Source organism: Meriones unguiculatus, chromosome X (genome assembly GCF_030254825.1).
Source record: "Meriones unguiculatus strain TT.TT164.6M chromosome X, Bangor_MerUng_6.1, whole genome shotgun sequence".
Lineage (NCBI taxonomy): Eukaryota > Metazoa > Chordata > Mammalia > Rodentia > Muridae > Meriones > Meriones unguiculatus.
This window is the reverse complement of record NC_083369.1, coordinates 29,130,701-29,202,454: the sequence shown is the minus strand read 5'-3', so window position 1 is coordinate 29,202,454 and position 71,754 is coordinate 29,130,701. Positions and strand designations below refer to the sequence as shown.

General features: G+C 44.5%; 1 protein-coding gene and 1 long non-coding RNA gene across 3 annotated transcripts; both read right to left on the bottom strand.

Annotated features, from left to right (window-relative positions):
- Positions 1 to 25,313: 25,313 nt before the first annotated feature.
- Positions 25,314 to 27,949, bottom strand: LOC132646017 (C-X-C chemokine receptor type 3). The gene is made up of 2 exons (XM_060374974.1): positions 27,830 to 27,949; positions 25,314 to 26,819 (listed from the first exon to the last, which is right to left on the bottom strand). The coding sequence occupies exons 1-2, from the start codon at positions 27,839 to 27,841 to the stop codon at positions 25,728 to 25,730; spliced, it is 1,104 nt and encodes a 367-aa protein (XP_060230957.1). The 5' UTR covers positions 27,842 to 27,949; the 3' UTR covers positions 25,314 to 25,727.
- A 16,872-nt stretch (positions 27,950 to 44,821) lies between these two features.
- Positions 44,822 to 48,399, bottom strand: LOC132650082 (uncharacterized). 2 transcript variants are annotated; one of them, XR_009588445.1, is made up of 3 exons: positions 46,295 to 48,399; positions 45,337 to 46,104; positions 44,822 to 45,182 (listed from the first exon to the last, which is right to left on the bottom strand). It is a non-coding gene; the product is annotated as an uncharacterized LOC132650082 (long non-coding RNA). The 2 variants fall into 2 exon arrangements; XR_009588444.1 differs by having other exon boundaries at positions 44,822 to 46,104.
- Between the last annotated feature and the right edge of the window lie 23,355 nt (positions 48,400 to 71,754).

Below are 71,754 nucleotides of genomic sequence, written 5' to 3'. Positions count from 1 at the left end.
GTTTGGGAAGGGAGGAGGGAGGGAACCACGGGGGGATACAAAGTGATTAAAGTGTAATTAATAAAGAATTTTAAAAAACCTATAAGCAGTACATTTTAAATGTATATTGAAATGTCGCCCCTTGCCCTTTCTGCATATGAAGACTGTTTTTTCTACTGCGTAAATGTGCACAAATATTTGATTCCTGAGGGAAGGTTTGTATTCCTAGAATGAATTCAATTCAGTTGGGATTTTCCCCTAAAGCATCTTGTAGGATTCAGGTTGTTGTCTCTCTGATGTTTTTGCCTCTGGGTCATGATTATACAATTGCCCTGGATCTTGTTTCTCTCAAGCATTTCATATCCTGACAATTCTCATCTGATAACTTGAGCTGTGGAGTGGTCCTCCTTTCCACGTTTCTACAGCAGTTTGTATGTATGAAGTTAACGTATTTATTCCAGGGTCATGTGTCAAAATTCAGTGGGGAAAGTTTCAATAGGGAATCCTGGATTGTTTGTGCTTTCATATGAATGCTAATTTCTCTCAGAGATCAGAAATATTGGATCCATTCCCCTGGAGCTGGAGTTATGGACAATTGTGAGCGACCTGTTGTGGGTGCCAGGACGTGAACTCTGGTTCTCTAAGAGAGCAGTAATATGCTCTTAACCACTGAGTCAACTCTTCAGCTCATTTTTTTTTTTTATTTCATCACATCAGTATTGTGGATGTAAACATGTTTTTGTTTTATTTTCTATTGGTTTTGTTTGTTTGTGTTTTGGTCCCAGGTAGAGGAAATGGAACTGATTGAGATTGTCCACAGCAGCAAACTGTTTGCCTCATGGACCTCTGAGTGGGCTCTTTTGCCAGCTGCAGATAGTTTAACTCTGAGGGCTCTGGAGAGGGAATAAATGCCAGAGCCCAGAGAGTGTTGTGGGCTCTGAGAAAGAAGGAGGCTGCTGGTGCTTCCCCACTGCTGCTCCTGGTTGCTGTTGATGCAGCATGATGAGGAGAAGATGGAGATATCCTGAAGAGGATTGGACTAGCTCCAAGGAAGCTGGGGACCTTAACCAGCAGGAAGTATCTAAGGAAAACTGTGCTCCCTCTCTTCACTAACCTTTCTCCCCTACCTGGTATTGGGGTGTTGGAAAGGATTGGGGTAGAGTAGGAAGAAAGAGGCATTAAGAAATATAAATATAATAGTTTAAAAATGTAGCACTAACACATCCCATTTTGTTTTAAATTTGAGGATCTAACCTCAGATTCCTGGGCTGCATTGATGCTCTTCCCTTGTCTTTCCAAGTACCTTTGACTACAGGTAAATTCTATTGCACCTAGCTTTGTGTATGTGTGCACATTTAATCATTCTAGAGTTATTTATATACTCAAAGACATTATAATACATCATTCCTAAATGTGGCAGCATATATCTCCCAAGAAAAAGAATGTTTAGCTGCAAAGCCTCAATGCACTTATCACACTGACTACTTAACAGTGAGACAGGCCACTTGCCCCCTCTATGGCCACATGAAACATTTTGTCATTGTCTCAGTAATGTCCCTCATAACAGTTGGCTAAAAGTCCTCTTTCCAGTACAAGGCCTTGCACTGCATCTGACCATCATGCCTCTTAAGTATCCTTTAAACTAGAACGTGCCCATGGGTTGTTTTTTTTTGTTTGTTTGTTTTTGTTTTTTGTTTTAACCTTGCAGCACAGGGACATTTGTGCAGATCATTTGTGATTATTTTACAGGAAGCCCCTCCCAGTATGTTAGTAACTGCTCTGTCATGAGGAGAGGGGGCATTCTACATGGGTAACATGCTCTCCTTAAACCTGCCTGATGCCAGGTATTTGCCTTGTGCCTGGTGCTGTTAACTATTACCATGTGGTCAGGGAGCATGTCCAGCTTAGTCCAATGGAAGGGAACCGTTTTCGCTCTATATTTAGAAATGCACCAACTGTATCTTGTACAGATACTCTGTGAACATCTGGTTCCATCATGACATCCTGTTCACTTTAATATCTGCATGCTTTGAGGTAATTTTGTGCCCTTTCATTTTCTGCTATTGCCTATGGATCTAACATACTTTTAAAATTTTATTTATACATTTATTTAGTTGTTATTTTACGGCAGAGCCTCACATAGCATAAGCTGGCCTCAAACTTAATCTGCAGCCCGGAATAAACTTGAACTTTTGATTTCCCCTGCCTTTACCTCCCATGTTCTGAGATTACAGGTGTGCTTTAACATGCCCACCCTATTTACATGTTTTCTTCATGCAGCTCACCAAAACTTTTACCACTTTCATTCTTTGTACAAACAACCAATTTCTTACTTTTTGTTTGTTGGTTGACACAGAGTTTCACTCTGTTTCTCAGGACCCACAGCAATCCTCCTGTCTCAGCCTACCCAGTACTGGGGTTCCAAGCAGGAGCCACCATCCCAGGTTTAAACAACCAGCATGTGCTTGTGTCTCTTAGGATTTGAACTCGTCTCCACGCTCAGCAATAGTACCCTCCTCACTTCCTCTTCACTCTTCATTTCAGGCTAGTCTTAAATCATAATGCAAACTGAGACTGGCCTTGAATTCCTGATCCTCCAGCCTCTACCACCCAAGTACTGGTACTATAGGCATGTGCCACCAGAACTGACTCTGTCTTCAGACACTTACAGATTTTTTAAGAAAAATGAAAACCATGCACACATATTTGCAATATCAACCTCAACTTCCAAGAAATATTTCCATTAAGGGTAGTACATTCTCATTCACAATGTAATTATGGCTTTGTGCTGAAAACTCACAAAAAATGTTGCACTTGGGTAAAATAGCTCAAAAAATATGTGTCAATTTCAGAACTACTCACACTTAGAGGTGGAGGTGTTATCGGGTATACAGCAGAGAAGAGTGCTTGGAAATGGGCTCAAGCCAACAGAAAGTCTGTCTTAGGTTGAAAGAAGGCATTGTCTTCCCTAGAACATGAGATAGCTATTGCTGTGGGCCACTATACAGGTGCTGGGAATTGAACCCAGGTCCTGTATATGAACAAGGGCTTTTGTAAATTTTTTTCTTTTTTTTTTTTGAGATAAGGTTTCTCTCTGTCCTTAGCTGCCCTGGCCTCACTTTGTAGACAATGCTGGCCTTGAACTCACAGAGACCTGCCTGCCTCCTGAGTGCTGGTATTACAGGCATGGGCCACCATTCCCATATTTATGAATTTTAATTATCGAGGAACATGGTTTTATTAGGGAACCCAGTTAAAGACTGAGCTGTCATAGGCTACATCTGGGCAGGGTTTCTAGGTTATCTCCATGCACAGTAATTGGTTGGAGTATCAGTCTCAGAAAAGACCCCTGTGCCCAGATTTTTTGGTTCTGATGCTCTCCTTGTGGAGCCCCTGTCTTTCATTTTCCCCTTCTTTCATAAGATTCCCTGTACTCTGCACAAATTCTCTGACAGGAACACAGTGGCTTGCTCTTTGATCACCTCACAGTGAGGGCTGAGCAGCCTAACCAGGTCACAGAGGAAGACAATGCAGCCAGTCCTGATGAGACCTGGTAGGCTATGGTCAGATATGAGGGGAGGAGGACCTCCCCTATCAGTGCACAGGGGGAGAAAGGTGGGATTTTGAGGGAAATAGGGAGATGGCTACACCTGTAATACAAAGAATAAATTGTAATAAAAATAAATAAACCTTTAAAAAAATTGAAGCACAATTTTACTTTGTTTTGCAAGTGGTCTCCTGGGCTCCCAGACTGACCCCAAACATTAGCCTTAGCTTTCCCTGTAGCTGGAACTAATTGGCTATACCAGTGCCCTTTATGTATGTCTCAAGTTATTATTATTATTTTTTTAGAAAACAGTCTTAAATTAGATTTTCTTTACAAGTAGGAGGTTTTCCTTGCATTAGTGTCTAAGCATCATGTGTGTGCCTGGTGTCCTTAGACATTTGAAGTTGGCATTGTCTTCCCTGGAACCAGAGTTATTGGTAGTTGTGAACGACTATATGGGTAATGGGAATTGAACCCAAGATTTTATAAGAACTAGTAATTTTTAAAATATTTTATTCTATATTTATGACAGGTTTTCTCTGTAGCCTTGCCTGTCCTTGGCATACATGTAGACCAGGTTGTCCTGGGACTCACAGAGATTCCCTTGGCCACTGCCTTCCTGAGTGCTGGGAATACAGGCATAAGCCACCATGCCCAGCCTAATATTGAATTTTTATTTTTTAGAATACTAATTTCACTTTGTTGTGCAGGTGGGCTCCCGTGTTCCCAGACAAAAGGGAGATTTGTCCTCAGCTTACCAAGTAGCTGGCACTAGATCGGCATAACAGTGCCTTTTGTGAATGGCTCAATTCCCTTTTCTTATTTTAATTTTTTTTTAGATTTGTTTTGCATGTATGGGGTTTTGTTTGCATTTCTGCCTGTGTACCATGAGTGTGCCTGATCACTGAGGGTTTTGGAAGACAGCATTGGAATCCCTGAGACTGCAGTTACCAGTGGTTGTGAGGCAGGGAATGTCTGCTGGGAACTGAACCCAGGTTCTCAATAAGAACAAGTGATTTTCAAAATATATTTCATTTTATTTTTTTCTACTTACTTTTCTGTAGCCTTGCCAGTCCTTAGCTTACTTTTTAGACCAGTCTGGCCTAGAACTCACAGAGATCTGTCTGCTGCTGCTTTCCTGAATACTAGGAATACAGACATGCATCACCATGCCCAGCCCAACATTCAATATTTACTCTTTAGAAAGAAGATTTTACTTTGTTGTGTAGGTGGGTTCCTGGGTTCCCAGATAAAAGGGAGACTTTGTCCTCAGATTACTGGGTAGCTGGGACTAGGGAGGCATAACAATGCGTTTTGTGTCTGGCTCAAGACCCTTTTATTAGATTCAATTTTTTATTTATATTTCTGTTCTGTGTATGGCATGTTGCTTGTGTTCGGTCTATTAATAAAAGATGAGGCTGGCAACCCATCTTCTATGCAAGAGGTTTATTAAGTGGATATGAAGGGAAGGGGGGAAGGGAGAGCAGGACATGATGGAGAGAAGGTGGGCACAGAGAGAGAGAGAGAGAGAGAGAGAGAGAGAGAGAGAGAGAGAGAGAGACCATGTGACGGGTTGTCCCTTTAAGGGGCAAGGTAACCACGCCTTCAAGGTGTGGCCACCTGGCTGGCAACACGTGATGACATCATAAGTTGCTAGGCACCCCAGAAGCAGGTTTTGTTTCAAAATACTAACAGCTTGCATTTGTGTCTATGCACCATGGGTGTGCCATGTCCTTGATTATTTTGGAAGATTGCATTGTAATCCATGGAATTTGAGTTATCAGTGGCTGTGAGGAGCCAGGGTATTGCTGCTGGGAATTGAACCCCAGGTCCTCAAAAAGAACAAGTGCTTTTCTAATATTATTTTTCTTTTTCTTTTTTTTTTTTTTTTTTTTGCTTTCTTTCTTTTTTTTTTTGCTTTTGGATCCAATGTTTATATGTAGCCATAGCTGCCCTGGGCTCACTTTGTAGGCCAGTCTGTCCTAGAATGCAGAGGGACATGCCTGCCTCTCCCTCCCTGAATGCTGGTATTATATGCAGAGTCCAACATTTACCACCTAATATTGAATTTTCAATCTTAAGACACACAGTTTGATGAGGGTACACACATGGAGACTTAGCTGCCATGGGCTACATTTGGGCAGGGGTTCTAGTTTGTCTCCATGCATGGTAATTGGTTGGAGGATGAATCTCAGAAAAGACAGCTATGCCAGGACTTTTGGGTCCTGTTGCTCTCCTTGTGGAGCTCTTGTCCCCTCCAGGTCTTTCATTTCCACTTTCTTTCATAAGATTCCCTGCACTCTGCCCAAAGTATCTGACCTGAACTCAGTGGCTTGTTCTTTGATCACCTCCACATGAGGGCTGAGCAGCTTAACAAGACCAAAAAGGCTGGCATTACAGACTGGAGCCACCAGGCAAAGCACAATATTGAAATTATAATTAAGAATTTATAATATGTGGTCCACGTGGTGTCTGGGGATGCCACACACAAAGGATCCTTTGCTCTGAGCTTCTTGAGTCTCTGGCACTGAGGAGTCACACCAGTGTTCTTTGTGTCTGGCTCAAGAACATTTTTATAGATGGTAACATTTTCATTTACATTTGTGTTACATGTATGTGGTTTTGCTTGGCTTTGTGTCAGTCTCCTATGAGTGTGCCTGGTGCCTTTAGAGATTGGAAGAAGGCATTGTCTTCCCTGAAACTGCAGTTCCTGGTAGTTGTGAGCCACTAGATGGGTGCTGGCAATTGAACTCAGGACCTTATAAGAACAAGTGATTTGGAGCTGGAGAGAGGGCTCAGAGTTGAAGAGCACTGCTTGCTCTTCCAGAGGTCCTGAGCTCAGTTTCCTGCAACCAAGGGGTGGGGCTCTGCAAAATGTATGAGATATGGTGCCCTCTTGTGGCTTTCACGTGTACATGCAGGCAAAAATTAGTGTATACATAATCAAATAAATAAATCTTACAAAAATAAGCAAAATAAAAAACACTTAAATTATAAAAACAAATAATTTTTAAAATATTTTTTTTCAATGCAGTTTATTCAGGAACCTTGAACAATCATCAGACCCTGGGGAAAGCCAGCCCACAGCTTATATAGCCTCTGGGTAGCCAACCCCAGTGTGCCACGTGGGCAATGCAGATAGGTCCACATACATGGAAGCAAGCCAGATCCTCAGCCTTAGCCAAATGTGGAGTTGTTTGTGACAGAGAGCACTCACCATCGGGAAGGTGGAAGGCGGAAACCAGCTCCATCTTTAAGGCACAGCATTCCGCAGCTCTCTACAGTTCCCCCTTTTTGTTTTAGACGCATCAGGCAAGAGTAGAGGTCTGATCTCTGATATTAGAAATAAATTGGGACTTTGTACCGATGTTCACTTAGGTGTCATCCTCCCAAAGAGCATCAGACCCGTCCGATACCTTTTTCTCAGAGGCGGGACCTGGGGCATCAACCCGCATGCAACCAGACATGCTCTTCTCTGGGTCGAAAGCGGCTGACCCTGAGTGCAGTGCTTAGCCTCGCATCCTGAGCATAACATTTTAGCTTTTTATGGTAGCCAACCAGGCTTGGGGAGAATGTCCTGCTTCAATGGCTATAAGGCCTGAATGATCATGGCTGCATTACGCTGTTGTGAGACTCTAATCTTGCATATACACCACAGGCAAACCAAGGAGACCAACACCAGAAGGCCTGCTAATGCTCCCATGCCCGCCCATTCCTTCAGATGATTCATGGCTGCAGCAATCCATGGTGATAATCCTATAGCTAGTCCTGCGTCCACTCTGGTAGAATTTACTGTGATAATGGCCACTCTCAGCTGCTCCATCATAGTATCGAATTCTCCAGTCCAATTACCTAAATATAGCTAGACAACTGTTTAGACAGATTTGCAGCACAGGAAAAATTCTCATGTTGTATGCTAGTGACACAAAGTCCAGCATATTTTCATTGACAGCCAGGTTGAGCAATTTTCCATAGGGTATCAATTTGCTCCTGCACGAGGTCAATCCTCTGATTGAACACCATCAAGCCTCCTTTTAGTTGAGCATTAATTCCTTTTTGTACATCTAAGGCATGAGCTACATTGGCTAAAAGATTATTCAGGGTCTGAGCAGTCTGCACAGTATGACTCATGGCTAATGCCATGGTGGTAGCTCCAACAGCCACCAATGAGATGGCAGTAACAGTGGTGGCTGTAGTTCCAAGATCCCTTTTCTGTCTGAAGAGAGTCATAGCGTGAGGGGCATCAACGGGCACAGGCACACAGCGAGGCATGGAAGTAACCAGGGCATACCTAAATTCACTAGCATTCCAGCATTGGGCAAAAAAGCAAGTATCATCACCACAATTACTTGGCTCTATCTGGCTAATAATGAATAAAAATGGGGGATATAAACAAACAGGTGTGGGCTTATAGGAAATATTATGAGAAGCCTTAACCCCCTCGTTGGAACATCTTGCATCAGTTCTAGAACTAGCAGTGGTGGTGTCCGAGGTCTGAGTAGGTTCAGGAGACCATTACCCCAGGGGCGAGACATGCTCCATGTAAATTGACTAACTCCATGTTTTCCTCCACTTTTGAAAGTCATTTAAGGTTCTTAAATTATTTTTTCCCTTTTTTTAAAATTTTTCCTCAATTACACTTTATTCATTCTGCATCCCCCTTTAAGCCTCTCCCTCCTCCCCTCCCAACCCCACTCTCCCTCCTCCCTCTGCATACATGACACTCCCCAAGTCCACTGATAGGGGAGGTTCTCCTCTCCTTTCTGATCTTAGTCTGTCAGTTCACATCAAAAGTGGCTGCATTTTCCTCTACTATGGCCTGGTAAGGCTGCTCCACCCCAGGGGGAGGTGATCAAAGAGCAGGCCAATCAGATTATGTCAGAGGCAGTCCCTATTCACATTACTATGTAACCCAATTGGACTCTGAACTGCCCTGGGCTACATCTGTGCAGGGGTTCTGGGTTCTCTCCAAGAATAGACCTTGGTTGGAGTATGAGTCTCTGGGAGGTTCCCTGTGTTCAAATTTTCTTGTTCTGTTGCTCTCCTTGTGGAGACCCTGTCCTCTCCAGCTCTTACTATTTCCCAGTTCTTACCTAAAATTCCATTCACTCTGCCCAACAGTTGCCCATCAGGCTCAGCATATGCTTTGATAGTCTGTAGGGCAGAGGCTTTCAGAAGCCCTCTGTGGTAGGTTCCTAGGTTGTTTCCTATTTTCTTCTTCTTCTGATGTCCATCCTCTTTGCCTTTCTGCATGGGGATTGGACATTTTAGTTAGGGTCCTCTCTTTTGCTTAGTTTTTTTAGATGCACAGGTTATAGTGGGTTTGTCCTATGTTGTATGTCTATATGAGTGAGTATATACCATGTGTGTCTTTTTGCTTCTGGGACAACTCACTCTGGATGATCCTTTCCAGGTCCCACCATTTACCTGCAAATTTCATGATTTCCTTATTTTTCATTACTGAGTAATATTCCATTGTATAGATGTACCACAATTTCTGCATCCATTCTTCAGTTGAGGGGCATCTGGGTTGTTTCCAGCTCCTGGCTATTACAAATAAAGCTGCTACAAACATGGTTGAGCAAATGTCTTTTTTGTGTACTTGAGCCTCTTTTGGATATATGCCTAGAAGTGGTATGGCTGGATCATGGGGAAGCACTATTCCTAGTTGTCTGAGAAAACGCCAGATTGATTTCCAGAGTGGTTGTACAAGTTTACATTCCTACCAGCAGTGGAGAAGGGTTCCCCTTTCTCCACAACCTCTCCAGCATGTGTTGTCACTTGAGTTTTTGATCTTGGCCATTCTCATGGGTGTAAGGTGAAATCTCAGGGTTGTTTTGATTTGCATTTCCCTAATGGCTAGTGAGGTTGAGCATTTCTTTAAGTGCTTCTCTGCCATTTGGGATTCCTCTACAGAGAATTCTCTGTTTAACTCTGTTCCCCATTTTTTAAGTGGATTACTTGGTTTGCTGCTTTACAGCTTCTTTAGTTCTTTATATATACTGGATATGAGTCCTCTGTCAGATAGAGGGTTGGTGAAGATTCTTTCCCAATCTGTAGGCAGTCGCTCTGTTTTGGTGATGGTCTCCTTTGCTTTGCAGAAGCTTTTCAGTTTCATGAGATCCCATTTATTGATTGTTGCTCTTACAGCCTGTGCTGTTGGTGTTCTGTTCAGGAAGTTTTCTCCTATACCAATGAGTTCTAGGGTATTCCCCACTTTTTTTCTAGCCAATTTAATGTGTCTAGTTTCATGTTGAGGTCTTTGATCCACTTGGACTTCAGTTTTGTGCAGGGTGATAAGTATGGATCTATTTTCATTTTTCTACATGTAGACATCCAGTTGGACCAGCACCATTTGTTGAAGATGCTATCTATTTTCGATTGTTTGGTTTTGGCACCTTTGTCAAAAATCAGGTGTCCATAAGTGTGTGGGTTTATTTCTGGGTCCTCTGTTCGGTTCCATTGATCCACTATTCTGATATTATGCCAGTACCATGCAGTTTTTAAAACTGTTGCTCTATAGTACAACTTAAGATCAGGGATGGAGATACCTCCAGAAGATCTTTTATTATAGAGGATTGTTTTAGCAATTCTGGGTTTCTTGTTATTCCATATGAAGTTGAGAATTTTTCTTTCCAGGTCTGTAAAGAATTGTGTTGGTAATTTGATGGGAATTGCATTGAATCTGTAGATTGCTTTTGATAAGATGGCCATTTTTACTATGTTAATCCTGCCAAGCCATGAACATGGGAGATCTTTCCATCTTCTCATATGTTCTTCTAATTCTTTCTTCAGAGACTTGAAATTTTTTTCATACAAGTCTTTGACTTCCTTGGTTAGGGTTACTCCGAAGTACTTTATGTCATTTGTGGCTATTGTGAAGGGTGTTGTTTCCCTAATTTCTTTCTCAGCCCTTTTGTCTTTTGTATACAGGAGGGCTACTGATTTTTTTGAGTTAATTTTGTATCCGGCCACTTTGCTGAAGGTGTTTTTCAACTGTAGGAGTTCCCTGGTAGAGTTTTTGGGGTCACTCATGTATACTATCATATCATCTGCAAATAGTGATAATTTGACTTCTTCCTTTCCAATTTGTATCCCCTTGATCTCTTTCAACTGTCTTATTGCTCTAGCAAGGACTTCCAGAACTATGTTGAAGAGATATGGAGAGAGTGGGCAGCCTTGTCTTATCCCTGATTTCAGTGAGATTGCTTTAAGTTTCTCTCCGTTCAGTTTGATGTTGGCTATAGGTTTGCCGTATATTGCCTTTACTATGTTTAGATATGTGCCTTGTATCCCTGATCTCTCCAATACTTTAAACATGAATGGATGTTGGAATTTTTCAAATGCTTTTTCAGCATCTAGGGAGATTATCATGTGGTTTTTTTCTTTCAGTTTATTAATATGGTGGATCACATTGATGGATTTCCGTATATTGAACCATCCCTGCATACCTGGGATGAAGCCTACTTGGTCATGGTAGATGATATCTTTAATGTGTTCTTGTATTCGGTTTGCGTGTATTTTGTTGAGTATTTTTTGCATCAATGTGCATAAGGGAGATTGGGCTGAAGTTCTCTTTTTTGGTTGGGTCTTTGTGAGGTTTAGGTACCACGGTGACTGTGGCTTCATAGAATGAATTTGGTAGTGTTGCTTCTGTTTCGATTTTGTGGAATAAATGGAACTGGAGTTAGCTCTTTTTTGAATGTTTGGTAGAATTCTGCGCTGAAACCATCAGGTCCTGGGCTTTTTTTGGATGGGAGACTTTGGATGACTGCTTCTATTTCCTTGGGGGATATAGGACTATTTAATTGATTTACCTGGTCCTGATTTAGCTTTGGTAAGTGGAATCGATCAATAAAATTGTCCATTTCATTTAAATTTTCAAATTTTGTTGCATATAGACTTTTGAAGTAAGTCCTAATGATTGCTTGGATTTCCTCAGTGTCTGTAGTTATGTCCCCCTTTTCATTTCTGATTTTGTTGATTTGGATGGTGTCTCGCTGCCTTTAGTTAGCTTGGCTAAGGGTTTGTCTATCTTGTTGATTTTCTCAAAGAACCAGCTCTTGGTTTCATTGATTCTTTGAATATTTTTATTTGTTTCTAATTGATTGATTTCAGCCCTGAGTTTGCTTATTTCCAGCCATCTACTCCTTTTTGGTGTGTCTGCTTCTTCTTTTTCTAGGGTTTTTAAGTGGGCCATTAAGGTGCTTGAATGAGCTGTCTTGAATTTTTTCTTGAAGGCACTTAGTGCTATGAACTTTCCTCTTAGCACTGCTTTCATTGTGTCTCACAAGTTTGGGTATGTTGTGTCTTCATTTTCATTGAGTTCTAGGAAGATTTTAATTTCTTTCTTTATTTCTTCCCTGACCCAGCTGTCTTTTAGTAGCAAGTTGTTCAGTTTCCATGTATGTGTAAGCTTTTTGCTTTTTTTGTTGTTACTGAGGTCCAGCTTTATTCCATGGTGATCAGACAGGATACAAGGGATTATTTCAATCTTCCTGTGTCTGTTGAGGCTTGCTTTGTGACCAACTATGTGGTCTATTTTGGAGAAGGTTCCATGGGGTCCTGAGAAGAAGGTAAATTCTTTTGTGTTTGGGTGTAAGGTTCTGTAAATGTCTGTTAGGTCCATTTGATTCATGACCTCTGTTAGAGATATTGTTTCTTTGTTTAATTTCTGTTTGGTTGACCTGTCCTTTGTTGAGAGTGGGGTGTTGAAGTCTCCCACTATTAGTGTGTGGGGATCTATGTGTGGTTTAAGTTTTATCAATGTTTCTTTCACAAATGTGGGTGCCCTTGTATTTGGGGCATAGATGTTCAGGATTGTGATGTCTTCTTGGTGGAATTTTCCCTTGATGAGTATGAAGTGTCCTTCCCCATCTCTTTTGATTAATTTTGGTTGAAACACTATTTTATCAGATATTAGAATGGCTACTCCTGCTTGCTTCTTGGGTCCGTTTGCTTGGAAAGTCGTCTTCCAACCCTTTACCCTCAGGTAATGTCTATCTTTGTGACTTAGGTGTGTTTCTTGTATGCAACAGATTGCTGGGTTTTGTTTATGCATCCATTCTGTTAGTCTGTGTCTTTTTGTTGGAGAATTAAGTCCATTGATATTGAGAGAGATTAATGACCTCTGGCTGTTAGATCCTTTGAATTTGATGTTGGCTGTGGTCATACGGTTGTGTGCTTGGTTGCTTTTTGTTTTACTGTAGTGGGGTTATTTATTTCCTGTGTTTTCTTGAATGTAGCTAGCTTTCTTGGGTTGTATTTTCCCTTCCAGTGTCTTCTGTAATGCTGGATTTGTTTGTAGGTATTGTTGAAATTTGTTTTTGTCATTGAATATCTTGTTTTCTACGTCTATGAGGACTGAGAGTTTTGCAGGGTATAGTAGCCTGGGCTGACATCTGTGTTCTCTTAGGGTCTGCATGATATTCATCTAGGCCCTTCTGGCTTTCATAGTCTCTGTTGAAAAGTCAGGTGTGATTCTAATGGGTTTGCCATTAAATGTTACTTGGCCTTTTTCTCTTGCAGCTTTTAGTATTTTTTCTTTGTTCTGTATACTTACGGTTTTGATTATTATGTGGCAGGAGGATTTTCTTTTCTGGTCTAATTTATTGGGTGTTTTATAGGCCTCTTGTATTCTTATTGGTCTCTTCTTTAAGTTGGGGAAATTTTCTTCAATGATTTTGTTGAAAATATTTTCTGGGCCTTGGTGCAGGGAATCTTCATTTTCCTCTATTCCTATTATTCTTAGGTTTTGTCTTTTTATGTTGTCTTGAATTTCTTGGACGGTCTGTGTCAGGAATTTTTTAGATTTAACATTTTCTTTGACAGATACATCTATTTCTTCCATTGTATCTTCCACACCTGAGATTCTTTCTTCCATTTCTTGTAGCCTATTGGTTATGCTAACCTCTATAGTTCCTGCTTTCTTCCCGAAGTTCTTTCTCTCCACAATTTCTACCATTTGTGTTTTTTTTTAATTTTTCCAATTCTATCTTCAGGTCTTGAGCTATTTTGTTGGTTTCCTTCCCCTGTCTGACTGTGTTTTCATGTTTTTCCATCAATTCCTTCAGCTGTTTGTTTGAACAATCCACTGTTTCTTTTATTTCATTCAGTGATTTAAGCATTTCCTCTCTAAAGGCCACAGACTGTTTGGTTGCAGCTTCCCGTATTTCTTCATGGATGGCCATAATCTCCTTGTCTTTAATTTCCTCCATTTCTTTATGGATAGCCAAGATCTGTTTGTTTTTATCTTCCTCTAATTCTTTTCATATTTTATTTGTTTCCTCTGTTATCTCCTTCATGAGCATAGATGTTAGGTCATCTCCTTGAATTTCATTTATGCTGGGGTGTCTAGGGCTATTTGCCCCTGGATAACTGGGTTCTGGAGATGCCATATTGCTCTGGCTTTTGTTGGTTGAACTTTTACGCTGTCCTCTACCCATTGGGCTATCTTAGTTGTTTGAATTTAGTTTCTGGTTGTTCCTGGACTCTTGTAGTGGAGAGAATCCCTTTGGCAGGAAGATGGTTTTTCCTGAAGGAAGCCTTTCCAGCTTTTTGGGTATAGTCACTGAATGTCCGGTGTTTTTCAGGAGTTGCTACAGCTCACCTCAGACATAGAGACTTGGGTAGTAACTGTGGTCCTGGTTAGTCGAGAGGGCTCTCCTCTCACTGGGAGAAGTCCTGGAGACAGCTGCCCTCCTTCTGGGTTTCTTGCTGTAAATTTAGTGATCAACTGCTGTAACCTGTGTGTCCCGTGGTTTGGTCGGTTTTGTTAGGGATAACTGGTTGCCCCTTGGAGCAGTATCTGGGGGTTGATCTCAGGGTTCCAGGTCTTTTGTAGGTCTGAGGTTGGGGCTCTGTGCCCCAGAACCCAAGAGGTAATCTATGGCGGGTGAGTACTATTCTGGTGTCTTGGGGCACACAGTTCTGCCTGTAAGGTGTATTTGGTACAATGCAGGCCTCTGGGCTGGTGGAGCATGTGCCCACCTGCTAGTCTGCGGGAGCTGAGTTTCCAGTCACTCTGTGCTCCCTGTTTGGGCCCAGATCTGTGATGGCTGGGCATACTCACCTGTCTGAGATCTGCACGCTGCTAGACTTTCCCTAGGTGACCCCAGCAGCACGGTTTCTTCCTTCCCTGTGGGGGCCTCTCTGGACAGGGGTTCCCAGTCCCTGTTGTACTGGGGCGCGCAGCTTGTCTGTACTGCTGAGCTGATCTCATAGCTCTCTGTGTGGCAGGAGCTCAGCTGTGATGAAGGTGGGTACCCGCCGTCCTTGAGACCTTCCAGGGAAAGACTGGGTGACCCGTGATCAGTCTGGCAACTTTGCTTCCCAGTGGGGTCCCCCCGCAACTGGGACTCCCAGCCTCAGGCACCCTTGTGCTCACGGATCAGCCTGGGAAAGTGATTGAGACAAGGACGCTTGTGGCTCCAGCCCGGAGACACAAAGCCCGTGTTACCCGGGATTTCTTCCGGGTTCTGGCTGGGTAGCCATGAGTAGACCAACCGATTCCCACACTGTGGGAGCCTCCCCTCACCTGGGAAACACGATTGATGTAGTTTCAGGGCCCAGAGTTCAGTCTCCTGGTCTCTGCACAGAGAGTGCTGTCCTGGTTCTCAAATGCAGTGCTTTCCCGGCGCCGCCATCTTGGCTCTGTGTAAAATATTTTTTATTTTCTCTCTGTGACAGGCTTTCTCTGTAGCCTTGACTGTCCTTGGCGAACACGTAGACCAGGCTATCATGTAGAGCAGGCTGTCCTGGAACTCACAGAGATATGTCTGCTGCTGCTTTACTGAATGCTGGAAATACAGGCATGCTCAACCATGCAAAGGCTAAATTTGAATTTTTATATTTCAGAAAGAAGATTTTATTCTGTTATGCAGGTGGGCTACTGGGTTTCCAGATTTGGGTAGAGTTCTATCTGCCTAGAGCTCTGCTCCTCCCTCTTCTTCTCTTTTCATTCATTATGGACAAGAAAGAGGAGAGGGTAAGAAGCCTGACTCTACCTTCTTTCCAGCTGGGTGGAGACTGGAGTTAGCAGAGGTTAACAGTGAAAACTGTTAAAGATCTACTATCTCTCCATTCCTTATTGTATAAGGCAGCAAGCACCAAAAGTCCAGCTGGAACACAGTGACTAAATAAAGAACTTTTCTAAGCTAGAGAACTTTAACTTGATATACATGAAATACTGCTTTACTGAAGCAATTGCCCTTATTTGGCTATGGCCCACAAGGCATCAGATTTGTGTTAAGGAACAACTTTGCAAGTACCTCATGTCTTTAGACAGTAGTATTTCAAAGTGGGAATCATATTTTCATTGCTAGTTTATCGGTCACTTCTCTCAGGAAAATACAAAATAGAGGGCACTATCTAAAACTATGATTTTTAACTGTGATTCAGAATGTCCAAGCATTCAATTACTTCAGCTTAGTTTGTGTTCAATATCGTGCTTATGTCTGTATGTACAGAGTGGGTAGAAGAAGCATAATTACATATGTCACTTGAATTTCAGAGAATTCCCGTGATGAGGGCCAAATACTTGAGTATGAAAAAGAACTGTTTCCAAGCAAGTACATTGGGTGCTTTAAGACAGCACTGCCTGGGAACATACAGAGGATGGGAAATGTACTTTGTAAATAAACACTCTCAGAAGGCTTAAAAAAAAAAAAGAAAGAAAAAGAACTGCTTCAAAGTATTGATTCTATTCTTTGTTCAGCTGATGTTTGTGACCTGTGGGATCTTTATGGAACTTCCAACTATCCATCAAGTGAGCCTAAGCCAGAGCCAGAGGCAGAGTCAGAGCTGGAGCCAGAACCAGAGCTACAACCTCAGCCATAGACCGAGCCTCAGGCTGAGCACAAGCCACAGCCAGAGCCAGAGCCAGAGGGAGAGCTACAGCCAGAGCTGGAGCACAAGCCACAGCCTGAGCCCAAGCTGCAGCCAGAGCCAGAACCAGAACCAGAACCAGAACCAGAACCAGAACCAGAGCCAGAGCCAGAGCCAGAGCCAGAGCCAGAGCCAGAGCCAGAGCCAGAGCCAGAGCCAGAGCCAGACAGGAAGCTGCAGCCAGAGAAGGAGCCCCAGTCTGAGCCTGAGAGGCAGCCTGAACCTCAGCCAGAGGTATTGGCAGAGCCCCAGCCTGAGCCAGAGACACAGCCCGATACTGAGACAGAGGCTGAGACAGAGGCCAAACCCCAGCCAGAGCAGGAACCTGAGCATGAGCCCGACCCTGAGGCAGAGGCTCAGCCAGAGCTGGAGCCCAAGACCCAGCCTAAGCCTAAGTCTGAGCCCCAGCTGGAGCCCGAGCCAGAGCAGGAGCCTGATTGTCAATCTGAGCAAAATATTACCAACAAGGAGGCTGAGGAGAGTCGGGCTGCATATCTGCTGGGCAAACAAAGGAAAAAGAGAAAAAACAGATTTATATGTATGTCACAGGGTAAGCCATGTAGGAAACATGGTAGGGTTGGGCCTAGGCCTCAGCCTGAGCCAGATCCCCAGCCAGAGCAAGAGCCTAAGCCCCAGCCTGAGCCTGAGCCTGAGCCTGAGCCTGAGCCTGAGCCTGAGCCTGAGCCTGAGCCTGAGCCTGAGCCTGAGCCTGAGCCCAAGGCAGAGGCAGAGGCAAAGGCCCAGCCACAGCTGGAGCCTGCAGCGGAGCAGGAGCCCGAGTCTGAATCTGAGCAAAATATTACTGACAAAAAGGCCAAGGAGCGTCGGGCTGCGTATCTGCTGGCCCAACGAAGGAGAAAGAGAAAAAATAGATTTATATGTATGTCACAGGGTAAGCCACGTAGGAAACGCCGTAGGCTACTCTCACAGAATGAGCCCAGCCTGCTAAGTACATCTGCAAAGCCTAGGTCTCCTGATGTGCCCATGTCATCGGGCCAACCTGTTCATGCTGCTGAAAACACCGCATTAAGTAAGGGGAGAGGCAAAGGGGCACGCCCACGAAAGTGAAAAATGTCTCAAGTAGACATGGGGGCTCCCATGTATATTTTCCTTATGCTCCAATATGCATTTACTATTCAGTTCCCCTGGAGTGCTTTTTTTCTGAATTCCCTGTCCTGAGGATATTTTGGGTCATTGCCCAATGCCTCTGGATAATTGTTAAAACTGGTTTTTCTCAGGTATTGTAACATGTTGCTGAATGTGTCCCCTCATAAGAGGACTCTTCATGATTTATGCTCTGAGGGTCTAGCCTCATGAGTGGCATGTAACATGTTTAATTTTTTTAAAATAAATAAATAAATGATACTCTTGGGGCATAAGTCTCTGGCTAGAGTTATTGGCATTGTGGGTACTGGAAAAAGGCAAAAGGCAAGGTGGGACTTGCAAATTGGGTGAAGGTGCTGCTGGGGACATGTGCTAATACCATACCAATCCTTAGAATATACTTGTCTTAGTTGCTCATGCAACTAAACAAAATTAATCTGGAGGTGAGTGAGTAGTTGGATTTGAATGAAAAGAACCTGGTAAGAAAGAACAAAATTACTGCTTTTGTATAAAGGGAAGGATGGGGATATGATTAGAGAGGTGAACCTTACTTCAAAGGAGATGCTGGCTGGAAGAGCCCATAGAGAGGAGGTAGCAGTCCACATGCCAGTTGAACACAGGGCAAGGGAGAAATGAACTTCAAAAGCCAGTTGTGATAGAATTTTAAATTTGGAGCCTGTTATGCTAAATATAACTTCATAAATCTGTTCAAAATTTGCATTGAATAACTGCAAAATCAGAAATATGGTAGCTTGACCTTAGAACCCTGTCCTTCTGATAACAAACCTGTTAAATTACTCTAACCTGGCAGCTTATGTCACAGCTTTGAACTATCATTTCTAGATGGACAGACCTTCTGTGTGTTGCTTAGAGGACATTATTGGATGTCTCACCATTCCAATGAATCCAACATATCAGATTATTTCTAAGGCCCATCTTCTGCTCACTTTTTTTTTTTTGCCAAATCCTGCATTTCCATTCTCTCAGTATCCCAAGTGTCAAGATGTCCTCTCTAGACAGTCATGAACCTGTCCTCCAGCTTCACATTTGCCAATGTCTAGACGCTCATCCCAGCCCTCTTCTCCACACTGCACATTTATTGTGAGCTTCCCTGCTCAGAATCTGGTTGTCCAGGACATTGTAATCTGTTCCTTCTTCACATCTCCTATCTAGCCTCTCACTACTATACTGCTAGCACAGGCTTCAACCATTCTTTTAGCTCTGGGTCTCTAGATCCAATCATTACTCACATTTTTTTTTTTTTACTTCTTTCAAGTGCCCCTACCATATTAGGAAACAGAGCCTCACATGTGCTCTATAAGTGCTTTGCCATTGAATAGCAGCTACAACCCTCATTAATTCTTAGAAAACAAGGCTTTTTATCTTGTTTCTGATCTGGGGTCTTACAATGTTGTCCAGGCTCTTATTGAACCCCTGTGCTCAAGCAGAGCTCATATCTCAGCTTACTGAGTAGCAGGAACTATATTTAAATGTCTGCCACCAACCCAGCTTTGAATGATCTTCTTTTGGTAGGGAGGGCTATGATACAGGTTGACATAGGGGGCTCTCAATCTGTAGAGCAGGCTGGTCTCATACTCACTATTTAGCTCAAGGTGACCTTGAATTCTGTAGTCATCCTGCCTCAGCCATTTGGTGCTGGGATTATAGAAACTGCTGAGGTTTTGTTGTTGGATTTAATTTTAAAAATGTTTTTTATGCAATACATTTTGATCATTTTCTTTCCCCTCTCCCAGATCCTCCCTAACCACCAACTTTATGTGTGCTTGCTTGTGCTCTCACTCTCACAAAAAAGAAAGTAGGAAAACAAACAAACAAACAAAAACTATGATCAAAACAGAGAAATAACTTAATTCAGTAAGACAAAAATACTAAAGCAAACAAAACAATGTTATTGTTGTTTTGAGATGAGAACTCAGTATGGAAGGATCTCACAGACTGATCTCTAACTCAGGGCCATCTTCCTGGTTCAGCCTCTCAAGGACTGCAATTACAGGTTAAATGGCCCTTCTAGTTCTAAACTCAGGCAGTTGTTAAGAGTCCAGCTAAGCCAGGCAGTGGTGATGCATGTCTTTAATGCCAGCACTGTGGAGGCAGAGGCAGGGAGATCACTGTGAATTCAAAGCCAGCCTGCTCTAGAGAGAGTTCCAGGACAGCCAGGGCTACACAGAGAAACTCTCTTTTGAAAAAAAAAAATGTCCATCTCAGAATGTCAGGGTGGGTGAGATGGCTTAGTCCTACCAAATGTGCTGATCTGAGTTTGATCCCTGGGACCTGCATGGTAAGCAGAAAGAAATTAGTGGACTCCCATAAGTTGTCCTCTTCCCTCCACATGTATGCTATGGCATGTGCATATATGCACACACACATACTAAATAAATAAACAAGTGAATATATAAATAAACAAATTCATTTAATTAGGAGGCTTTTCATAATAGAGCCTTGTTCAGATCTCTACTTTACCCCAAGCTTCTGCTGACCAAATCTCTTGGCGACAGATACTCCCTGAGCCCACTTTTGTCCATAGAAGGACGAAACCAAGCCTTGCCCAGGTGAATTTCTAGCAATGCCCACAAAAAGATGAATATGCTGGCTCTGCTCCCTGAAAAGCTGACCTCTGAAGGTGCAGCTAAAATGCAAACCAGCTTGTCATGGGTGGAAGTTTAGCTCTCGGAATCCTGGTAAGGCAACCCTTATGGCTGTCTGTATATGCTTCTGTGAGAAGATGCTGTGTTTGGTGGGAGTAAAAGTCAAGCGGTTACCGGGCAATAGAACAGAAGAAAATAGATTTTAGTGTTCACAGTTCCTTTTATTCCTCTTTCAAGATCGGTTCTGGGACACCTTGATCCATGAGCATGCCATGCAGCCTCTTGGCTGCTTGATGGCATCCAGGGTTCTCATGGTGACTCTTGGCAGTATTATTCTCAAAAAGGCAATTCAGTACACCTGGGGACACCTACTGTCACCCATTGCCATAACTACATAATTACCTACAAGATCTGTTATGAATGTGTTCTGTACGAATACAGGTAAGAGCTTTCTCAGACTTTGATCAATTACTTTGTCATTCTAGCCCTTAGTACCTGTTTGGTTTTGTTTATTTGTTTTTCTGGTGTGGGGAATGGAACTGAGGGCTCCATGTGTGCCAGGCAAACACTGCATTGCACCCTGCCTGAGCAATATCACCAGCCCACCAGCCTTCCTTTTTCTGGTTTTTGTCTTTGGAAGAGACAAGTTTTCCGTTCTAGTGTTAAGCTAGCTGTATAGCTCAGGCAGGCCTTGAACTTGTGACCTACTTGCTTCAGCCTCCCAAGTGGCAGGAACAAGTAAGTCTGTCATAAGTCTATGGACTGTCTGACTTGAGGACTGAATTACACTGTTTTTGTGTCCTCTTTCTTTATTATTCCTCCCACCCTGTCTCCTAATTTGAGCAGACTTGGCCCTGCTGCTCCCTGGGGATCCTCAGAACCCAAGGAAATTGTTTTGGGCACAAGGCCAAGGAGCTGGAGCTCATGTTGAGGTATCATGATTGATTTTCTTTTATGGTGTTGTGTCTCCTTCCTTACCAGGGTCGGCTGCTATAGCAGACTGTTGAATACTGAATGCTTCTGTGCCAGGTGCAAACAGCGTCTGCTGTTGCTGCCATTATTTCTGAAGGATGGATCCCCCACAGTGTCCCATGTGAGACCATTTGCCAAATATGTGCAGAAAAGTTATAGAGCAGCGCCTTATGGGACAGTAGGTATCAGACATGGGGATGTGATTAAAATACTCAGCAAGGATTATTTTGCCAGTAAACAAAAGCAAAATCCTTGAGGGTGCCCTGGAGTGTATTTATGTGAGCTGACTCCCTTACTGACAAGAAGTTTTAGAAAATTCTATTTCTGTCAAGCTTTAAATACTGAGTTTTTCTGTGTTTTCTTACTTGTTATTAATGGTGAGTGTTCTTAACAAAGACCTCTTTTGCTAACCATACAACCCTTGACAATACTTGAAGCGCCTTGGATCCACCTTGGGTCTTCACTTTGACTATGTAGTTTTAACATGTAGAATAAAGCACGGAAGAACATGCTATTTCCTGGGAGGGGGAGTGGTGAGAATTTGAGAATAGTATCATAAAAGCATACGTTGTACAGGCAGAATGCCTCATGGCTAAGCTACTGTCAGCCTATCACACTGTCCTTGCTTGAAGAGCCAACTTGGTTCATGAATTTCAACTTCATAGCTCTGAGTGAAGCCTCTGTGTAATTATTCAGAAAATAAGTATTTTCATCTCACTTTACATTTCTCTTATTCAAGTACTCCAGAAGACTCCCTGTCTGTGGGAGCTGTTGAGGGTGTGGATTGGACCCCAAATTGTATTTGTATATTTCTGTGGGAACCATAGAAAATGACCACTGGTTTAGTGGCTTAGAGCAGCATGAGTGTATTATCTTAGAGTACTGGAGGTCATGACTCCAGAATGAGTGACTTAGGTTACAGTAACGGTGCTGACGGGACCTTCCTTTCTGGAGAATCCATTTCTTTGTCTTTTCCAGTTCCTAGAGGCCTCTCACAGCCCCTGTTTCATGGCTTCTTAAAAGACAAAACACCTTTTCCCCTTTACTTTTATAGATACGTGTATGACACTGGGTTCACTTAGAGACAGTGGCTTCTTTGTCTTCTTCATCATCTTCTTCCTTTTCCTCCTCCTCCTCTTCCTTCTTCTGTGTGTGTATATGTATTTGTCAGGGCACATGTGTTCCCATGCATGTGGAAGCCAGTGGTAAACCTTGGGTTTTATTCCAGCAGCTGTCCACTTTGTTTTTTGAGACAGAGTTTCTCATGTGGCTGTAGGGTTTTCCAATTAGGCTAGGCTGGCTAACCACTAAGTTACTGCATTCTTCCTGTTGACACCTCCCCAGGACTGGAGTTCAAGTGCACGCTACCATGCTCAGCTTTTTATGTGGTTGCTAGGACCAAATTCAGGTCATTGTGCTTACATGGTAAGTACTTTACAAATTGAGCGCCTTCTTCAGCCCATAATTATCATTATTATTTTCATTATTAGTATTTTTGATAGGTCTTATATAGCCCAGGAAGACTTTGAATTCTTTAACATTTTTTAATTACATTTATTTATGGGAGTGTGTGTGATTATGCCACAGCATACATGTAGAGGTCAGAGGACAACCTTCCAGTGTCAGTTCTCTTCTGCCCCGTGTGTCTTGGGGATTGAAGTTGGGATTGAACTTGTCAGGCTTGGTGACAAGCACCCTCAACTGCTGTGCCATCTGGCTTGGTCCTCTCCTTGAACACTTAATGTAGCCAAGGAAGGTCATGAACTCTTGATCCTCCTGTCTCCACCTTCCAAATCCTGGGGAAGATAGTCATGCACCACTATGACCTGCCAAGATCTTATTTTAAAATCAGTTGGTTCACAGATTACCAATCTCATTTTCCTTCTGCCATGTTTGCAGAAGGCTTGTTTTTGTTCTTGTTGCTTTGACAAAGGGTCTTACTGTGTAGCCCTGGTTGGAACTTGCTACTTAAATGAGGCTAGCTTCAGACTCACAGAAATCCTCCTGCCTCTGCCTCCAAGAGCTGAGTTGTGTGCCACCTCCTCCTTCTTTTTGCTTGTTTGAGACAGGACTTTACTTTTTTAGCCCCAGGATAGTCTCAAATCTGTGAAGTCATCCAGGCTTGTCTCAAATTGTTGATCTTCCTACCTTATTCTTCCTCCCAAGTACTCAGATTATAGGCATGTACCATGTTTGGGTGCTGAGCCTGCTGCCCGAGTCCAACAGTTCTTGAGTGGAAAGTGAGGATTGAAAGAATATTAAAAAAAAAAAAAAGCAAAAGAGCACATGGGATCAGTTCCAGAGGGCTGCCAGTAGAAACTGTCACACCTGTTTATTCCACAATCCCTTTTTATAGTCTGAGCAAAGCAACTCAGTACAATGAAGGAGTTCAACAAGAAGTCAAACTCGTTTACCTCAACCACTTTTTGGATGATCCTCACACAAACAAAAGGATGTGAATTTGGCAAAACATCCTGCCTATCCCTGTCTCCAAGTAAAGGCCAGGAAGAAAACATGTTTTTCACTTAGAACTCAATAACAAAGAAGCCTGACAAACAAGCAGCTTTCCACACTTGACTATTCCTCTTTGGCATGAAAGGTGACCTGATCATAAGCTCTGGGAATTGGAACATGAATGTCTTGAGGGGCCTGCTACAAATAATGCTTATATTTATCTTCACTACTGATATTTTTATAATCAGGGTATATAATTTTGACATTTTTCCTCTTGCTTCTCACTTTGTATATGGATAGATTATTCATTGGAATACTGGGGCTACTATATATATACATATGGCAGGGCAGACTATTCGAGCTAACATCTTTCATTCCTTCTCTCCCAAGCTCCAGCATCTCTGCAGCCTCATGTAAGTCCCAGCCTGTCAGAGTGGGTCATGGCACACTCTGTGTGAGTTCACTGGGAGAAACTGACAGTTCAGTGGGTAGCCCTGTCACCTGCCCTCTGGAAAGCAATGGTTATTTTTTTTCCACTCAGCTTTAGATGTGGAGAACGCTCCTTGCTGCCCAGTTCTTTCTTGGTGGTAATGTGCCAACAACTGTTAACGAATCATAAGCCTTATTGCTATGTGCATGATGTGTGTGTGTACACATGCATGGGTATACTGTGTACATGTTTACATGTATATGAAGGCCATAGGAGCGTATTGGGTATTCTCTGTTACTGTCCACCTATTTTGTTGAGACAGGGTCTCTTACTGAACCTGGAGCTTACCTCCTCCCCAACACCCAGGCTGATAGCCAGCCAACCCATCCCACGGTTCTGCAGCTACATGCACACATGGCCACACGCAGGTTTACACAACTGCTGGGGCTCTGAACGTGGGTCTTCACATTTGCCAGCAAGCATTCTTACAAACTGAACCAGCTCCCCTGCTCCACCTTTTTTTCCAAACCCATTTTTCCCAGTAAAAGCCTGTACTACCAAATATCCAATACAGTCTTCTCTGCCTGGCCTGCGATCGAGTTCACTGCATTATCCCAGCCTACTCTACAGCTTCGTCTTCAGTCCTTCCCTCCACCCAAGCCCTTAACTCCAGCCAGCTGAGATTATTTATTTTCTTGACACAAGGTCTCACACTGTAGCCCTGGCTGGCCTAGAACTCAGTCTGTAGACCCAGCTGGCCTTGAACTCACAGAGATCTGCCTGACTGTGCCTCCCAAATACTTGTATGTACCACCACATCTGGCCCAGCTGAGACCCCTTGTAATCTCCGGAAAGCATTTCTGTTTTCAGCCTCTCCACCGCTAGTACTGCCCTCCCTTCTGCTCGGAAATCAACAACACGTTCTCTTCCTTCTCTTAACCCTGGACATGTCACTCACCTCAGATAGTTCCTGCCTTCATGCCCAGTGCTGGACTAAGCATGTGCTGCCTTTTTGCTCTGCACCATGGACTGCTTATTATTTGTTAATTTTTTCCATACCTTCCCTGCTGGCCTGAGCAGTTGGGATTCAGGAATTATGGCTCATTAATGTCTAGTGGCCCCAAAGTGTACCTAGACAGCTGATTAACTATTCACTGACACCACCCAAGCTCATGACTGTCTAGCAGCTCCACTAAGCAGCACAGGTTCCAGCAGAGGGCACATCAGACCCCAGGAAGGCAGAGAGACAGACTATAAGTCAGGCAGAATGAGGGAAGAAGTGCACACTAGAGCCCAGTCAGACCCGGTCCAAATGATGACTGTGAATACAATCTGGTCCTCATTATCTTATTTATTGAGAGTTTAAGCAGGGTTTTTAGACATAAAATTGGACAAATATTGAGATACTGGGGACCATGTTCAGTGCTGAGCTAGGCCTGGCTCTCTATGCTCTTTGCCTCTTATTCCTCTCACACGGGCAAGGCTGTATTCTACTTGCTGATTTAGGAGGGTAGTGAGGCTTCAGGCAGCTAGTTCTGAAAAATCAAAATAGGGTATGGCAGCTAAGGCACAATAACGGTGCTGGGCATGGAGCTGGGAGAGTGGTTCTCAGGAGACCTGGAGGTGCTGGGCTGCCAGTGAGTCCCAGCAGCAATGTTATGGGTGAGTCAGAGCTAGCCCAGACACAGGAGGAGAAGAACTGCAGTGTGTTTAGGACTGGGGTTGCACAGGTTACAGTTCCATTCCAGAGTTACAAGCCCAAGTAGGAGGCCTCTGTTGTCTCAGACCAGGATGATTCCCTCCAGGAAGATGATGGCTGCCGCTGGGGCCCTCTCTGGTGAGAGCAGCCCATGCGCATGAGGAGGATCCACATTTGTTCTCTGAACTTCACTCCCACAAAGGCGTAGAGCAGTGGGTTGAGGCAGCAGTGCATGTAGCCCATGCCTGACGTGATTGACTTGGCCACATCCACATGGCTTTCTCGACCACAATTGCGGGCCAAAACTCCCAGGTCCATGAGGATATCCACTATCACCACCAGGTGATAGGGGGTCCAGCAGATGGCAAAAGCCACAACCACCACTACTACTAGCCTCATAGCTCGCAAGCGCCTCTGGCCTCTGGAAGCCAGCAGCACAGCCAGGATATGGGTATAGCAGTAGGCCATGACTAAAAGGGGTAACAGGAAACCAGCCACCAGCTGCAGTACACGCAGAGCAGTACGACCCACCTGTGGGAAGTTGTACTGGCAGTGGGTAGCTTTGAGACGCTCATCATGGCTGGCCGACAGGTAGATGAAATCTGGGAGGGCAAAGAGCAGACAGAGTCCCCAGACAACAATGCAGGTGAGGGCTACACGTATCCTGGGGTCCCTTCGGTAGATCTGGGTGGCATGCACTATGCTCAGATAGCGGTCGAAGCTTATACAGGCCAGCAGGAAGGCCCCTGCATAGAAGTTGATGTTGAAGAGGGCACCTGCCACTTTGCAGAGGCCAGAGCCAAAAACCCACTGGACAGCAGCATCCACTGCCCACAGTGGGAGTGTCAATACCAGAAGTGCATCAGCTACAGCCAGATGGAGCAGGAAGGTGTCTGTGCTGCTCAGGGCAGTGCGCTGACTCAGCAGTACAGCAGCCACTGCTCCATTGCCTAGCAGCCCCAGCAAAAAGAGGAGGCTGTAGAGGGCTGGCAGGAAGGCTCTGTCAAAGTTCAGGCTGAAGTCCTGTGGGCAGGGCGGGGAGGTAGAGAAGTCGCTCTCATTTTCCCCATAATCATAGGGAGAGGTGCTGTTTTCCAGAAGAAATTCAAGGTCCGAACCATCTAGCACTTGACGTTCACTAACCTGCCCGAGGAAGGAAGAAAGAGGAAAGGAAGGCCATCTCTGTCAAGGCCTTGATTTAACTGTCTTGACCCTCTGTGCCTTGTCTTTTACTCTGATGGGTGCTTCCCTTAGTAACACCTCTTTCTGGGCCAAACCCTGAGCTGTCAACCTGTCCCAGGCCCATTCCTCTTTAACTCCATCTACTCAGACTGGGAAGGTGACTCCCCTTCTTGCAGGAGGGCAATCCCTGGACCCTCTGGGTTATCTTCACACAGGGCAGGCATCCTGCAGGAGGAGGAACTTCCTTCCAGGGCCTGGAGCCTTCCATTCTTTCCCTTAATCTTCACCCCTGGTGGCTTGTCAGCCTCAATGCTATGGCCGCACCAGGATCAACCCCATGCCTCTCCAGGTACTTCCCTGCTCCACCTTCTAGTCCCTGATCCTGCTTTCCTCCCTCAGCCCTTCTCTGGTGACCTGACTTTCTGGCTTCACATAAGGCTTTTCTACAAACCATGGTGTACCCCTCCACACAGCATGCTTGCTTCCCTTCCCCTACCCAGAGGCTTGTGCAACCATTTGGGCACCTTCTGAGTTCCCCACCCAAGCCCTAATTGGTTTCATTAAGATGGCCAGGCTTGATTTCAAACTCTTGGGCTCACGTGAGCTTTCTGCTTCTGCCTCCCAAGTAGCTAGGACAACATGGAAGTACCAGTCATCCGGATGGAAGGAATCTTCTTCACCATTCGCCCCTTCACCCCATCCTAAACTACCCAAAAGCTAGAGATCACCAAAGTTGAGTCTCTAAAAACTGACATTTTTAGATAAGGCATCCAAGCCACAGAAGCAGGAGACATGCCTGTGGTTAGTGGCCAGACTAGGTTCCAAATCCCACTACTGCTCTTATCCTAACCTCTGCCTTCCATGTGGCTTACTCAGTCTTCTGGTGCCCCATGGCTGCGGGCCAGGCCAGACTTGTCCCTGGTATCAAAGCTTGGCACTGTAATGTAGCTGAGCTGGACAGAAGAACTTACCTCAAGGTACATGGCTAGGCTGGTGCTCTGGCTGTTGCTGCTGGGATCAGGCTCAGTGCTGCCTTCTTCTCTGCTTTGGCACTTGTGGTTGGGAACTTGCAGTGAACAGAGGAAGTGAAGATTTCACAGCTCAGCACAGCCTCTTCCAAGGGGTTATCTACACCAGCCCTCCACGGGGTCCCTTTTCTGCCACTCCTGTGGCCAGGTAAATATATTGGAAGGAGCTAGCCAGGAACTTGGGACTGTTACCAAGTCTGCGGTTCTAGTCCTACTCAATACCATGCACAGATAACTAACTATGTCTAGGAAGAGGCAGGAAGTGTGATTTGATGACAGAGACTGGAGAAGAGAAGCCACCTTCTCCCCAGCAAGGCTGGGGTTGGAGTCTCATTAGGACTGGATTAGAGTGGGATATGGTATGAATACTGGCCATCATAACTGCATAGGAAGGGAAGACATTTCCAAGAGCAGCACACCACCTCTTTTTTCCCCTAATATGAGGGTGATTGGATTTGACCTGACATTGGTGGATATGTACATATAAAATCATCATGGGATTATAATGAGCCCAAGGCCATCTGGAATGTCCGTATGGTGTCCAGACTAGATGGAACTGGTCAGGAGCATGCTCAGGAATTGGGGAAATATGTGAGAACTCAGTGTTTGGGAGCTGAGACTGTGGGTCAAAAACAAGCACACAACTGATAGGACAACGGGAGTAATGGAGTTCTATCTGGTGACAGAGCAAGAAAGACTGGGTCCTAGAGAAGCATGTGGGGTGGCTGGGTGGAGGTTCTTCGAGGAGAGAGCGGAGGTCTAAAGCCACGCCATGGGGAAGTAGAGGGCAGCCCTGCTGTCAGGTGCAAGACGTGCTTCTGCATCACACTGCTTGTTCACTACTCAGCAACCTAGACTTATGTGCTGGTCTGTCCTGCGGTTGTGCCTGGGACACAGACCCATCTGAGTGCTCCGAAAAGGATGTTAGCAGTCTTAAAATTATTGGGACTGTTACCGAGTCTGTGGTTCTTGTCCTACCCAATACCATTCACAAATAACTAAATATGTCTAGGACTGTCCTTTAAGGCAGTCTCATTCTGTAGCCCGACATGGTTTTGAACTCACAGCATCCTGCCTGGCTGAGCCTCCTGAGTGCTAGGATTATAGGAGCCCACCATTTCTCACAGCGTTTGGCAGGAGGAGACATAGTCCATTGTCTTTTAAATGGACAACCTGATATATTCATCCAGCTAAAACCAAATGGAGATCTACCTATTTTTCATGAGGCTAAATACAGAGGAGCCCATGCCTAGGTGATGAAAGAGGCAAGTAAAAGAATATTGTATATACTTTGGTACCACCTATGTACATGGTAGAAATCACACACCAAGCAATAGCATGCAGGCATCAGTGCCAGGTAGTGGAAGTCAGGACTGTATAAGTCTTTCTTCAGGGACTGGCTATGTGACACTGGCTAGACTAGAACTCAAGAGGCTGCCTCCAGCTCAGGGATCTGCCTGCCTCTGCCTCCTGAGTACTGGGATTCAAGTTGTGGGCTACCATACCTGACTTAAATGTGATTCTTTTTGAAAGAAGGACGTGCGGTATAGCCTGGGCTAGCTTTGAATTCATGACCCTAACCCTGCCTTAGCTCCTGAGTGCTGCCATTACAGGTATAAGCCACCACAGTGGCCTGATGCTTAGTTTTCAAGCAAGTTGTTCCCCAAATTCAGTCCAGGCTTATTGCCATAGCATGCACCTGAAAAAACGTAATGCCCTTCTCTTTCTGTGGACAGGTGGGACACTTCTCTGAAAAAGCCTGTCACCTCCAGGTCAAAGGGAACAGAGGTCTTGGAGGAGGTCAAGAGCTCGGTGAATGGAGCAGACTAAGAGGATTCCTGGGGCCAGGCCAGTCAGAATGTGTAAGACATGGCACTTAACTGCCTGTAGAGGCAGAGAAGACAGAAGCCTGGGAAACACCACAAAATCCCTTTCGTGCCCACTAAGACCATGGTTTCCCCAGGCCTGTCTGTGACTTATGCAAATGAGAAAAATAACTGCAAAGGTTGTATACTTGTCCATTTTCAAGGCCTTAGTCTGGCATTGTGTTCCTCATCCCATTTTATTGAGAGTAAAGGGGACTTTTGCTTTATGAAAGCAGTGGCGGTGAAAACAGATGGTCATTTTAGAAATACCTTGTGTTGGCAGAAGCTGGCAATCAAGTGTGTGTCTTCCCAGTGTCTGCTGAACCATTACTGCACTATATGAAGTGTATAGGTATAGGGACGCCTAGTCTCCTTCCTAGGCCCTAGTCTTCTCATTTGTCTAGGATGAGAAGATGATCCTTACCTTCCCAGGTTGCTGGAAGGAATACCATCCTGAAGGTCAGGTGCATAGAGCCTTCCTTTCTGAGGCCTGAAAGCCAGATGTCAGGATTGGGTCCTGACAGACCAGGCGAGCCTCTCTCTCATTGCTCTTGAGTGACTTGCACAGCTGTCATGCAATTGGCAGAACACTGAGCTTGTGGAACTCCAGGCCTAGTTCCACCTGCCATCCTCTGTGATCATGGACAGATCAGAATAATACCCAGGCAGTTCCCTCAGCAGAGTTGCTCTAAGGTGAGCTGAGATAACCACAGGCTTAGGAATCTAGCACTGGGCCAAAGGATTAGCACAGGTGCAGCTAAGAGCCCAAGGTGAGTATATATAGACCCCCAAACCAGAGCTGCTTAGAATCTTCGGTGCCAAGGGAGCCCACGATAGAGGGTAGTGGCTTACGGCACATATGAGTGTGGCTGTGGCCAGGGCCAGAGGACTCATTCTCCTTAAAAGTGGTTGGACCCTGTCCTCCATTGATAGAGGAGCTCTGCCAGTCCTAGCCAAACTCCCTGACTGCCCTGCTACGTGACCCTGGGAAAGCAGTTCATCTCTCTATTTCACTTTGACGAGTGGGTCTAAGGATAGCATATACATTTGATGGAGTTGCCCTGTGGAGTGTACCCCGTACGTATAGATACTATGTGACAAAGATGGGCGCCCAATAAGTAGCTCACCCCCCCCTCTTCTGCTGCCAATCCAGCTCCCAAGCCTCAAAACTGCAGTGTGGGGCGTCAGCTGTTGTTTGCAGCTGAGATACCCTGGAAGGCTCCTGTGTCACAGCGCTGCGCCAAGCCCTCACCTAGCCTTCAGTTTGGTAGTTTTCTATCCCAAGACTAGGTCAGAGACAGCTACCTAGCCAGAAGCTCCCGGCCTGTGTTCTGGTCTCTGGGCCCTCCCTCTTCTGCAGCAGAGAGGGACTAGGAGGAAGTTAGTCAGAGTGAAGCTGCCTGGGGCCCCACCAGTGGTCAAGGTGTGAAATGTGCACCTGGTTCAACTCTGCCTCCCCTCCCCCTGTTGTTTTTTCATTCTTTCACACCTCTGGGCTGTGGTTTGGGGAGATGGGAGGCTGGGAGATAGACACCTTTGTGCCCAGTCCCTCACAGGAAGGAGGGCCCCTACATCAGGGACAAGGGCCATTTTCTTCTCTTCTTTAGCCAGCTGCTTCACAGCCTTCTGATGTCCACACAATAGACCCCTAAGCTAAGCTTCCAAAAGCTCCTGACTCGGCTGTCATGAGAGTCTGCCTAGGCAAGGCCCCAGACTCCTGAAATCAAGAAGAGTCCCATCTCTGGACAGGCGGCTCTCACACTCTTAGGTCTTGAGGCGTTCTTCCCTTGGCTCCCAATTTCCCAAGGGAAGGAGTACTCGAGCTACAAGGAGACCCAGGGATGGGAGACCCAGGGACGGGGATATTGGGTGGAGTGTGTCCAAGGTCCCGCCCTCTGCCCATAATAGCGCACCTCAGCCCTTCTGGGGTTGTTCAAACCCTTTCGAAGTATACTGGGGCCCAGGAACAAAGTGGGTCAAGGCGTTTGGCAGTTGTCCCAGGGCTGCTCCTGTCTTAGGAGCTGGGTGAGGCCCAGCTGGGTGATATGACCACCTGCCATTTGTTGTTAATTTAATCTCCGGTGCTGTTCTTAAGTGGTTTGATGCTGCTGTTGCGTCAGGTTTGACATAAACTCTACATAATCCAGGCTGGCTTCACACCACAGTTATCAAACCCTCTAAAATGTCACTGATTTCACTGTCTCAAACCCTCTAAAATGGCACTGATAATGTCCCAGAATGACAGTCTGGGCTCAGCTCAGGCTGGACTACGACAGGATAAACAGAAGGCTTGCTGGTGGATAGACAAAAGCTTACTTACCTTCAGCACTCCTCAGGAACCTGCTTCTGTTCTCAGGAGGAGACACTAATTCCCTTCCCATGGCAACTTCTGCAAATGAAGCATCTGTTTCCCTATTAGCACATGCCTGTAACACATATGAAAGCTCCCACACTAGCTTTCGGGGTCTTCTCACCTCCCCCACGCTATTCTAAACCTCCAGGTTCTTTTGGCTTGCATACCTCTCTCCCTGCAGCCACCCCCCCCCCCCTTTATAATTGGCAAGGCCTTTGCTACCCATTTGCTTCTCTTGCTGTCCCTGAGAAGTAGCCCCTGCAGCTTCAGTTTGGACCCAAAGCCTTTGGCTATTCTCTACACCCCCCAAGAGGTAGCAATGGCAGCTTTGAACTTCCCCAAAGACACCTTTCTTTTTTTCTATCCACAGAGCGGTCGAGTTCAGTGGTTTCACTGTGCCCTCACTTACAACCACCTAGGTGGCTCAAGACATATGTTTTTGTTTGCTTGTGTTGTTGTTGTTACCAAAAACATAGTTTGTAATCCTGCATATGAGAATTTCTTTTTCTCACCAGTGGTAAGGGACTCATTTTTCTTCCCATCTCTTCTTAATCTTCCCTGTCCTTCTATCCTGCCTCATTTGAACTCTGAACTGCTGGAAAATGACTCAGCTAATCAAAACTAATTTCCTACAATCCCAGCGGGCCATGGTGTTAGTCTTGGCAACCCTGTGCATGGTGCAGCGGCACTAGCTCTGCCTCCTTTTACACCAGTGCTCATATTTCTGCATCCAGGCAGGAAGTCATCTGCATAGGCACAGGCGTGAGGGCTGTCCCTGCCAGAGCCCTGCTGTCCTGTGAGGCAATGTGGCGCATAGGAAGTCAGTCCCTGAATGGCAGATCAGGCTGAACTGTGTTGCTGGCTCTGCCATTCGCCAGCTGCATAACCGTGTGTAGGTTCTTTCGTATCCCTGTGCCTTGTTTTTCCCCTCTGGGTTGAAAGAGAAAAATATGCTGTCTGTGTCTGTGTAAAGGCACTCAGAACAGTTGCCTGGCAGTCCCAGGTTTCTCACTAGTGATGGCTGCTCAGCTTAACACATCCAATGAGACAGCTTCATTTGCCTTGAGTCATCACATACTAGAGAATCAAAGCCTTGGTCTTGTATAGGTTTGGAAGTGTAAAGGCCTTTGGCTTTGGGGCATGAGTACCATCTTGAGTTTCCATACCCAGTTAATGGTGGGCAGTCCCTCCAGCCAAGGTTCCTGACACATGGCCAACTAGATGCTGAGCATCATGCCAGAGTCCAGAATCTGGGCCTTGCCCCTGGGCACAGGCCTTAGAAGGAACTTGAGGGAAACCTCAACTGTAGACAAAGCACTGGCAACTAGGAATACTGAGTGCGATAGAAAGCAAAGCGTACCAACCGGTTATCTAATACCTGATACACATACACACAAGTAAAATGGTACAGACTGAGAAGGTTGTACTCACATACGTAGGAATATATGTACATACAAATATATGACAACAATAAAAAAAAACAGGCCATGAATTTGAAAGAGAGGCTCTCATGAGAGGGTTTTGAGACACAAAGGGCAAGAGGGAAATGATGTTATTATATTATAATATCAAAAAATAAAACTACTAAAAACATAACTTGAAGAGGCGTCATATCAAAAGCATATACTCCCCTGTGGCTCCTAAGAGTTTGTCACTCACAGAATCCGAGGACAATTGCTGGTTTAGCCAAAATGTCAAGGTGAGTGGACAGATGGGTGGTAACAACAATATTCATCAGTAACACTTACGTAATGTTTATCGTGTATCAGCTACTGTTTGAGGCAGCCCCGCCACACACACACACACACACACACACACACACACACACACACCTGTCTTCAGAAAAGCTCAGTGTATGTTCCATTCTCGCTTTAAAGACGGGAAACAAGCTCCAAGTGATTAATTTGCAAGATCCACAGCAAATAAGTATCCGAATCAGGATTTCAAGCCAGGCTGGCTCCAAAATCCATACCTACCCAGTCTGTTCAGCTCTGAGCAGGGAACACATTTCATCTTGTGAATACTTGATTTGAAATTCAACAGTATTTCAAAGGCCTTTATGTGCAGTTAGGAAGAGCAGGGAACACAGATAGCTGTGCCTGGCATGGGGTACCTAGGCACTGATCACTTTGCAAATCCCCAACAGGGGCCAGGGAAAAGCAGTTCCCTTCTGGAAACAGGAGAGCTCCTCTTGAGTTCCACAGCTAGAGAGAGGAGAGAATAGAAAAAACAAGAGACTCTAGAGTGGGAACTGGAAGTGGTTGCCAAGGAAACCAGTAGTGTGCTCAAAGCTGAGCCTGGCTGGTTGGGGGATGGGACAGAAGAGAAAAAGGAAATTATATTATTAAAAACTCATGATGTTTTGGAGGATGGCTTAGGATGGCCACTCACCTAGCTGCCAGAGTATTTATAAATCAGGATAGCTTATGGTCTAGACAAGAAAGGGCTTGCATTGCACATCTTTAATCCTAGCACTTGGGAGGTAGCAGGAGGATCAGAAATTCAAGGTCATCTTCAGTGAGTTTGAGGCTAGCCAGGCATCATTAAGACCTTATTTCAGAAATGACCCCCCCCCCAAGAAAAAGGGGCCTAGAAAAGCAGGAAGTGAGGGAGAGAAGAGAGGGAGGCCGGTGATGAAGAGAAACATGAATTGGGTGTGGTAGTATACACCTGTGATCCTAGCACTCCAGAGGCCATGGCAGGAGGATTGTAAGTTCTAGGCCAGCCTGGGTTACATGGCCCAGCTGGGAGGGAGGGAGGGATAAGAAGGTGAGTTTTGGGGGGCTGTTAGCTGAATCAAGAGTGACTGGAACAGGGAGAGGAGGGAAGGGAGACTGTGATCGAGATGCAATGTATGAGAGAAGAATAAAAGAAAAGGGAAGAAAAGAGTGACAGGGAAGGAAGAGAAGGTGATTTGCAGTTGAATTCAGAGGATTGAGATTGACCCCCAGCCTGGTCTGCCTTTAGTGGGTGGGCCTCCAGTCTCCCTGCACACTTGTCACGAGGCTGTCTCCATTGTGGCGCATTATCTTGCTTTCAGAGTGAAGTAAAGACAGAGAGCATCCTTTTCCGATATACTTTTTTATTTATTTGTTCACTTTACATCCGGGTTTCAGCACCCTTCCTCCTCTCCTCCTAGCCCCGTAATCCCTTCTGCTTCCCCCTATCTCCCTTTCCCTACTCCTCAGAAAAGGGGAGTTCCCTCTTAACCCATCCCAGCACATTGGGTCTTATCAAGACTGAGCGCATCCTCATCCACTGAGGCCAGGCAAGGCAGCCCTGCCAGGGAAAAGTGATCAAAAAAGAGGCAACAGAGGCCAGATTTAAGCTTTTGGGGACAGAGACAAGCAGGAGAAAGACAGGTGCATATCCAAGTGTGGATAGCAACTTCTCGACAGCCAGCGATGCTTCTGTGTCTTCACAACAGTTCTTCATACAATTCTGTGGCTTTCTAAGCTACATTATGATTTACAACAAGGGTTACAGATGAAGCAAAATTTAAGATTACGTAAAAGTGCATGGTTTACTAGAGACCCAGAGGGATAGCTCTGAATCAGAATGCTTACCACTCTTGCAAAGGACCTGAGTTTGATTACAAACACCCATGTCTGAGAGCTCACAACTTCTTCATGCAACTCCAGCTCTAGGGGATCTGAAACCCTCCTCTGGCCTCCTAGGTCACCTACATGCACATGCATATACTCGTACACAAACATATACTAAAAACAATAAAATAAGTACTTTAAAATGCATACGGTTTACTTAATTTAGTTAACTTAAAACATTTCCTTGAGGCTGCTGTAGGGAATGCTGAGTGTGTGAGGTACCAAGTGAACGTGTGCTGTTGATGTGGACACTGCCATGTCAAGGACCCTAGCCTCAGACCCAGAGGGGAATGGCAAATCTTTCCTCTAGCCTCATGTGGCTGAGAAGAGTGTGTGTAGAAAACGCCCCCAGTAGCTAACCCACACACACCTTAGATACCTATGTTCTTAAGACCACTTGACTACAGAGACTGCTCATACTGAGATTAGCTAATCCTGTCTCCTTGATCCAGCTGTATGCTATAAACCCTGCCTCCTTGTTTATCTGTATGTAATGACTCTGTCTCCTTGTTCAGCTGTGTACAATGACCCTTACACTCACTCTCTGTTCAACTCTATATAACAAACACCCTGTGCTTGCTGCCATTTCTCCATCTGAAAGTCCAGACCACTAGATCCTAGCTTTCTGTCAGTGTGTCCATCTGTTTTTATTTTTATTTTCTTCATTCCCTTGCCAGCCCAGTCAGGTCTGTCCCTGGAGGCTTGCTGGACTCTTCAGATGGGGAATGTAGCTCAGTCGATGGAGCTCTTTCATAAAGTGCGTGAAGCCCTGGGTTCGATCAGGATGGCATAAACTGGGTCTGCTGATGTGTGTCTGTACTCCTAGCATTGGAGGTACAAGCAAGAGGATTAAAAATTCAAGCTCACCTTTTACCACATATCAAATTCAAGGCCAGCCTGCTACATAAGACCCTGTCTCAACAATTTTTCTCTTTTGTAATTAAATTGTAGGGTGGTTTTATGAATTTTGTTGTTTCGATTTGGTGTGAGAGAGGAATATTAGTATGGCTAAGTTCAGGATTGCAAGTATCTGGCCCTAAGCAACCACAGTCCTTTTATTATTTTGAATATCCTTGTTTGAGATGTCCAAGTATCATATTGTTATGATAAAATGCCTTGTCACAAGCAACTTAGGGGAGAAAAAAAATATTTCTTTTAGCTCCTAACTCCAGGCTACAGTCCATCATAACAGGGACTCACAGACAGCAGGAGCTTACAGCAGCTCATGACATTCACAGCAAGAGCAGAGAGAGAGAATGAAGGCATGCATACTTGTACTAAGCTCACTTTTACACTCTTAAACAATTCAGAACCCAAGCCCAGGGGATGGTGCCACTCACAGTGGTCTGGGTCTTCACATATGAACTTGAGTTTTTGATCTTAACCATTCTGATGGGTGTAAGGTAAAATCTCAGGGTTGTTTTGATTTGCATCTCCCTGATGACTAAGGATGTTGGGCATTTCTTTAAGTGTTTCTTTGCCATTCTATATTCCTCTACAGAGAAGTCTCTGTTTAGGCTCTCTACTCCACGTTTTAATTGGATTGCTTGATTTGTTGCTTTTTTAACTTCTCTAATTCTTTATATATTCTGGATATTAGCCCTCTGTCAGATCTAGGGTTGGTAAAGATCCTTTCCCAGTCTGTAGAGCCCCGTTTTGTTCTGAGGACAGTGTCCTTTGCTTTACAGAAGCTCTTCAGCTTCATGAGGTCCCATTTATTGATTGTTGATCTTAGAGATGGTGCTGTTGGTGTTCTGTTCAGAAAGTTGTCTCCTGTACCAATGAGTTCTAGGCTCTTCCCCACTTTTTCTTCTAACTGATTTAGTGTGTCTGGTTTTTATGTTGAGGTCTTTGATCCACTTGGACTTTAGTTTTGTGAAGGGTGATAAATATGGATCTACTTGCATTTTTCTACATTGTAGACACCCAGTTAGACCAGCACCATTTGTTGAAGATGCTGTCTTTCTTCCATTGTATGTTGTTGGCTTCTTTGTCAAAAATCAAGTATCCGTAGGTGTGTGGGTTGATTTCTGGGTCTTCTATTCAATTCCATTGATCCATCATTCTATTTCTATGCCAGTACCATGCAGTTTTTATTACTATTGCTCTGTAGTACAGCTTGAGATCAGAGATGGAGATACCTACAGATGATCTGTTGTTCTACAGGATCGTTTTGGCAATTCTGTTGTTTGTTTGTTGTTGTTGTTGTTGTTGTTTTCCATATGAAGTTGAGAATATTTCTTTCAATGTCTGTAGAGAATTGGGTTGGTATTTTAATGGGAATTGCATTGAATCCATCGATTGCTTTTGGCAGAATGGCCATTTTCACTATGTTAATCCTACCAATCCATGAGCATGGGAGATCTTCCCATCTTCTGATATCTTCTTCAATTTCTTTCTCTAGAGGCATGATGTTTTCTTGGAAGAGTTCTTTCACTTAGTTGGTTAGAGTCACACCAAGGTACTTTATGTTATTAGTGGCTATTCTGAAGGGTGTTGTTTCCCTAATTTCTTTCCCAGCCCTTTTGTCTTTGCTATATAGGAGGGCTTCTGATTTTTTTGAGTTAATTTTGTATCCGGCCACTTTGCTGAAGGTGTTTATCAGCTGAAGGAATTCTCTGGTTGAATTTTTGGGGTTGCTCATGTGTACTATCATATCATGTGTAAATAACTATACTTTGACTTCTTCCTTTCCAATTTGTATCCTCTTGATCTCCTTTAGTTGTCTTATTGCTCTAGCTAGGACTTCAATTACTATGTTGAAGAGATATGGAGAGATTGGGCAGCCTTGCCTTTTCCCTGAGTTCAGTGGAATAAATTTAAATTTCTCTCCTTTAGTTTGATGCTGGCTATAGGTTTGGTGTATATTGTCTTTACTATGTTTAGGTATGTGCTTTGTATCCCTGATCTCCCCAAGACTTTAAACATGAATGGGTGTTGGATTTTGTTAAATGCTTTCTCAGCATCCAAGGAGATGGTCGTGTGGTTTTTCTCCTTCAGTCTGTTTATATGGTGGATTACACTGATGGATTTCCATATATTGAACCACCCCTGCATGCCTGGGATGAAGCCTACTTGGTCCTAGTCGATGATATCTTTCATGTGTTCTTGGATTCAGTTTACAAGTATTTTATTGAGTATTTTTGCATCAATGTTCATAAGAGAGATAGGTCTAAAGTTCTCTTTTTTTGTTGGGTCTTTGTGTGACTTAGGTATCAAGGTGACTGTGGCTTCACAGAATGAGTTTGGTAATGTTCCATCTGTTTCTATTTTGTGGGATAGTTTGAAGAATACTGGAGTTAGCTCTTCTTTGAAGGTCTGGTAGGATCATGTGCTGAAACCATCTGTCCCTGTGCTTTTTTTGGAAGGGAGACTTTTGATAACTGCTTCTATTTCCTTGGAGGATATAGGACTGTTCCATCTATTTACCTGAGCTTGATTTAATTTTAGTAAATGGAACCTATCAAGAAAATTGTCCATTTCCTTTAGATTTTCAAATTTTGTGGCATACAGGCTTTTGTAGTAAGACCTAATGGTTGTTTGGATTTCCTCAGTGTCTGTTGTTATGTCCCCTTTTTCGTTCCTGATTTTACAGATTTGGATAGTTTCTCTCTGCCTTTTAGGTAGCTTGGCTAAGGGTTTGTCTGTCTTGTAGATTTTCTCAAAGAACCAGCTCTTGGTTTCATTGATTCTTTGAATTGTTTTATTTGTTTCTAATTTATTGATTTAACCCCTGAGTTTGATTATTTCCAGCTGTCTACTCCTTTTTGGTGTGTCTGCTTCTTTTTTTCCTAGGCCTTTCAGGTGAGCTATTAAGTTGCTCGTATGAGATGTTTCAAATTTCTTCTTGAAGGCACTTAGTCCTATGAATTTTCCTCTTAGCTTTTCATCTTAGCTTTCACTGTGTCCCATAAGTTTGGGTGTGTTTGTGCCTTCATTTTCATTGAATTCTAGGAAGTCTTTAATTTCATTCTTTATTTCTTCCCTAACCCAGCTGTCACTAAGTAGCGAATTGTTTAGTGTCCATGTGTGTGTAGGCTTTTTGCTATTTCTGTTTTTTTGTTTTTGTTTTTGTTTTTGTTTTGAGGTCCAGCTTTAGTCCATGGTGGTCGGGTAGGCTACAAGGGATTGTTTCCATCTTCTTGTATCTGTCGAGGCTTGCTTTGTGACCAACTGTATGGTCTATTTTGCAGAAGGTTCCAAGAGGTGCTGAAAAGTAGGTATACTCGTCTGAATTTGGGTGAAAAGTTCTGTAGACCTCTACTAGGTCCATCTGGCTTAGGACTTCAGTATATGCCTTTATTTCACTATTTAGCTTCTGTCTAGATGATCTCTCCCTTGGTGAGAGTGGAGTGTTGAAGTCTCCCACTATTAAGGTGTTGGGATCGATGTGCGATTTCTGCTTTAATAATGTTTCATTTACAAATGTAGGTGCCCTTGTATTTGGGGCATAGATGTTCAGAATTGTGATGTCCTCCTGGTGGAATTTCCCTTTGATGAGAATGAAGTGCCTCTCCTCTTTTTTGATTAATTTTGGTTGAAAGTCTATTTTATTAGCTATTAGGATAGCTATCCCAGCTTGTTTTCTGGGTCCATTTGCTTGAAAAACATTTACTCTGAGGTAGTGTTTATCTTTGTTTCAGAGGTGTGTTTCTTGGACGCAGCAGAATGTTGGATCCAGTTTCCACAATCATTCTGTTGGTCTGTGTGTTTTTATTGGAGAGTTGAGTCCATTGATGTTGCATAATAGTGACGAATGAATGTTAGTTTCTTTCATTATGGAGTTGGTGGTGTTGCTGTGTTTCATTGATTGTTTTCTTTTAATTTTGTTGGTTTTTTTTTTTTTGTGATGAAGTTATCTATATACTATGTTTTCTTGGATGTAGTTGTTTTCATTGGACTGGAGTTTTCCTTCTAGTATCTTCTGTAGGGGGCTAGGTTGCTGTGTAGATATTGTTCAAGTTTAGTTTTGTCATGGAATATTTTGTTTTCTCCATCCATGTCGATGGAAAGCTTTGCTGGGTCTAGTAGTCTGGGTTGGCATCTGTGGTCTCTTAGAGTCTACATGACATCTGCCCAGGCCCTCTGGCTTTCATAGTTTCTGTTGAGAAGGCTCATGTGATTCTACCTTTATATGTTACTCGGCCTTTTCCCCTTGCTGCTTTTAATATTTTTTCTTTGTTCTGTAGATTCAGTGTTTTGACTGTGATGTGACATGAGGTGTATGTTTATGGACATCTCTTTCTTTAGGTTGGGAAAATTTTCTTCTATGATTGTCTTGAAAATATTTTCTGGACCTTGGAGCCTGGAATCTTCCTTTTCATCTATTCCTATCATTCTTAGGTTTCGTCTGTTCAAGGTATCCTTGATTTCTTGGAGGTTTTGTGTGTGGAACTTTTCCGATTTTACTTTTAATTTGAGAGAAGTATCAGTTTCTTCAAGTGTAACTTCAGCACCCGAGATTCTCCATCTCTTCCATCTCTTGTATTCTTTGGTGATGCTTACCTTTGTGGTGCTTGAACTTTTCTCTAAGTTCTCCAGCTCCAGGGTTTTCTCTGTTTGTGTTTTCTTTATGGATTCTAATTCTGTTTTCATGTCTTGCACCATTTCCTTCATCTGTTCGCATGTGGATTCCTGTCTTTCTATGATGGCTTCTGTTTTCTGTACCTTTCCTCTCTATATGCCACTAATTGTGCCTCTACTTGTGCCTCAATTTGTTTTGCTGTATTTGCCTGTATTTCTTTGAGAGCGTTGTTCGTTTCCTCTTTGTTTGTCTCCATTTCTCTGGCTATTTCTTTGAGAGATTTGTTCATTTCCTCTTTGTGTGCCTCTAATAACTGGATAAGCATGGCTTTAAAATCATTTTCCTGTGTTTCTGATGAATTGAAATATCCATTGTTTTGGGGGGTTGCTGGTAAAGCCCTGATGTCCTGATTTTTGTTGGCTGTATTCTTATGCAGACCTCTGGCCATCTGCTTATCTGAAACCTTCACTGTTTGTTCCTGGAGTCTGTACTTCAGACTGGGTCCATCTTTCTCTGGTGTCTGGACTATTCTTAAAGAAGATGAGAAAGGTTCACTGGTTTGAGTGTGTGCATTGGTGTTTCAGCTGTACCTAAAGGAGGAAAGTCTGCAGGCACAGATGCACAAGTGTGGGCAAGCAAGCTTGCATGTGTGCGTGGAAGTGTGCCCTGAAGGACAGGGTTCTAGAGAGTGTAGGTGCTTGGAATGTGGTGCTGGGGTGTGTGTGTGCTGGTGTGTGTGTGTGTGTGTGTGTGTGTGTGCAGGCACAGGAAGAGTTCGGACACTGGCACCGTTCGAGGGCACAATGCACATGTGCAGATTCCCTGAATACCTCAGTGGCCTACAGGCCTGTCATACAGTCCTTCTGATATCAGATCTATCTCGGCACCAGAAGTTGTTTGCCTGGGCTTGACTGGTAGACCCGCAGAACAGGGGCTTCAATGTTGAGAACGCTGTCCCAACAGCTGCCTATGCTGCCTACAGTGTGGGTGTGGATGGGAGGGATCAGATGTCTGACTGCTAGAGTAGATGGACCCAGGATCTGGGGCTCCTCATGCACTCACTTGAAGTTGCACTCACTCTCTAGCAGGTCTAATCAGAAAGCACAGGGGTTCCCCCTGTTCTCTACTCTCTACATTTGGGCCTTCAGGGGCACATGAGAGTGTAGGCGATCCATCAGCTCAGTGGTGCTGCAGCCGCAGAACTTGGAGGCTGGTATAGCGGTCCACTGGGAGTCCAGTCACAGCGGCAGAACTGGGTGGCCACAGGCACAGATGCTTTCTGGGAAGACCTGGGGAGCCATAGGCCCGATTGGCCCAGTGGACCTTGGTAGTCCGATGGATCTGGGTGGCTGGTAGAGCCGGCAGCCCACCACTGAGGGACTGGGAGGCCTGCCTTCTCTGTCTCAGATACTGAGCAGGGAGTTCTGTGCCAGGAGCCACTGAGGAGGGAGAAGGGAGGCCCGTCAAGGGGAAGTGCAGGGGGATCGAATGTTCAACACTCTCAGTCCCCGGAGAAGTTCGTGGGTGACCTGGGTCCAAATGGTCTCGGCTCACAGGTTGTCCCCTCTCGCCCAGGAAGCCTCAGTGTCATGTTCTGGCTTCAGCTGCCCCTCCACTCACCAATTTTAGAGTTTCAGATCCTCTGCCCCTCAGATATGGTGCGTGCGCACTGGTTGCCACCATCTTGGATCACCCAAATAAAGATATTTTTAAATGTAAACCTTATCCCAAAGATGAGGGTCCTTCCCTCATCTTTTGGGGGTGTGTCTCCCCACACCCCAAAAACACTCTCACATAACCCATGCTGGCCTCAGCCTCTCAAGTTCAAGGCCAAAGATGACCTTGAATTTGCTTCCACCTTCAAAGTGCTAGGGACATGGATGGGCATCACCATACCAAGCTGTTTTCTCAGTCTTTCTATCTGCTTCAGGTTGGCAGTGTAGTTCCCGTTACAGTATATGCAGGGTTTGTTTTCCTCCTCCAGCTCCACCAATTTAGAAAAATCAGTGTTGACACTTATCAGAAGATCAGACGGGTGCCTTGTCTAGTTGTCATCAGAGAGGCTTCCTGTGGCAGGAGATGGGAGTGGATGCAGAGACCTACAGCCGGACATTTTTTGGAGAGAAAGTCTAAATTGGAGGCCTCCATCAGGTCCCTCCATTCAGAGACTGGGAAACCCCACAGAATAGGGGGAGGAAAGATTGTAGGAGTTACGGGGGATGGAGGACACCGAGAGCACACAGTACATTGAATCAACTAAGCAGAGCTCGTATGGGCTCACAGAGACTGAAGCAGCAGGCACAGGACTTGCAAAGGTCTGAACCAGGAGGTGGCTTTAGTTTTTGTTTTCGTTTTTCAACTCTTTTATTTACATTTCTTTCACCTTTTTCTTCCTACTCCACCCCAATCCCTTCCAACACCCCAATACCAGGTGGGAGAGAGAAAGGGTTAGTGGGAGAGGGGAGCAGTATTCTTTCTTAGCTGCTTCCTGTCAGTCAGGGTCATTGGGTTCCTTGGAGCCAGTCCAGGGCTCATTTCAGGAGATCTCCAACTTCTTCTCTCACAACAGCAACCAGGAGCACCAAAGGGAAAGCAGGGGCAGCACTGTTCTTCCTCCATGCTCCACTCTCTGGGCTCTGGCATTTATTCTCTCTCTAGGTTCCTCAGATCCAAACTACCTGCAGGGGGCAAACCCCCCAAGAGGCAAATAGTCTGCTGCTGTGGACCATCTGAATCAGTCCCACATCCCACACCTGGGATTAAAGCAAAAACGTGTTTATATCCGCAACATTTCCCCCGTTTCTGTTTTTTTGTTTTGTTTTGTTTTGTTTTGTTTTGTTTTTGTTTTTGTTTTTGTTTTAAGTGAAGTTTCTTTTAATGTAAATGAAATTTGATGTTGCTCATTCGCTTCTCTGGCAGAACCTACCATAATTCTGCGTTAATGCACAGGCCACTATAAGCTCTGAGGCAGCATGGAACATTTTGGTATCTAAAACTTTTGGCAGTTACTGGAAAAGTTAATGGTGTTAATCTCTTAATCTCTTAACCTGAGGCTGCTCCTCTGGCAGCTCAGTTTGTTTAAGATTAACCTGTTTTCTTGAAATAGGCTTTTTGCCTTTAACCTTTTCGGCCTGTACAGCCTTCTGCTCCTCCTGGCTTCCCAGCCTGCCCAGGGGCTATAGGAACTTGACACTGAAAGTGCAAGGAATAGGGTTGGGCAGCATGTGAGTAGAATTCCTGCCCTTATCAGGTACTCTCAGTTATCAGGTACTCTCTCTTTAGCAATGACGCCTTTTGCTTTCCATGCATTTCAACCTCTGCCCGGAAGATTTTCTAGTTACATTGCCAACTCTGCAATCCTTTCTAATTGCTCAACCATTCTTCTAACCTTCTTTAAAATGGAATGCAGGAAGACAATGAAACAAAGCCAGAGGACCCCCTCTGGGAGTAAAGCAGGAATAAAACCAGCTGTAGCAGCCACAGTAAATAAATCTTATGCTCATACAGCATTAGCCATTATTTTAAGATCCGGCATCTGGGTGCCATTTGTCGGTGTACCTTCTTTAAAACCACCACAACAAAAAGCTCTTTAATTTACATTCTTTATATCTTTTTCTCCCTACTCCACCCCAATCCCTTCCATCAGCCCAACATCAGGTAGGAGAGAGAAATGGTTAGTGAGAGAGAGGTTGCAGTTCTCTTAGCGGCTTCCTGCTGGTTAGGGTCGTGAGATTCTTGGAGCCAGTCCAGTCCTCACTTCAGGAGATCGCCAACTTCTTGTCTCACAACAGCAGCCAGGAGCAGCATTGTTCTTTCTCCAGTGTCCACTCGCTGGGCTCTGGCATTTATTCCCTCTCCAGAGTCCTCAGATTCAAACTATCTGCAGCTGGCAAAGAGCTCCTTTTAGAGCCTGCCTGAGGACCGTCTGATTCAGTCTCACATCTCACACCTGGGACCAAAATAAAAACATGTTTATATCCACAACACGAGGTCCCCTGTGTATATGTTGTGGCTATTAGCTTGGTGGCTTAGTAGAGCTCTTAACAGTGGGAGTGGGTGTGTCTCCGACTCTTCTGCGTGTTCCTGGGAGGCTTTTCTCTTACCGGGTTGCCTTGTCCAGCCTCAATATGAGGACGTTTGCTTTGTCTTATTGTATCTTCTTTTGTCCTGTTTAGCTTGGAGGTCTGCTCTTTTCTGAAGAGGAAAGTATGGGGAGTGGATCTGGGGACAGGGGAGGTAAGGAGAAGCTTGGAGGAGTGGAGGGAAGGGAAATTATGGTCAGGATTTATTATATGAGAGAAGAATATATTTCCAATAAAAAAATAAATAAGAATTTAAAAAAGAAAAAGTAATGTTAATTTCATTATGCACATTCAGGGATGGAAACAAAGTAACTTCCTCTTGAATTAGTTTGACCAAGAGAAAACCCAAATTTGAATTCTCCATACCTCTCCCTATGTCTGCTGTCTTTCTGTGTTTTTCGGTTACTATCCTGTCTGTTATGTGTGCTCGATCTGTTTATTTCTGTGGGTTGTGCCTGTGTGTCTGTCTGAATCTGGGCCTGTCCCCCAAAAAGAGCTTTGCTCTGTATTTATTGACTAGCACAGAGAACATGGTAGAGGACTGGAATAAGGATTCTTTACAGAAAGCCTTCACAAAATTTTACAAGGGAATAAATTACTTTACTTACCACAACTTACCCAGAATAGCATTCCCAACCACAAACTGATGCTTTCAAGTGATAGCCACACGCGTCTTTCAACATTTGTGGCATATTTGCTGTATAAGGTTGCTTTCCGGCCTGTTGGCTGCTTTCAACAAATGATTACAACAGGTATACAATATTCTGGGTCAGGGGCCTAAAAGGGTACCTAATTCAAGAGAAAAGCTATGAATTAGCTTAAGTTGTAAAAGATGATTGCTTGGGAAATCCAAGGCATAGTCACCGTTGGATGCAATATTCTCTATAAGGCAAGTTAAACTTAAAATAAGCAGGCGATGTGCACAGTAGGATAGCAGGTTAAGTATATAGCCTTAAATGATCTCAGGGCATATTATTACCTTGGTTCAAGGTCTGGTAGTAGTTCAGTCTCTGTGGAGTTAAGAGATACTGTCAGAAATATGGATCACGGCTGTTGTGGTGATACAGGATATAAACATGTTTTTGTTGTGGCCCCAGGTGCGGAATGTGCGACTGATTCAGATGGTTCAAAGCAGCAGACTATTTGCTTCTTGCAGGCTCCAAAAAGAGCTCTTTGCCAGCTGCAGATGGTTTGACTCTGAGGACTCTAGTGAGAGGATAAATGCCAGAGCCCAGCGAGTGGAGACTGGAGAAGGAACAAGGCTGCTCCTGCTTTCCCCTTGGAGCTCCTGGTTGCTGTTGTGAGACAAGAAGTTGGAGATCTCCTGAAATCAGGACTGGGCTGGCTCCATGGAACCTGAAGACCCTAACCAGCAGAAAGCAGCAAAGAAAGAAATGTGGCTCCTCTCCCATTAACCCTTTCTCTCTCTTACCTGGTGTTGGGGTGATGGAAGGGATTGGCACGGAGTAGGGAGAAAGAGATAAAAGAAACAAAAGTAATAGAGTTTTTTAGAAAGTACAACACACCACACCATTAAACTCCATCTTCTTTGACAAAGAATTTGCTCTTTCTCACAAAACTTTTTTTTCCTTTCCTTTCCTGTTCCTCTCCCTCCCTCTCCCTCTCAAGAACGGGTTCTTCTGTGTATCACTGACTGTCTCAGAACTTGGTCTGTAGAGCAGGCTGGCCTTGAACTTACAGAGATCTGTCTGCCTCTGACCCACGTTGAGTGTTGGGACTCAACGTGTGCACCACCGAAGCTCATTTCTGCTTGTTTTCACTATGCCAAAATGCAAGCTGTCTGCCAGGCACCTCTCAGCAGACATCAGTGCGAACATGGAGGCTGCCTGCCGGCCTGGCCATTAGGGTCTTGCATGATCTGGCCCCAGCTGCCTGTCCAGTATAATTCTCCACTCTGCTCTCTCCACTCTATGTTCTACTCACGCCGGACTCCATGTCATTGGAAACCTGTCCTCATATTCCACAGCTTGGCTGGTCTCTGTTCCAGGCCCACTTGCCACTCAGAAATGCAGTTCAGAGCCTCAAAGACACAAATAGGTGGATTCTGTGGCTTTGTCCCAGGGCCAGATGTGATAGGGCAGGCCAGCTAAGAGAGGTGAAGAGACCCAGGGGAGGAAACAGACTTGGTACCTTATGCTGTACTGTGAGCAACTCTCTTGACTAGAAGTGCCTTTGCCATCTGATTTTCTGCTTCTAGCCTTTGAACTCTCTCATTCCTTGATTCTTCTGGGAGTATCAGCAAACAAAATTAGAAAGACCAAGTCAGGCTCTGTGAATTCAGTCTTTCTTGCAGAAGTGAGGATATTCTATGGAGATATTTGTGCCTCCTCCTTTGACTATCAGAAGCTGCCATTTCTCCACGAATCTTACGCTGGGAGAGGGGAAAAAGATGACACCTGGAGCTGGGCAAAGGAAGAGGAGATTGTCCTATAGGCAGAGATTTCCCACATTTCTGACAGCTTGTCAGACTACCTTGCAGGAGAGACCGAGGGAGCCAAGAGCACGGCAACAGGGGCACACCTAGCCACGACTGCTTAGTCATTTATACCTCTGGCCTCTACTTAAATCTCAACTCCATCTCAAGACCATGAAAGGTGGACTCAGGATCACTGAACCTCTTTATTTATCCTTCTTTCCAGTGTTGCCACATTGGATTAATCTCCTTTCTCAGCTCTCTACTTTGTCTGTTTAACTGAGCTATTGAAAATGCATAGTCCAGCCTAGCTTGTTGAGGGTGTAGGGGCTCAGGCTCTGTTCCTAACACCTTTAGTAATAAACCAAACATAGGACATGAGTGGCTCCACCCACACTAGAAAGCCCTGTCCTTCTCTATCCCTTTAACCTGGTTTATCGTCCTCATAGCTTGCATCACCACCTGGCTGTCTGGGCTTATTTAATTAATTTTCCTTTTGGTTTTGTCTCACTCTGTAGCCTGGGTGGGCCTTGAACTTGTTGCAGTTTTCACTGTCTCAGTGCACTGGATGGTTTTGTGTCAAATTGATGCAAGCTAGTCTTTGGACAGAAAGGAGCCTCAGTGGAGAAAATGCCTCCATAAGATCTGGCTGTAAGGCATTTTCTCAATTAGTGATCAATGGGTGGGGGGGGGGGAGCCCAGCCCACTGTGGGTGGTGCCATCCCTGGGCTGATAGTCTTGGGTTCTGTAAGAATACAGGCTGAGCAAACCATTGGGATCAAGCCAGTCAGCAGCATGTCTGTATCAGCTTCTGCACCCAGGTTCCTGCCCTGTTTGAGTTCCTATCCTGACTTCTTTCAAGAACGCAAAGTGATATGAAAGTGTAAGCTAGATAAACCCTTTCCTCCCCAGCTTGCTTTTTGGTTATGATGTTTTATTGAAGCAATAGAAACCCTAAGACACTCAGCATCTGCAGGGATGACATTACAGATGTGAGCCACAACTCCAACTTCTGCTTATTAGAACACAGATAAATAAAATAGAAAGGCAAGAAAGGAGATTAATTCAATGTGATCAACATTGGGAAGAATGGCAAATAAAGAGGTTCAGTGACCCTAAATCCACCCTTTATAAGATAGTGGTCACTCTTTAAGAAGCCAGATCCCACAACTTGAAAAGATTCCTGGCTGCACCCTTCCTGAGACAGAGAATTAAGTGGTAGTTGCTGTGGCCTAACAGCAGCCCCTGTTAACAGTTCTAACCAGAACCTGACTTCTCCATGTTCTTTTTTTCTGAGACAGGGTTTTTCTGTGTAGCCCTGGCTATCCTGGAACTCCCTCTTAGGAAGGCTAGCTTCCAAGTCAGAGTTCTGCATGTTTCTGTCTCCTGAAGGCAGAAGATTGCAAACGCCAAGGATTAGCTTGTTTCTGCCTCTCCAGTGCTCAAATTACAAGTGCACACCACCTTACCTAATCCTCTATGGTAGTCTTGCTCTTTCCCAGCCATGTGCCCCATGTTACTTGTCATATAGGTCCTGTCTGGGCCGTTTCTGTTCCATCAGGCCACTTACTTTCTCTACATCTTCTTTATCCCCTCTCTCATTCTATTTCCTTCTCCTCGTGGTCCCTATCTGAGACCCCAAGACCTGGAACGGAAGTCCTGTCTACCTCTCTTCTGTCCAGCTGTAGGCTGTCCAGCTTTTTAATTAACCAATCAGAGATTATTGGGAAGCAAAGTTTACACAACAATGATCATTATACGTGACAATGTCCTCGTCCAGACTGCAACCAGATCTCAGGGCCCAGAATTCAGCATTTGTATACACAGAGCGCCAGACCAACCTCAACACCCTTCTCCTACAGATAGCCTATCAATGAGTCTGTAAACAGAATGCATAGGTGCCCTGATTCCGGGAGACCAACAGACACCATTCTCACTCCTACAAGAAAGTATATAGATCTTCAGTTGCCAGACTCCCTGGGACATAAGAAGGCTACCAGTGGTGACACATTCTTGGAGTCACATATTCTTTCCTTGGAATTTCCTCCCCTCCTCTTGCTGCTCAGGAACTAGGGACAACCTGGCTTCAGATTCATGATGTAAAATGTTATCATTTTTCTGAAACCTTTAAAAAGGGACCTCCCTTTGCCTTGTGGGCATGGATTTCCTGAGTCCCCACAATAAAGCTGCCTGCCCATGGGTTAACGATTCTTTCAATAAGTTTCTTATCCAGAAGAACAATCTCTCTTAGCATCCCCATTGAGCTCCCAAACCAAGATCTTTCAATGGAGTTCTAGTGGAGGGTTCATTCTTTACTGCTTTCATTTTTCAGCTGCATCCCTCCAGTTTTTGCCTTCATCTTTGTGATAACTCCCTGTCCCCATCCCAACACCATTTAAGGCCCATCCAGAAAATTCAGGAGTGTCTAGACATCTCAAAACCTTACTTCTGTAAATATGCCTTTTCTTTCTTAAAATTTTATTTGATTGTTTTACACATGTGGGTATTTTGCCTACATATATGTCTGTGCTTCTGGTTGCTGGGAATTGAACCTGGGTCATCCGAAAGAACAGTCAGTGCTCTTAATCGCTGAGCCATCTCCCCAGCCCCAAGACCCGATTTTTCTTTTTCTTTGTTTTTGTTTTCTTTTTTCTTTTTTTCCAAGTTCATAATTTATTGTACAGATTGAGTATTACATGATGAGTTGACATCAGCTTCTTAGGGATGGGACTTAACAGATGAGGCCAGACATTTCAAAATCCATCTATGTTGCTTTCACAGCTGGAGGATTTTTAGGCCTTAACTTGAAGTATAAGACCAAGAAAGCAATGCCTCCATATGTGGCCAGTACATAATTCATTCTACCTGTGGGAGTATAAGCGTTGAAATATTTCTTAATACCGGTGAACTGGAATTGACCATCCAGTCAATTCCATTGGTCCATTTTCTGGACCAACCATGACTTCAATCTTAGCATAAATCAAAGGTCCCACAGCCGATGTCCTTCAGCAAACCTAGCAACCAGCTCAACAGGCCCCATTTTTTTCAAATAAAGTACAATTCGTGGTTTCTGGAGGTCAGGACAAAACATATGTTAGGGAGACTATAAAAGCCAACCCATTGCTGGTTGCTCTTGTGTTTTTGTTTTTGTTTTTTTTGTTTTTTTGTTTTTTTGTTTTTTTTCACAACTCCTCTATGTTCACTGCAGCTTATATTTTGAGAAATGGTGACTTGAAGGGAGTGGGTTTATAAAGAATAATGGAGCTAGGGATAGAGTAGAGTTTAGGAATGAACAACTTGAAAATTCAAATGCATCCTACGATTGCCAGGCTGGCTGCAAAATGGGAGACAGGTGACTGGGTACTGATGAAGCTCTGCTGATCCTTTGTGTGTGTCAAGGACTGAGACCACCTCATACAAAGACATGGAGAGGCAATTATGCCTGATGGAGAGTAATGACTACACTGTGCTTCTGGGTCATTCAGCCTTGGGTTGGCTGGGTTTGGTGGCGCTCAAGGGCTCTCCAGGTAATTGTTATGCAAAAGAAGAGCTGAAAAACCACTGGACAATAGTGGCCTAAGGAGTGGCAATTTTACAACAGCTGTTAATGCAGATTACGTTTAAGAGTAGTAACATAGTTCACGATCTTGACATCAATAATTAACCCTCTTGACCTTCTCAGTGAGCAAATAATGGAGCAAAAGACCCAGAAGCGGTGGCTGCTGACAAGAGAAGGTGTTCAGCTGTAGGTGCAGCAACGAGCATAAGCTTCTGCCTGAGCAAAAGATGCCCTGCAGACAGGAACTACAGAGGAAAATGGGTTTGAGGTGATTTAAGGCATAACCAGAGGACAGAAGCCATTCTTAGCTTCTTCCCAGCTTGCCTGCAGCAGCATTGCAATTTGTCGGACACAAAATGAAAACACAAAATCCAGGAAAGGCACATTTGTCTAGCTAGCTGGGAGAGTTGCCGGCACTATCAGAAGTCTTTTTCTGGGAGACAGTGTCTCTTCTGGCCCTGAAGTAACATAGAAAGACAGGGAAAGAAGCCCCACACCCTGGGGTCTAGTCTCTCTTCCCCACTGACAGTCAGGCTTACCTATAGAGAGAAGGTACATTTTCCTAGACATCTCAAATGAGGATGTTAAAAAAAAAAAAAAGCAAATGAAGTGTATTTTCAGTTCTTGTTGATTCCAGATGTAATAGGCTCATATGTTCAAATACTTGGTCCCTAGTTGGTAAAACTGCTTGGGAAGGATTAGGAGGTATAGCCTTGTTGAAGGAGGTGTGTCATTGGAGGTGAACTTTGAAGTTTCGAAACACTCACCCCTTTCCAGAATGTTCCTTCTGTCTCCTGCTTGAGGTTAAAGATGTAAGCTCAGCTATTTCTGCAGCCATGACTTTGTTCCATCACCATGGACTCTAACTCTCTGAAACTGTAAACCTAATTAAATGCCTTCTTATATAATTTGTCTTGGCCATGATGCTTTTCCATAGCAAAAAAAAAAAAAAAACAATATAGAACAATATAGAATTTGGTACTAGGAGAGAGAGCTGTTGCCAAGAAGAACCTGACCATGTTCTTATGTTCATTTTTGGTTTTGTTTTGGTGGTGGGGTGGGGACTAGAAAAGTCATTGAGTGCTGTAAACAGAGCTAATGGGCCATCATGAGAGGAGCTTGACAGACAGTAGTGATGAAAGCCATGTGGACTATGGAGCCTAGCTCAAAAGACTTCAGAGAGGAACAATATCAGCAACTGGGCTAAGGACCATTCTTGTGGGATTTTGGCAAAGAATGTGGCTGCTTTCTGCCCTTGTCTTCAGGATTTGCCTGAGACTAAATTGAAAAGTAATGTGGACTAATTTGTTTGGGAGAGGAGATTTCAAGACAGCCTAACAGAGACAGTTACATGGTTAGTAGTGATCATTCCTATTCAGTTCTACAATAAAAAAGAGCAAATCAATAAAGAACAAGCCAATAAGCAGCACTCCTCTATGACCTCTACCTCAGTTTCTTCCCTAACTTCTCTGGATGATAGACTACAAGCTTTAAGATGAAATAAGCCCTTCTCTTCCACAGGTGATTTTAGCCATGCTGTTTTTATCACAGCAATAAAAATCTTAATGTATTTACCTAGGACCAAAAGGTTTGTGACTTTGTTTGACCACATTATCTCTCCTCCCACATGCCTAAATCTAAGCAATGTACCCCTGTCAATTACATTGCAGTTTTATTTATATAAACCAGACATGGTAGCTTTGCTTTAGCTTTATACTTTGCAAAATATATTCGTCAGACAACAGAACTTAGAAAGCCACAGAATCATTGTCAAAACATCTAAGTGTGACTCTCTCTAGAATCCTGCACCTATGTTTTTCATGAGCCTTAAATTTTCTTAATCTTTTCTCTCTCCCCCTTCCCTTTACCTACCATTTTCCCCCTCCTTAAATCTAAAGTATGTACTCATTCTTAAGAACTCACTAACTTTGCTTCCCTTTGGCTTCCCCTGATATCCTTCTCTGCCTCCTAGTCCAGGCATAGTTTTGCCAAGTGAAGAGTCCTGAGGGGGAGGGGAACTCCTTAGCTACTGGTGGCACTGAATCCCTCCCCAGAGCTGCTCTGTCCTGAGGCTCAAAGCTGCTCTCCTCCCAAGCACTGGATTTCCTGTAGTGTCCTGTCCTTGCACAGCTTGGGTCCTGAACCCTGACTAGGGCTGGTGAGAGAATGAAGAAATGACAGAAACACGGACACAGAAAACCTAGGATCGAACAGTCAGGAGAGGCCACAGCATTCCAGAATCTCAGCGTGTTTACTACATACACTGAACAAGAAAGCAGGGTTTAGGGTGCACGGCTGAACAAGGAGGCATGCTTATTTAATCTCAGTAGGCAAAGTCTCTAGAGGGGCAGACCTCAGGCTATACACACCCGGGAGGAGAAAACTATGGAGGCCATTTTCCACACACCCACTACCAACATTCACACTCAATTCCCCAGGGAAGGCCTTGCCATCACTCTGAGCCTCATTTCATGGGGAGAGTGGGTCTTTACCAGTTTTCTATGAGTCTGAGACTACAGTCCTTGACATGGCTGTGCCCGTGTCGACAACACACATTCACACAGGGTTTCATAGGCTCCCTATATCTCCACATTCTTATTTTTGGATGTTCAGCCTGAAGCGTCACACTTAGTCCAGGGGTGGTTCGCTGCAAATGCGATACTAAACTGTAATGATGATAACAAGGAAGAGCATGAGAGCTTCTCTGCCCAACACAAACAGTAGGATATTTTAACAGGACTGAAGCTGCGAAGCTCGCCAAGGAATGCTCTTGCAACAAGAGCAGAGGAACCAATCCGGTCACAAGCCTTTTGCTTTTGTAGGATGTGCTGACAAAACTGAGTCACAGCCACTTTATTATTGTGCGTCCAAGCACCCAGGAGGCAGGTCCTAAGGAATTCCCAATTACATTTGCTCTTATTACAGAAGCTGCTGTCACACACGTGTGTGACATATTAAAACCTGTCTAAACTGCAGGGCTAAAACCTGCCCCTAACAGTTGCTTGGAGCCCACTTGTCTCAGATGGTTAGAAAAATGCGCCCCTCCAAACAGAGGGAATCACTAGAATAAACAGTCATCAAAGGGTGTGACCAAGTTACTGAAAAGCATAAGCCCAGCAACTTCTCCTCTGACTGGCATGGATACAGTTACCAGACAAATCAGAAACAGAGCCAATGGGTTATTTAAACCAGGTTGTTAAAACAAACAAACAAACAAACAAACACACAAAAAAAGTGGGTAACATTTAAGCCACTGAGATTTTTCTCCTTTGGCTACATGCCTCTTTGCTATTGGCCACCTTCTCTCCTTCAGTACACTGCCACCTTCCTGGTGCTGAGCCATCAGGCTAGGAACAATCATCTCCTTACTGTGGGGGTTGCTATCACCCTCTCCCCCACACTGAGCTTGCAGACATGGCCTCCAACCCCTGCATGCTGGTCAATTTCAACCAAATATAACACTTTGAAAGCAGGTAAACCAAAAGCAAACATGGGAACATACTTGAGTCCCTCAGCTGTGTATCCACTCCTCAGTTTTTCTCTCCTTTGTCATTTATTTCCAGAAGTCAAATTCATCGCCCCTTCCCTGGAAAGTAAGGGTAGGCCTCCTAAGAACCAATGAAGCTGAAATGCCATCAACCCACTGTCAGAGTTTCTTGAAATCTCCCCCATATCTACCTATGTCTAGGTTCTCTTTGTTCCCCAAATCTCTAAGTGCTAACATACAGCGTATCTCTGAATTCTGCTTATCCAAAGGCTTTTACACCTGACAAACTGAAATGTGTGCTATCTTTTTTCCTTTATCCTGATCTCTTTCTTATGTTGCTGTTTCCTCCTTTCCCTTTATTATTCTCTCAGGAGTGATCCCTTGTCTGACTGATCCAAGTCACCTGTAGTCAGTGTCCACTGTCCTTGTCCTTGTTCAGGGTCTGCTTTGCCATGTTCTGCACAGCTCTAGGGTCTGATTTAACTGGGGTATTGAGGGAATGAAGAAACCACAGACACACGTAGAAAATCTAGGACCCGGTAGTCTGGGCTCTTAGAGAAACCACAGCAGCACTGAGCCCAGTATGTTTATTATTTACGGAAGAACAGAGAATCGGGGCCACTATATACAGCTGAACAAGGAGACAAAGTTATTGTATACAGATAAACAAGGAGGCGGGGTCTACAGTATATAGCCAGGTCAAGGGGTCAGGTTTAGCTAACCTTCATAGCTAGTCTCCCTAGGGGTTCAGTTTTCAGGTGATGTACATCCAGAAGGAGAAAGCTATGGTGGACATATCCTATACACACTGTAAACAGCCACCAGAGACCAGAGGAAGGCTTTGACATGCTCATGGATCTGAGACATTAATCACTAATATGGCTGTGTCCAGGTGAACAATATACATTTGCCCAGGACTTCACTTGCTCCCTACATTGAAGAAACTAATATTTTAGGGTCTGTGTTAAACTGGCTATATCTGGAGCCATTGGTGTTCCAGAAGCTCAGGCACCAACTGGAGACACCAGGGTCACAGAGGGGCAGACTTAGGGAACTTTCAAAGAGCTCACAAGAGTTCCTGGAGAGTGAGAGACAGAGAGAGACAGAGAGAGAGAGAGAGAGAGAGAGAGAGAGAGAGAGAGAGAGAGAGAGAAAGATGGGAGGACACTGAGAAGAGAACACAGGGCCTTACATGTGCCAGGTAAATGCTCTACCAGCCCAGTTGTTGGTATTCTGTTTTCTTTTATGTGGTTGTTTTTTAAGGCAGTCTCATTCGAAAGTTCAGGCTGAGCTCAGATGCACAGAGATTCCCCAGCCTTAGGCTTCCAAGTATTGGAACTGGAGGCACAAGCCCCTGTGCCTGGCTTTGTGCCATTTTTAGTTTTGGTTTTTGTTTATTTGGTTTTTGAGACAGAGTTCCACTAAGGAGTCCTGTCTGGCCTGAAACTGGATTTGTAGAGCAAGCTGGCCTCAAATTCATTAGAGTTCCTCCTGCCTCTGCCCCCCAAATGCTGGTATTAAAGGCTTGCACCGTCATTCCTAGCCCTTGGTTTTTTTTGAGACAAGTTTTCATATAGCTCAAGCTGGCCTCAAATTCAAAATGGAAGTCAAGGATGATTCTCGCCTCCTAAATGCTGGGATTCCAGCATTGGGGTACCACCAAACCTTGTTTTATATGGAGCTGGGTAAGGATCAAACTCAGGGGTTCTGAAATACTAGGCCAACTGATTTACATCATTAGCACGTGTGTGTGTGTGTGTGTGTGTGTGTGTGTGTGTGTGTGTGTGTTTGTGTGTGTGAAGATGTGTGGTCTATGAAGGCATGCATGCCTGTGTGTACTGGGGGTTCAGGTGCAGAGGAGAAGGTCAGGTGTTCTCTATCTCTTCCTGCCTGAGTCCTTTAAGATATGAAGCTAGGCTTGTGGCCAGTAAGCCCAGTGTGCATACTGTTTTCACCCCCACACCCTGTCTTCATTCCCAGCTTTTTATATGAGTTTTAGGGATTTGAAATCAAGCCATCATGTATGTGAAGCAAGAATTCTTTACTGCTGGGCATTTTTCAGCCCTTGGGATTACATACATATACCACAAACCATATGTGGCTTCCCCCACAACCCCCAGGGTCCCTTGCCCTGGCTAGCCTCAAACTCATTATGTAGCTGAGGATGACCTTAAAGTTCTGAGCCTCAGGTCTTTTTCTTCCCTCATGCTGGGATCATGAGTGTATGCCACCAAACCCAGCTCTTTAAATTCTCTCCCCCCGTTTTTGTGTAAGAAAAATAAAGTCCTTTGCCTTGCTCAGGGGTCAGTGGCTTCTGTTCTGTTTTGCCACAGGAGAACCCAGACAACTCAGTCATGGCTGAGGGGCTGCAGAAGCTTTTCAATAGCTTTCCCTCTTTGAGAGAAGGTGATCTTTAGGATGGGCCAGATGAAAAGCATTCAATGTCCACTTCGGGTTCAAGCTGAGTATCCTGGCTACTCACAAAGGACTTATTTAACCCTTTTGAGGTTATCGCTTCCAAAGGAGTACAGGCAGTCTTTTCTGTCCAGGGAGGATTTTTACCAAGACCCCCATTGTTGCCTGGAACTTCAGAAACTACTCAGCCCCATGTATATTATATTTTTCTATACATACATAACGGTGATGAAGCTAAACTTACAAACTAAATAGATTAAGCACAATGACCAAAAATAGAACAATTATACCAATGTCCTGTAATAAAAGTTACATGAATGTGGTTTCTCTCAAATGAGTTCATTGTAATTTCCCACTATTTAAGGAAGGACTCTAGATTATCTCTTTGGCATATCCAAACTCCCAGCACCACTGCTCTGTGCTTGGAGGCCAGAGTCTAGCCTGGCCTAGTGCAAGGGTTACAAGTTAAGGTCGAGACAGAATGCCTTCTGGGACTCTGTGGCCAGCCTAGCTGCATGGAGAGTTCCAGTTCAGCCTGAGCTATGGAGAATACCAACAGCAATAAGAATAAGGTTAGCAACATGGTAGCCTCACAGTTGGGCTGCTAACCATGGTGGCTGTAGCAAGAGTAACTGCCTGAGCACACTGCATGGATTCACCTGTGATGATGTGGTTCATCATCAGGAAGGTGGGTGGCATGAGATTTTTATTACACCACTCTGAGGGGACAGGATTTAAAATTTTAAATTAGTCCCTAGTATAGCAAGGAAAAATGGAACGATATAAAACTCGTGAATTATTTCTGGAATATTCATTTTTATATTTTCAGACCAAGTTTGTCCATAGATAACTGAAATCATAGAAAGCAAAAGTAAGGATGATCAGAGCCCTTCTTCTTTCCCCTGGATTGGAGTCACGGTTTTCTAGCCACTGGATTCCTACATCTCTCAGCTGCCTAGGAAGGTAAGGCAGGCAGATTTTTCTATTCCTTTAAAAATATTTTAATATATATATATATATTTCACTCATATAAATGATGTGAACCACATGCATGCCTGGTGTCTGTAGAAGGAGAAGAAGATGTTGGAGTCCCTGGAACTAGAGCTACAGACAGTTGTGAGCTTCCACATGGCTGCTGGGAATCGAAACCTGGTCCTCTGGAAAAAGCAGCCAGTGCTCTTAGCCACAGAGCCAACTCTCCAGACCCTTTTTATTCCTTGATTTTTGATTGTCAGAAAATATGAATGATATGAGGCTTACCATAGTTAAGAGTTCCTGGATTCACAGACATACTTTGTGATATCATGTATTCAGTTCATATAGAATATCCAAGTTACCAGCCAGACGGTGGTGGTTCACACCCCTTAATCCCAGCACTTGAGAGAAAGAGGCAGGTGGATCTCTGTGGAATCGAGGCCAGCCTGGCCTACAGAGCAAGTTCCAGGACAGCCACAGCTACACAGGAAAACCCTGTCTTGAAAAACAAAACAAGCAAACAAACAAAAAGACAATATTTTGCTTACCTTCAAGTCCCAAGTTCAGTATATCTTGGACATGACATGGGATGATGGGTTCAGAGTTGCTTTTTCTAAACTTTAAAACTCTTGATGCTTTGGAATCATTTTAAAAAGGAAGAAGAATACACTATTCAACGTTATACCTTGTTCTTGGCTACAGTATTGAAGTAGGACAAAGAATAACACCAGAAGTCCAGTGGTGGCAAGAACATTCCCGATGCTGTGACCATCCACTTTCAGAACAATCTAACCTTGGGAAACTAAAATTCTGCATTCATGCAATGCTAATCTTTACACTGGGCACAAAGGCTCATGCTTGTGATCCCAAGACCAGGAAGAGGTTGGAGCAGGAGAATTGCCCAGGCATTTGAGAACAACCTTTGTTACACAGAGACTTCCAAGCCAGCTTTTGCTGCTGAGAAAGAGCCCGTCTCAAAAAAATAAAATAAAATAAAATAAATTGCCAAGTATGGTAGTAGTACATATTTGTAATTTTAGGAGGAGGATGAGGAATTCTCTGCCAGCCTTGGTTCTATGCTGAGTTCTTGTCAAACCTGAATCACATGAGACCCTATAAACAAACAAACAAACAAACAAGGAAAAACAGGAGCTGAGCTGAGGCTATGGTTCAGTTGATAGGATGATTGCATAGCATGAGCAAATCCTGGGTTTGATCCATAGCGCCCCATAAGACAGACATGGTACTGCATGCCTGTAAGAGCAGCACTTGGCAGGTGGAAGCAGGAAGGTCAGAAAGAAGTTCAAGGACATTCTCACTTGTTCAGTGAGTCAGAGCCTAGCCCTTGCATATGACCTTTCTCAAAATCTAACAGAACACTGTCACAATCTTTCATGCTTCTGGCCTCTGTCAACTACCACTGAACTTTCTGTCTATGAACTTGACTGTTCTGGGTATTTTCCTCTGCAGTGCTGAAGATCATGTTAGTGTGTCCAACACTAAAGGCTGTTGATCTACCACTGAACTTCAGCTCCAGGCTTCTGGGTCCTTCTTCCATGTGGAAACTGTCCATTTCCATCTGACTTATTTTACTTAGCATCATGTCCTTCAGTCTCATTCATGCTGCAGAACATATCAAATGTTCCTTTCATTTTAAGGCTTAATAATGTTCTCTTATTAATATGCACTTTTGTGTGTGTTTGTTTTTTCAGGGCATGCTAGGGGCAATGAACGGCTTTACCAATGAGCTACAATCCCAGAGATATTGTCAGTTTTGTTTATTAATTTGCTCATTAGTGGACATTTAGGCTGCTTCCATATTCTGGCTGCTGCTTCTGTCTTCGGCTATCAGAAATACTCCTGGCACTAGGGCGAAGGCTTAGTGGTTAGCAGGACTTACTGCTCTTCTGGAAGACTAGAATTTGGTTTCCAGGGTCCACATTTCATAGCTTACAATTGCTCCAGGTCCACAGAATTCAAACAGACAAGGTATACATTCATATAGACATGCATGAATAAAAATAAAAACAAAATCTTTTTTAAATAAAAGGAATTCTGGGGCTAAGGGTATAGCTTAGTGGTATAGGACATGCCTAGCACATATAAAGCCCTGGGTTCCACCCTCAGCACTAGCCAGGTGTGGCAGTAGATGCTGTAATCCCAGCACTCGAGATGCTGTGGCAAGTGCTGTGAATGTGAGGCCAGCCTAGGACACAGGGCAACACTCTGTCTCCAAACAACAGCAAGGGGCTGGAGAGCTGCTCACCTGTGAAGAGCACTTGCTGCTCCTCCAGAGGACCCAAACTCAGTTCCCAGCGCCCAGACCAGGGGGCTCTCGACTGCCTATAGCTCTACCTCCAGGGGATGTGATGTCCTCTTCTGGACTCCCCACACATAAGAAATACAACAAAAAGCCAGGCATGCTGGCACATAGCTTTAATCCCAGCAGGTGAGTTCAAGGTCAGCCTGATAGCCAGGAATAAATACAGAGACCCTGTTTCAAAATCCAAAACAACAACAACACACAACTGAAGCATGGTGGCTCACATGTGTAATTCCAGCACTCAGAGGGCTGAGGCACAATTTTAAATTAAGGTCAGCCTGTCTCAGAAGGAACACCTGCCCCCAAATCCTTACTACTGAAAATAGAAAATCGTCGCTGTGTGCAATAAGCAGGGATGATTTCTCTGGAGAGACAAGCGAGGGTTAGGGGGCGGGTGACACAGCAAGTAGACATTTCTGGGCTGGGATTCACATGTGTACTTAACATAGATCCTACTTGTCAACTAGGTGACGTGGCCTCTAAAGATACACTTGCCCTACTCCCCACTGGTCCGCCTTTCATAGCCTTCCATGTCCTGTGAGCTGGGCGTCCAGAGCCCTGGAACGGGAAGTATAGTCAGGCCCTGATTAGAAGCGGGCCTGAGTTTCTCTGCTTAGATGCCATTTGTGTCCACTTCTAACTAAAGCAAGAAGCAGAAAGAAGATGGTGTGGGCTCCATCTTGTTCTAGACTGTGTCCTGCTTCCTGGGGCGTTCAGACACCTTGGGTCCTGATGGGGCAGGTTTATTTTCCTTCCTGTTTTCAGGGATGATGTCCAAACCCAGGGCCTTGTGCTTGCTAGGCAAGTGCTCTCCCGTGGAGCTGAACCCTAACTCCAGGGCAGGCTTCCTTTTCAGGGAGCATTTCCACTACAGACCCAAGAAAGAGAGTCTATTTCTGCTTGGAATTCTCTGTGCTGGCTTCTCACAAGCTGTCTGGGTTTCATTCCTACATCCTTCCCAGATGCTCCTGGACATGCCGAAAGCAAGGGCTTCACTAAGACTAGCTTGCCAGGTGTGGTGGTTATCACCATTTAGTCTCTGCACCAGAGAGGCAGAGGCAGGTGGATCTCTGAGTTTGAGGCCAGCCTGCTCCACATACTGAGTGTCAGGACAGCCAGAGCTACGTGGTGGACCCTGTCTCCAAAAATGAATAAGTGAATTAAATAAATAAAATTTAAACATATAAAAGAGAAAAGAAAAAAGAAAAGCCCTTCACATCTAAGTGAAGGAGAAAGGCTCCAAAGCTCACCCTATTCTCCTGGCCTGCCTTTCTGAAGTTTCAGCCCTCCAAGAAGCACAGAAGGCAGGGCATGGAAATTCCTTCAGGACTGGTATCTTCCCCTAGAGAGCATAATAATCTAGTTGGTGTGTAGGCCGTGCCACAATGCATAGGAAGGAGTGGGAGGATGGCAATTCCCCCACACCCCCACCACCTCCAAGAGGACTTGTGAATATCCCATCTGGAGCCTGGAGGAAGCAGAATATCCCAGAAAAATGCTCCCTTGCAGACAGATTGAGCAGTGGGTACCTACCTCTCTGCAGTCAGATTGATGCAAGAAGCTCTCATGTGCTGACTCATGGTGGTTGCCTGCAGATAATAATACATACTTCAAACCCAGAAGAGGGGATTTTCCAAGTTTCTAAAGAAAAAGAAATGATAATATTTAGGCAGTAAATACATTTAGCCTGATTTAAACAGAATGATATAGACAGACGAGGTGGTGCATGCATTTAATCCCAGCATTCAAGGAGGCTGAGGCAGTTGGATATCTATAACTCTGAGGCCAGCCTGATCTACAAATCAAGTTCAGGACAGCCAGGGCTACACAGGGAATCCTTGTCTCAAAAGATAAAACAAAACAACAAAAACAAACAAAACAATAAACCAACCCTCGCCCCTCAAAACCAGAATGATATATGAAAAGGTTCCATGGTTCCATGTGCTTGGCATCGTGGTACCTGTGTTTAATCCCAGAACTCGGGAGGTAGAGGCAGGATAATCATAATTTCAAGGCTAGCCTCAGCTGTGTATTGAGTTGAACTATGTATTGAGTAGTTGGCTTCATGAAACGTTAAAAGAAAGTTTTTCCACACATACTCAGGCTGTTAGTTGGGCAGACAGTACTTGTAGCAAACTGTTGATTGTCCACCTTGGCCTTGGCTTGCTCTTCTTTATCATTAGAAGTGCCTTTCTGCTGCAGAGGGTAGCTCTCCAGCATTTGTAAAGAGGAATGAAGTCCTAGGTTCATTCCCAGGTATAGGCACAAAACCAATCATCCAACCAACCAACCAACCAACCAACCAACCAACCAACCAACCCAAAACAAACATCCCAAAACAGACATCCAAACCAAACTAGCTGACCAACCAAACAACTAAACAATAAGACCGCAGTCTTTCTTCCAGAGTGGAGGGTGTAAATCCCAGGTGTTCGCTTTGCCAGGCTTTTCTGTGTATAAGAGGAGCCATGTGTAGTACCCGAGTTCTGGAAAATGAGACTGGAGGAGAAATGAGATGGAAGGAGTCATAGAAAGGGTTCCATGTTTCAAAAAGTGAGATGAGGCTGGGGATGGCTTAGCTAGCAGGAAGACCTGAGCCCAATTTCCAGAGTCCACATGAAAACTCCAGGCATGGTGGCACATGCTTGTTATACCACTGTTAGGTGAGTGGAGTAGGCAGGTCCCTGGGGCTCACTGACCAGCTGGCTATCCTTCCACTTGGTGAGCTCCAGGTAGGACTGAGAGACCTTGTCTGTGGAGGTAAGCAAAAACAATGCAAGCAGCTCTGGAGGAGCCTCAACTGAGGCTGTCCTCTCCTCCACATGCAGTTACAGACGCTACAAACACAGACACAAACACATATGTACACAAACGTATGCACACATACACGTGAGCATTAGCATGCATGCAAACACCCATGCATTCATTAAAGAAGTCATAGAATCTCTTGCTTTCTTGGATGTATTTATTTTATGAGAATGAGTGTTTTTTTAATGAATGAATTTCATTTTATATGTGTGAGTGCTTTGCTCAAATGTATGTCTGTGCACCATATGCACACCTGGTACCCATGGAGGTCAGACGAGGGCATCAGATCCCCTTTCCTGGAGTTATAGATGGCCATGAGCCACCATGTGGGTGCTGGGAACTGAACCTGTGTACTGTGCAAGAGTAACAAGTGCTCTTAATCACTGAGCCATCTTTCCATCTGCTCCCTCCACCCAATACAAATATATTTTTAAAGTTATATTGGAGCCAGCTATGGTGGAACATGCCTGTAATCAGTCATAGCAGAGGGAGGAGGATCACGAGTTCTAGGTCAGCTTGTGCTGCATACTTTAACAGCCGACCTGGGTTACCTGTGAGTCCTGTCTCAGAACAGCAATAAACAAAATAGATAAACAAACAAACAAACAAATAAATGCCAATGTTGCTTTTTTTCTGATGTTGTATCAGTTTTAATTATCTCACTCAACAGCTGATTACCTCAGCCTCTTAGCTGCCATTGACTGAGGCCTAGTTTTTCTTCTTGTATTTTCCCTTTTCTCCCTATACTGTGGTAAAATAAACCTTGCTTGCCTCATGGGATGAATACATCCTGGCTAGGAGGAGAAGAGAAGGGACTATGAAGGTTGCTTGGACATGTTTCCTACTAGTACTCGCAAAGAGGCTCTTGGATAGTTTAAAGAGATGAACCGGAAGCAGCCAGCCTCCAACCAAATGACAGACTCCCTTAGCTTTAATGAAAGGGGACAATAAGTGGCTTAGCAGAAAGTCATGAACAACGCTGAGAGTTTGTTAGCAGATAGGCCTCCAACCCTTGTGTACTCCCTCCTACAGGCCAGGTGGAAGATTCAGAGACCCACGCTTGACATCAGGAGGGCAGGAATGACTCAGGTTGAATTTCCCCACATTCCACTGAGATAGAGTACAGGACAGAAATAAAGTGACTGAAAAACCTAGTGTGCTAGCTACTCTTATGTCAACTTGACACCAGCTAGAGCCATCTGAAAGGAGGGGACCTCAACTGAGAAAAAGCCTCCAGAAGATCTGGCTATGGGGAAGGCTGTAGGGCATTTTCTTAGTCAGTAATCAGTGGGGGAGGACCCAGCTCACTGTAGGTGGTGCTGTCCCTGGGCTGGTGGTCCTGAGTTGTATAAGAAAGCAAGCTGAACTGGACATGGTGGTGCACACCTTTAGTTCCAACACTCAGGGAGGCAGAGGCTGGAAAATTGCTGTGAGATCAAGGCCAGACTGGTCTACAAACGAAGTCCAGGAGAGTCATGGCTACACAGAAAAATCCTGTCTTGAAAAAAACCAAAAAATGAAATAAAGAAAGGAAGGAAGGAAAGCCGACTGACTAAGGCAGTGGGCAGCACTCCTCTATGGCCTTCTCATCAGTTCCTGCCTTCAGGTTCCTGCCCTGTCTTGACTTCTGTCCTGACTTCTTTTGGTGATGATGAGCTGTGATGTGGGGAAGAGTAAACCAAATATGCTCTTTCCTCTCCAGGATACTTTGGTCATAGTGTTTCATTGCAGCAACAGAAATCGTAAATAAGATACCCAGTCAAGGGAGGTGTTGTTTCTTGCATGGCTAGAATAGCAACATTTATGACTTGGTATGTAATACAAAGAGGTACATGCTTGAATGCATTGAAGGGCTTAGGCACAGGATAGAAGGTGGAGTGGATCTTTATGTTTAAATATGAAAGGTGTTTTAAATTTAAAAAATAAAAGTAGTGGGCTGGAGAGATGGCTTAGCTGTTAAGAGCACTGGCTGCTCTTCCATAGGACCTGGGTTCAATTCACAGTACCCACATGGCAGTTCACAACTGTCTGTAACTACAGTTCCGGGGGTTCTGACACTCTCACACAGACATACATGCAAGCAAAACACAAATGCACATAAAATACAAAAAAGAAAAAAAAAATTAAAACAGAAAGAAAGAAAGCCACTCAGCTGTTCAGGGGGGCTTAGGCAGGAGGAGCACGTGTTCGAGGCCCATTTGGGCAATTTAGTAAAACGCTTATTTTCAAAATAGAATCTAAAGAGAGGGGTGGGGTTGGGTGTGGTGATGCACACCTTTAACCCCCGTGCTCAGAAGGTAGAGGCAGGCAGTTTTGTGTGAATCTTAGACGAGCTAAACTTTATAGGGAGATCCCATTTAAAAATATTAAAAAGAAAACCTAAATACAAAAAAATAAAATAAAGGAAAAAAGAGAAAAGGGAGGCTGAGGATGTGAATGCAGTTCAGTGGCAGAACACTGGCCAACACCCCACAGGCCCAGGTCCTCAGCACTAGCACTGCAAACCAAACCAAACCAGCTTTGGTCAGTTGAGCTTTTGTTTTGCATGCCTGTAATTCCAGTTACTCAGGAGGTTGAGGGTGGTGGATTATGAGCTCACGGTTCATGCAGACTACAGAGCATGACCCTGTTTCCAAAGACAAGAGCCTACAACATCTCTTATGTACATTGGCTTGAGGTTTTCCAAGAGACAAGGCAGTCTCCAGGAAACAGGTGTACCTGCTGTGACTCAGCCACCTCCCAGGCACAAGTGCCCAGAAGCACAGCACAAGACTATCCTTAGACAGCCTCCCTCCTCCTCGATAGCCTTCCTCCCAACATCCAAGCCCCACTGGGCAGCCTCTCCTACCTGACATTCCTGTTCCCCATTCTGCCTTCCTAGAGAAAGACTGCTTAGAACACAGGTCCAGGCACATCACGTTCCAGGTCAAAATTCTCCAGTATTTTCCAATGTCCTCTGGGGACAGGGCCCCTCTTTCCAAACGTGTTATTGTTTGTTCACCAAATGGGTAAGTGGGCTCACCCAGGTGCCTGTGTGCCTGCTGTTCCCTTCTGCTCTAGCCCTAACTGCTAGGACTATCTTCCTTTCAGAAACTGGCCTTGGACCCCCAGTGCAGTAGTAGTTGTTTGTCTTTGGCCTTTTCTAGGATGGCATGTTCCAGGATAACATGGAAATTGGCATATGGGTCTGTAAGGTACTTTAGCATGCCTCCACCTCCATTTAATGTCACTTGAAACTTACGGCTGGTACCCCCACCCTCTAGAGTCTGTGTGAAGCTGTGACTCACGAAGTGAAAGAGCCCTGTGACTCAGCTTACTGCACAATGTCCATCCCCCAAAGGACCATTTTAGTTAAAAATGACATGAAAATGTTCAGTCCTGCCAGACAGGATCCTGTCCACCCACAATCCCAGCAATCTAGAAACAGAAACAAGAGGCCAACGAGTTTGAGGCCAGCCTGGGCTACACAGCAAGAGCTTGTATTAAAAATAAAGGAAGTCGCTAACTTAGGAACTGAACTCGTACAGATTAAATCTTCCTTACTCCCTTGCCAATGGAAATTTAAACTAATCTCACGTTTAGTCACCCACAGGGCACTGTCTACTCTTCGTGTAGTCTTTTCACCCTATCCCTACTAGGCTACTCAGGGATGGCAAAGCACAGAGGCAGGCAAGCACAGGACACAGATTAGCCTGGGACCCTACTTGGTTTTGGTTATGTGTGTCACCACCCTTTTGTACTAATGTATCCGGCAGCTCCTTCACAGACTCCCCTCCACAGTGCAGCTAGCAACACTGCACGCCCTCAGCACCCACCTGCCTCTGCCCACGCACACTCTGACCTCTGAACAATAATGCAGATTTTTTTCCCACTCCTAGTTAGAATCAGACTTAGACAGTTTCAGGTTTACTCCTGAAGTAGTCAGGCACAGGGCTAGAAGGCCTGATCTGTCCTGAACTGGTTTAGGGTTCATAAGAAGTATGCCAGACACACAATGACCTTCAAGTGAAATTTTAGAGGGAGTATCCTATTTACCACGTTATGTTTATAAACAATGGGCAGGCATATGATTGAAACCAGACACATTGTGGGAAAGGACATGCAGGAAAAAAATGAATATATGGTGTAATCCATCAATCAAAATGGAGAGCCACCCAAAACATTCCCCTTAGCAACCAGCTCCTTCTCTTAAACTGCCTAAGAGGACGTGCCAAACAATAATTGGGGCTGCTGAATACTCTCAGCCATGTGGGCCGGTTAATCCTGACAGTGCATTTCTCTCTAATAAAGAGATCTGCTTCTTTTGCATATGTGTGGGAGCCTTATTTTCAGTTGTTTGGGTAGGAGGCCTAGAACCAGGGAACACCTAGTTCCTAGACCCTGAGCACTGGTAACAGCGTCATGTTCCTTCTGTGACACTGTCAACTAGATATTAAAAGCTTGGATCTGGGCTCAGATTTCAACTCCAGAACTTAGGGAGTTCTGGACATTGTGACATTTGGCCACTTATGCTCTCCATCATGTTTCCAAGATATGCATTGAGGGTTATAAGAAACCTTCTAACTGTTCCTTTCTATTTCAGTAAAGTCCATTTTGACTGTCATTCAGCCTCCTACACCTTTAATTGACTCCAGGCCGGTGCCTCCTCTACATTTTCTAGATTTTATATGTGGCAACCCTGTTTTCTGAGGTTTGTTCTCCAGCCAGTTCATTCTTTCCTTTTCTGACCACCAAATTGACCCTGTCTGTGTTTGACTTCTAGCCCCACAAGCCATCGTTCTTACCTCAGGCCATTTTGTCTCCACTCCTCTTTGCCAAGCCAGGACCCATGGCCAGCTTCATCAAGATGCACTTGCTCACCTGGCAGTCCTACATGCCTTTCTTTGAGTGCTCTCCACACCCAGATAGCCCTTTTCTTACTGTCTTGGCTTATGAACTTGTGGGAGGAAAAGTTATTTTCTCCTATAGCATCTCCTTTATCATCAGAAAAGCTCCCCGATTCTCTTCAGCCTTCTCCTGCCATGGCTGAGGAGTCATCATTGCCCTCACCAACACTCTCAGTCACCCCAGCTCCCCACCCCCAGCGCCTGCTCTAGGCTTGCTTCAGAAACCATCATCTATCTTTCGTCTCAGGCACTCTCTCCGCCATCTTCTTCCCCTTGGGCACTGAACACACTTCAGAGCTCCTTCATTTTTAAACAGCCCTCTCAGCTCTCCACTCCAGACAACATTCTATGGCGACTCATCTCTCTCTTAACTTCAAAGACTAGGCTCCACGGCTTCTTGACCTACTTATTGTCTGCTCACTTCCTTTTTTCTTTTTGAGGTTTTGAAAAAGGGTCTATTTGCTATGTAGTTGAGATTGGCCCTGTTCTTCAAACAGCCCTGTGCTTCAAATGATTCTCTTGCCTCCACCTCCTGAGCGCTGGGATTAAGACATACGTCACCATGATACCTGTCCTGCTTGTTTCTTTATTTTTTTTTTCTATTAAACTTTTTTAGGCCAGAAAATTTGCTCAGGAAGTTAAAGCAATCTGCCTCCAAGCCTGACCACCCAATCACATCCACTCCTTCCATTCCTGTTAGTTCCCGACCCCACCCGTGTTCTTTTTCTATTCTTTTCTCTATCTCTACTTTTTCCCCTTGTATATTTACATTCTTTACCCCTTTCCTTCTGCGTATGAGAGAAAACAAGCCTGAGGCCCTAAAAATCTTCCTGCCTCAGCCCCCATGTGTGCAGATTCCAGGTGTGAGCCACTATGACCAATATATTTTTCTGTTCTTTTTAGATATTGAATCCACTGACTCAAGCATGCCAGGAGAAAGCTCTACCAACTGTGTGCATCCCCACTCCACGATGTATGTTGCTTGGATTTGAGTGTCCCCAATGGCAGGGTGACAAAGGTATTTCATGTACTTACAGATCAGTTGTTTGTCCTCATTTGGAGAATGTCAGTTGCCTTCCGCTGCCCATGTTGTTTGTATTGTTTACTGTTTCCTTTATGTTTGTTGTTGTTGTTGTTCTCTACTAATATTTATAATACTGGGGATGACCCTAGGCCGTTAAATCTTCCAGGTAAAATGATCTTCCATGGTGCTGTATCCCCAGCCTTTTTTTTACTTTCGATTTTAGAACATGGGCTTAAATCTTGGCTCAAGGGACTAGGCAGCCTTCGAGACTTCAGTGTTCTTGCGTCAGCACCCTATGTAGCTGGGATTACGGGCTTGTGCCATCAGAAGTGGTTTTTAAATAATTATTATATATAAATATAAACTGCCTTTCAGGCCAATATATGAAAAATAGTTTTTCTCCATTCAGTAGGTTGTTTCTTCACTTTGTTGTTTCTTTTGCTGTGCAGAAGTGTTTCAATGGTCACATAGATCAGGCTGGCCTCAAACTCACTAGGTAGTTGAGGCTGGCCTTGAACTGATGCTTCTGCCTCCACTCCCAAGTGCTGGGATTATAGGTGTGTGTTATCACACTGGGCTCTATAACACACACACACACACACACACACACACACACACACACACTTTTTGAAATAGGATCTATCTGCCTCCTGTGTTCCTCACTGACCTCCAATATGCAGTGCAGCTGAGAATAGCCTTGAACTTCTGATCCTCCTACTTCTACTTCCCGATTGCCAGGTCACAAGTATGAGCCACTATGCCTGCTTCGTGTGGTGCTGGGGATTAAACTGTCTTCCTGCATTCTAGGCAAACACTACCCACTGAGCTACGTCGCCAGCTGGTCTGCAGTATATTTAAGTCAGGTGTTATGACACCTTCTGTGTTGTTAATTTAGCTCAGGATTGCTTTGGCTACACTCAATCTTTCGTTTTCATATTAGTTATCCTGAATTTATATGCAAAGCAAGAACATGTGCTTACTTGCTCACTGACACACAGCTACTACATGGTAGCATCAGGTTCTGTTGTGCAAGTACAGACACGTGCTACATAACAGTGTTGTGGTCAACAGTGGACCTCCTGTATGACACTGTTCCCATTAGATTACAAAGCCTAATGATCCTGGAAGTGTTCACTTTGATGACTGCACAAAGCCCAAGTTGCCTAATGACACATGCCTCAGAGTGGATCCTGGTCACGAGGCAATTCATGACTGTACCAGAAAATACAGCCACAATAATAAATATGCTGCTGCACAATTCTGAGGAGAAAAAAGAAAATAGATTTGCAGGCACACGGTAATCACAGCTATGTAAAAGAAAAGCCAAAAGCTCAAGGAGTCTGAAAATTCCCAGGGGACCTTCTACAGTAAAATATGATTGCCTGTGAATTCTGGGGCCCAGCAGGTTCAGTGGCTCTGAATCTATCTGGGATACAGGGCCTATATTACTTTGCTGGGATGCAATGATAAAGTGCCACAAGCCTGGTGACTTAAACAACGGAAATTAATTTATTTAAACAATGATCAAGCAAATTTGGTTCCTGGTGAAGACCTACTTGTTAGCGTGAGGATGGCTTTCTCCTCTCTGACCCACGCCTACCCATCCAAGAGTCTGCTTTTGAACTCTGGATCCTCTTGGCACCACCTCCCGAGTGTTGAGATTGCAGGTTGTGGACCACGCAGTGCAGCCTGGTATTTCTTCTTATGCCAGTCCCATTGGATCAGAACCCTGCCCTCATCAATTACTTTTCTAAAAGCTCTGTCGTCACAGAGAAGCTAGGCCTTCCACAGCTAGGTATGGGAGAAGCACTTTGACCATAAAGGGACCTTTTTGTAACACCCCAGAACACCCTGCACACTGTCCCGGGGAGACTCCTGCATTGTCTCCTGCACCTGTACAGAATGTCAGGAAGTTCACAGGCCCCAATTTGAGAGCCACCGCCTTAGGCCGTCTTCTGCTTTTCACAGATGCAGAAAGGAAGGTTCAGAAAGGGGAAATGAGCTGCAGCAGGTCAGAAAGGAAGCAGCTCTTCTGGTCCTTCAGCCTGTGCTCCCTTCCCTCACCCCATCATATTTCAAGCCTGCCAAGAACTTTAGACTAGTATGAGACAAGCATACTCCAGGTCCTGGGCAGGGAGTAAAGCAGGTGCCTGCTTCCTTACCTGAGATAGTCCCCAGAGTAAACCGGGTGACAGCTAGTGGACAGCACTAACTTTGCTGTTGCTCAGCACGGGGCTTGAGTATGAGTAGGGTAAGTGGCTTCTCTGTCTCAAAGTTCCACTCAAGAGCCGAAGCCCCCCTGGCTGCTGGTCTGGTCATGGACTGCCCTTCTGGCTCTCATACTGTGAATTTGCACGTTGTTCAGAAGTCTCCCCAAGTGTTTCAAGCTCAAACAGTCTATACTTCCTTCATTCTAGAACAGAAGTCACGGAGTAAACCACATCACTTGAGGTGTTTGGGACCTAGAATGAGGAAGGAAATAGTTTTTCAAAGTGTCTTCTAGCCTAACATGGTGGAACCTGTCTATA